Here is a 72,089-nt window from a genome sequence, read left to right as displayed (position 1 = left end):
TTTGTCCTGAGTGGTCCCCTGCGGTAAGCTGCGAAAACCCCGTCGTGACAGAATGACGCCAGGCCGACTGACTTAAATAATGCCTCTGATTAGTGCTCGGGAAGCAGGTGAGCGGGCGAACACTAATCAGAGACAGGTGGAAATAATAAGTAACCATGGTAACTAAAACAAACAAGGGTGCACAAAAGCAGGAATAAATGGAGTCCAAAACTAACAGAACATAACAAAAACATGATCCGGACCACGGATCATGACAGTCTTAAATAATGCCTCTGATTAGTGCTCGGGAAGCAGGTGAGCAGGCGAACACTAATCAGAGACAGGTGGAAATAATAAGTAACCATGGTGACTAAAACAAACAAGGGTGCACAAAAGCAGGAATAAATGGAGTCCAAAACTAACAGAACATAACAAAAACATGAGCCGGACCACAGATCATGACAGTCTTAGATAATGCCTCTGATTAGTGCTCGGGAAGCAGGTGAGCGGGCGAACACTATTTAGAGACAGGTGGAAATAATAAGTAACCATGGTGACTAAAACAAACAAGGGTGCACAAAAACAGGAATAACTGCAGTCCAAAACTAACAGAACATAACAAAAACATGATCCGGACCACAGATCATGACCGTCTTAAATAATGCCTCTGATTAGTGCTCGGGGAGCAGGTGAGCGGGCGAACACTAATCAGAGACAGGTGGAAATAATAAGTAGCCATGGTGACTAAAGCAAACAAGGGTGCACAAAAACAGGAATAAATGGAGTTCAAAACTAACAGAACATAACAAAAACATGATCCGGACCACGGATCATGACAGTCTTAAATAATGCCTCTGATTAGTGCTCGGGCAGCAGGTGAGCGGGCGAACACTAATCAGAGACAGGTGGAAATTATAAGTAACCATGGTGACTAAAACAAACAAGGGTGCAAAAAAGCAGGAACAAATGGAGTCCAAAACTAACAGAACATAACAAAAACATGATCCGGACCTCGGATCATGACAGTCTTAAATAATGCCTCTGATTAGTGCTCGGGAAGCAGGTGAGCGGGCGAACACTAATCAGAGACAGGTGGAAATAATAAGTAACCATGGTGACTAAAACAAACAAGGGTGCACAAAAGCAGGAACAACTGGAGTCCAAAACTAACAGGACATAACAAAAACATGAGCCGGACCACGGATCATGACAGTCTTAAATAATGCCTCTGATTAGTGCTCGGGGAGCAGGTGAGCAGGCGAACACTAATCAGAGACAGGTGGAAATAATAAGTAACCATGGTGACTAAAACAAACAAGGGTGCACAGAAACAGGAACAAATGGAGTCCAAAACTAACAGAACATAACAAAAACATGATCCGGACCACGGATCATGACAGTCTTAAATAATGCCTCTGATTAGTGCTCGGGCAGCAGGTGAGCGGGCGAACACTAATCAGAGACAGGCGAACACAATGAGCAACCATGGCAACCAAAACAAACTCATAGGTGCACAAACAGGAACTAAAGGAGTCCAAAACTAACAGAGCATAACAAAACATGATCCGGACCACGGATCATGACAGATTCTTAATCGATTAAAAAAAATTTGATTTTTATTTATTTATTTATTCATTTATTTATTTGTTGTCCCTTTACAAAAGAAAAGTGTGTGCTACTTTTGTTTTTGCCTTATTTGTATTTGAATGTTTGGTTACAATTTTATCAAACAAAACCAGTTTTCTTTTAAGTTGTATAGAAAGTTATCATAGCTGTTTATCTATTTTATGGAGGAATGTAGTTAATCATAGAACTGGCACCCAATGTTATCAAAAAAGTATTGATTTTGAATCGAGAATTGTTTTTGAATTGTGAATCGGTTCTGTATCGAATCGTTACCTCAAGAATCGGATCAAATCGTGTGGTACCCGAAGATTCACAGCCCTAATATAGTTTATAGTGTGCAGGCTTGTCAGTTTAGTCTTTGCCGTCTATTTATTTTTTGTTGCGCCCTAAAAAGTGTTAATACTCTAAGTATTGTACTTATCATGCAGCAGCTGTTCGATCTTAGCAGTAGTTTTCATTAATAAATTGGGAGGTGTTGAAAATTGCAAGGCCAATGTATATTAGCATCAAGCTAACGTATTTTTTTTTGCAAAATTGTAGCCTTACTTTACTTACGTTGAAGCGTTTTTTTTTGAGTCACTTGTTGACAACCCAGATTTTATGTGAATCGGTGCCTGGTCGGACCGGCGGGATTTGGTCAGTACCAAAAAAAAGGACCGGATTTGGTATCCGTCCTTACTTTTGCATAGCATATTATCTCTAACGATGCATTGACGAGTCTCTTCCATTTCCTCAAACTTAAAAAAAGTTTTGGACGGATTTTGATGAAACTCTTCAAGAAATATTCGAAATGACATAAGGAGCAATTGATTTGGTTCTGGGTCTGATCTGGATCGTTGCTACTATGTTACGAGCTCCAACGTCTGTGTGTGTATGCCTTCATTCCCGCCTCCGCCCACAGAGACAAAGAATGTGGATGACCGACAAGAGGGTTCACTCCGTTTCCATCAATTTGCTATAGATATCTGAAAAAGTTACGGCCAGATTTTGATGAAAAAGGCCAGTCGAGTACTCGCACTCTTTTACTATGAAGCCACGCTGTTGTAACACGTGAGTTGGCATTGTCTTGCTGAAATAAGCAGGGGCGTCCATGATAACGTTGCTTGGATGGCAACATATGTTGCTCCAAAACCTGTATGTACCTTTCAGCATGAATGGTGCCTTCACAGATGTTTAAGTTACCCATGTCTTGGGCACTAATACACCCCCATACCATCACAGATGCTGGCTTTTACACTTTGCGCCTAGGACAGTCCGGATGGTTCTTTTCCTCTTTGTTCCGGAGGACACGACGTCCACAGTTTCCAAAAACAATTTGAAATGTGGACTCGTCAGACCACAGAACACTTTTCCACTTTGTATCAGTCCATCTTGGATGAGCTCAGGCCCAGCGAAGCCGGCTGTGTTTCTGGGTGTTGTTGATAAATGGCTTTCGCTTTGCATATTAGAGTTTTAACTTGCACTTACAGATGTAGCGACCAACTGTAGTTACTGACAGTGGGTTTCTGAAGAGTTCCTGAGCCCATGTGGTGATATCCTTTACACACTGATGTCGCTTTTTGATGCAGTACCGCCTGAGGGATCCAAAGTCCATAATATCATCGCTTACATGCAGTGATTTCTCCAGATTCTCTGAACCTTTTCATGATATTACGGACCGTAGATGGTGAAATCCCTAAATTCCTTGCAATAGTTTGTTGAGAAATGTTGTTCTTAAACAATTTGCTCCCGCATTTGTTCACAAAGCGGCGACCCTCGCCCCATCCTTGTTTGTGAGCGACTGAGCATTTCACGGAAGCTGTTTTTATACCCAATCTTGGCACCCACCTGTTCCCAATCAGCCTGTTCCCCTGTGGGATGTTCTAAATAAGTGTTTTGATGAGCATTCCTCGACTTTCTCAGTCTTTTTTGCCACCCGTGCCAGCTTATTTGAAACATTTTGCAAGCATCAAATTCCAAATGAGCTGATATTTGCAAAAATAACAAAGTTTTCCAGTTCGAATGTTAAATATCTTGTCTTTGCAATCTAATTAATTGAATATAAGTTGAAAAGGATTTGCAAATCATTGTATTCTGTTTTTATTTACCATTTACACAACGTGCCAACTTCACTGGTTTTGGGGTTCGTATGTATATACCTTAAAAATTTTTTTTTTTTTTTTTTCCAAAGTTCAGATGCAATTTTTTGATAACTTTTAGGATTTTCATAACAACGTGCTGATGATCTCAGCCAACTTCTTGCCAAGTCCAACTTAAGAAGCGCATGGACATCAATAAAAAGAAGCAGTTCTACCCTCTAATGAGTTTTTTCCCGTGAATAGAAACGCGCGTAATACCGTGGCGGTTCGAGCTCGGGGCTCTTTATAACTTCCTGTTTTGCATCCCGGTCAGGAGGGTTAAATTAGCGTGCAATTACGCCGGCTGGCTGCGTGCTGGTGTTTGTCAAACACCACCCGAATAAGAGGAGCAGCAAGAACACATCAACATGAGCGGTTATGGCTGTGCTATTTCCAACCAGAAGACCACTTTAGGAGTGAAAATCTCCATCATGGCCGTTTTTTTAGGTGCGGTTTTATTATGGATATCTGACCCGTTTTAATGGCTCCCTCCATGAGCCTTAAGAGGAATAATACCTGAGGATGCTTTTTTTTTCTTGTTGGGAATTACAAAAAAAGAGTAAACTGCAAGCTTTCTGTGTCCAGCATGTTTGTGCTGCAGAATAAACTAGTTTAAAACAGCTGATGATGGATTTTCCTTGTCAAGCGAGCGTAATTCAGTCTGGGGTCATTAGAAGTGTTTTCATAGATAAGGTCAGTCATTAAGGCGCGCATACACTTTCAGCTCATTATCTCCTCAAGACTTGCCCCATTTTCACATTTGCACGTCACCGGCAGCAGAGAGAAGCTTTGTCGAGTCTCTCCTGGAATTCTGACCCAGATTTTATTTCCCTCGTTGTTTGCGGGATGGGTTAATTTGGCTTCTGGCGCCGATGCTGTCGTCCGTCTTAAAGGCCTACTGAAAGCCACTACTACCGACCACGCAGTCTGATAGTTTATATATCAATGATGAAATCTTAACATTATAACACATGCCAATACGGCCGGGTTAACTTATAAAGTGACATTTTAAATTTGCCGCTAAACTTCCGGTTCGAAACGCCTCTGAGGATGACGTATGCGCGTGACGTAGCCCGGGGAACACGGGTATGCCTTCCACATTGAAGCCAATACGAAAAAGCTCTGTTTTCATTTCATAATTCCACAGTATTCTGGACATCTGTGTTCGTGAATCTGTTGCAATCATGTTCATTGCATTATGGAGAAGGAAGCTGAGCAAGCAAAGAAGAAAGTTGTCGGTGCGAAATGGACGTATTTTTCGAACGTAGTCAGCCACAACAGTACACAGCCGGCGCTTCTTTGTTTACATTCCCGAAAGATGCAGTCAAGATGGAAGAACTCGGATAACAGAGACTCTAACCAGGAGGACATTTGACTTGGATACACAGACGCCTGTAGAGAACTGGGACAACAGAGACTCTTACCAGGATTACTTTGATTTGGATGACAAAGACGCAGTCGTGCTACCGTGAGTATGCAGCTTTGGCTTTTTTTTGCGTATGTACGTAACTTTTTTAAAATATATAAGCTTTATGAACCTTGGGTTAGGTGAACGGTCTTTTGGGCTGAGTGATTGTGTGTGTTGATCAGGTGTTTGAATTGTATTGGCGTGTTCTATGGAGCTAGGAGCTAGCAGAGGAGCTAGGAGCTAGCATAACAAACACGCAGGTGTTTTTATGCAGGATTAATTTGTGGCATATTAAATATAAGCCTGGTTGTGTTGTGGCTAATAGAGTATATATATGTCTTGTGTTTATTTACTGTTGTAGTCATTCACAGCTGAATATCAGGTCACTCTCACAGCATCTTCCCTATCTGAATAGCTTCAACTCCCCACTAGTCCTTCACTTGCACTTTACTCATCCACAAATCTTTCATCCTCGCTCAAATTAATGGGGAAATTGTCGCTTTCTCGGTCCGAATCTCTCTCACTTCATGCGGCCATCATTGTAAACAATAGGGAACTTTGCGTATATGTTCAACTGACTACGTCACGCTACTTCCGGTAGGTGCAAGCCTTTTTTTTATCAGATACCAAAAGTTGCAATCTTTATCGTCGTTGTTCTATACTAAATCCTTTCAGCAAAAATATGGCAATATCGCGAAATGATCAAGTATGACACATAGAATAGATCTGCTATCCCCGTTTAAATAAAAAAAATTCATTTCAGTAGGCCTTTAAGTCGTTTTCTCCGGACATAAAAGGGAATAATACGTTAATATTGTCTTTATTGCTGCGGTCTGTTGAAAAAAAAAAAAAAGAGTGTTCGTCATGTTTTTCGGAAACCATAAAAGACTGCTTGAAAATAATTAAATATTCAGTAAAAACACAACACAGACGACAGCTGTAGCGCCTAAAATGTTCATCTATCTTTAACATACTGTAATGGCATCTTTTAGCATCCATTCAAAAGGATAATTAGTGAGTAACCGTGTTTGAAAAATTACTTGTGTGGTGTTCGGGTCTGTGGACAATAGGCAAAGCTACGAACTCTGCTCCGCCGCTCCCAGTCTGTGGTACGCTCTCCCTGACCACCTGAGGGCACCACAGACTGTGGATGCTTTTAAAAAAGGCTTAAAAACCCTTCTTTTTTAAAAAAAAGCCTTTTTATAGATATATGCATATTAGTTCTAGCTATTAGGCTGTTCTAGTTTTTATTGTTATTTATTTGTATTATCTTTTTATCATTATTATTATTATTTTAATACACTGTAGCACTTTGAGGTTGTTGCTCAATGTAAAGTGCTTTTTACAAATACAATCTACAAACCCCGTTTCCATATGAGTTGGGAAATTGTGTTCGATGTAAATATAAACGAAATACAATGATTTGCAAATCATTTTCAACCCATATTCAGTTGAATGTGCTACAAAGACAACATATTTGATGTTGAAACTGATAAACATTTTTTTGTTTGCAAATAATCATTAACTTTAGAATTTGATGCCAGCAACACGTGACAAAAAAGTGGGGAAAGGTGGCAATAAATACTGATAAAGTTGAGGAATGCTCATCAAACACTTATTTGGAACATCCCACAGGTGAACAGGCAAATTGGGAACAGGTGGGTGCCATGATTGGGTACAAAAGTAGATTCCATGAAATGCTCAGTCATTCACAAACAAGGATGGGGCGAGGGTCACCACTTTGTCAACAAATGCGTGAGCAAATTGTTGAACAGTTTAAGAAAAACCTTTCTCAAGCAGCTATTGCAAGGAATTTAGGGATTTCACCATCTACGCTCCGTAATATCATCAAAGGGTTCAGAGAATCTAGAGAAATCACTGCACGTAAGCAGCTAAGCCCGTGACCTTCCATCCCTCAGGCTGTACTGCATCAACAAGCGACATCAGTGTGTAAAGGATATCACCACATGGGCTCAGTAACACTTCAGAAACCCACTGTCAGTAACTACAGTTGGTCGCTACATCTGTAAGCGCAAGTTAAAACTCTCCTATGCAAGGCGAAAACCGTTTATCAACAACACCCAGAAACGCCGTCGGCTTCGCTGGGCCTGAGCTCATCTAAGATGGACTGATACAAAGTGGAAAAGTGTTCTGTGGTCTGACGAGTCCACATTTCAAATAGTTTTTGGAAACTGTGGACGTTGTGTCCTCCGGACCAAAGAGGAAAAGAATCATTGTTCTAGGCGCAAAGTGTAAAAGCCAGCATCTGTGATGGTATGGGGGTGTATTAGTGCCCAAGACATGGGCATTGTGTGGCTTTTAATGCCTCACAATCAAACACTTTAATGTTCAAATACTGAGCAGATGTTTATTGGGATAAGGTAAACATCTGTTCAGTACTTGAACATAAAGTATTTAATTGTGAGGCATTAAAAGCTACAAAATGCAACGGGTCCATCAGACCCACAAACGCTGGCTGAGTAACAACAATATGAACATTACACAAGGGTTAAAAAAGTAATTAACTATAGTTACTCATTACTTTACTCAAAAAGCAAGTGAATTACCGACAAAATTACTCTTTAACAAATGTAATTGATCACTAGGGAAAGTAATTGATCACTTAAAAAAAAAACTGCAAATATCTGGCATAGGCGGTTAAAAGACGTTTCATGAAAGCAGAGTGCGTGTGTGTGCCTTTAAAAGGCAACTGATGTGTGACGTTAGAAAAAGAATCATTTTAGCTCAGCTGTGTTTTGTTAGCTTAGGAGCGGCAGTTTGAATCTTTTCACTGGATTGTGTTACATCTGGTTAATTAACAGATTGAACGTGCCTCGATGGCTGTCATATCCTCTTGTCCAGGGTATTGTAGGATTGCAAGCTTTTCACTTCAATCGTTGATTTATTGATCGAAAAAAAAAAAACTTCAGCGAGCCTCAGACTGAAACTGCAGATTCCAGGAGAAAGAGTATGGGCCTGATTACTCTTCTGATGTCCTTTCGGATCACTGTCCTTAAATACCTTTTTTCCACGAAGACCCCCACTCTTTGTGACTCCAGCCTTGGAGCCGGTCAGTCTGGACAAAGCCCAGTCTGTTGCTTGGCCAGTCAACCTATTTCCTGTGATCGACCCCTATCCTCTACTCCTACTTGTGGGGGCTTCCTACCAGATGTTGCTAATGTGTTTACACTTCCTCCTAAAATCCAACTGCTGCTATCCTTTAAGTTCCCCAACGTCCTGCGGGCAAGAGCCACCACTCTCTGGAGAGCTCTGCACCCGAAGCTATCTAAGGGCATATTTCCTTAATAGGATAATCCTCTGAAAGATTCTGTGACCAAATACAAATGCATGCTAGTTTACAATCATATAAGAAAAATGCACACGGTATAATTTACCAAACTAGAAAAGCACTCGGAGAGTACAGACCTCTACCAGGCCCTGCCTCCTGATAGTCAAAAAGTTGTGAATCCAGACAAGAAGCGCCCAGGAGGTTCTTGTGAATTTTCGCACTTGCAAGATCTTTTCGCTCACAACTTTTTGGCACTGCATTAGAATGACACAACAATGAATATATCTTAATGGTGGAAAGTGGAAGCTTGAGTCATCTTTAGTAAAGCATGAGATGGCCCAAACACATAAGGACAGTGTGCAAACAGGGAAAGGTTGCACAGATGATAGCAGTGTATACCAACTTGAACAGGACTACAGAGTTGACCTGAAAACAGAGGAGGTTCTGCTGGAAAGAAACTTTCTACGTAGTTGTTCATTATTCCCACATAGTAGTGGCAAGGTGTGTGTGTGTGTGTGTACTTAACCAACACGTTGTTTGCTGTGTGATGTTGCCTCCTTCGATTTGATACCAAGTTCATTTTAGTGTGGTGCTGGTCGTTGCTTTCATTAGTCGAAAGTTACTTCCTGCATTGAACTTGGGTGTTGGCAACTGGCAAACAGGGAAAGGTTGCACAGATGATAGCAGTGTATACCAACTTGAACAGGACTACAGAGTTGACCTGAAAACAGAGGAGGTTCTGCTGGAAAGAAACTTTCTACGTAGTTGTTCATTATTCCCACATAGTAGTGGTAAGGTGTGTGTGTGTGTGTGTGTGTACTTAACCAACACGTTGTTTGCTGTGTGATGTTGCCTCCTTCGATTTGATACCAAGTTCATTTTAGTGTGGTGCTGGTCGTTGCTTTCATCAGTCGAAAGTTACTTCCTGCATTGAACTTGGGTGTTGGCAACTGGCAAACAGGGAAAGGTTGCACAGATGACAGCAGTGTATACCAACTTGCACAGGACTACAGAGTTGACCTGAAAAAATGGAGGTTCTGCTGAATAGAAACGTTCTTGCCTGGAAAACAGACATTGGATGTCCACCATAAGATATGTTGATTCAGAATTGTTGCACTTGCAAGATTGTTTTCACTTACAACTTGTTGTTACTGTATTAGAATTACACAGAACATTCTGAAGAAAGGGAAATGGTTGAAAATCAAATTTGTTAGTTTACTGTTGTTACTGTAACGGTCATTTTAAAGGCCTACTGAAATGCGATTTTCTTATTTAAACGGGGATAGCAGGTCCATTCTATGTGTCATACTTGATCATTTCGTGATATTGCCATATTTTTGCTAAAAGGATTTAGTAGAGAACATCGACGATAAAGTTCGCAACTTTTGGTCGCTGATAAATAAGCCTTGCCTGTACCGGAAGTAGCGTGATGTCACCGGTTGTGGAGCTCCTCACATCTGCACATTGTTTACAATCATGGCCACCAGCAGCGAGAGCGATTCGGACCGAGAAAGCGACGATTTCCCCATTAATTTGAGCGAGGATGAAAGATTTGTGGATGAGGAAAGTGAGAGTGAAGGACTAGAGGGCAGTGGAAGCGATTCAGATAGGGAAGATTCTGTGAGAGGCGGGTGGGACCTGATATTCAGCTGGAAATGACTGGAACAGTAAATAAACACAAGACATATATATACTCTATTAGCCACAACACAACCAGGCTTATATTTAATATGCCACAAATTAATCCCGCATAACAAACACCTCCCCCCTCCCGTCCATATAACCCACCAATACAAATCAAACACCCGCACAACACACTCAATCCCGCAGCCCAAAGTACCGTTCACCTCCGTAAAGTTCATACAGCACATATATTTGCCCAAAGTCCCCAAAGTTACGTACGTAACATGCACATAGCGGCACGCACGTACGGGCAAGCGATCAAATGTTTGGAAGCCGCAGCTGCGTACTCACGGTACCGCGTATCCAACTCAAAGTCCTCCTGTTAAGAGTCTCTGTTGTCCCAGTTCTCCACAAGCCAATGGTAAAGCTTGACTGTCATCTTTCGGGAATGTAAACAATGAAACACCGGCTACGTGTTTGTGTTGCTGCAGCCGGCCGCTAATACACCGCTTCCCACCTACAGCTTTCTTCTTTGCTGTCTTCATTGTTCATTAAACAAATTGCAAAAGATTCACCAACACAGATGTCCAGAATACTGTGGGATTTTGCTATGAAAACAGACGACTTAATAGCTGGCCACAATGCTGTCCCAAAATGTCCGCTACAATCCGTGACGTCACGCGCAGGCGTCATCATACCGAGACGTTTTCAGCAGGATATTTCGCGGGAAATTTAAAATTGCACTTTACTAATCTAACCCGGCCGTATTGGCATGTGTTGCAATGTTAAGATTTCATCATTGATATATAAACTATCAGACTGCGTGGTCGGTAGTAGTGGCTTTCAGTAGGCCTTTAAAGCATTTAGACCGCAGGCGTCAAATTCAAGACCCACAGGCCACACCATCCAGAACTGGAAGTAAGTCAAACTACTTAAACGTTCATTCACGGTTTCAAAGTTAAATAGTAGAGATGTCTGATAATATCGGCATCCATCCATCCATCTTTTCCGCTTATCCGAGGTCGGGTCGCGGTGGCAGCAGCCTAAGCAGGAAAGCCCAGACTTCCCTCTCCCCAGCCACTTCGTCCAGCTCCTCCCGGGGGATCCCGAGGCGTTCCCAGGCCAGCCGGGAGACATAGTCTTCCCAACGTGTCCTGGGTCTTCCCCGTGGCCTCCTACCGGTTGGACGTGCCCTAAACACCTCCCTAGGGAGGCGTTCGGGTGGCAACCTGACCAGATGCCCGAACCACCTCATCTGGCTCCTCTCCATGTGGAGGAGCAGCGACTAACGATAATATCGGCAGTCCGATATTATCGGCCGATCAATGCTTTAAAATGTAATATTGGAAATTATCGGTATCGGTTTTAAAATGATCGGTATCGGTTTCAAAAAGTAAAATGTATGACTTTTTAAAACGCCGCTGTACACGGACGTATGGAGAAGTACATTCATCCATCCATTTTCTACCGCTTGTCCCTTTCGGGGTCGCGGGGGATGCTGGAGCCTATCTCAGCTGCATTCGGGCGGAAGGCGGTGTACACCCTGGACAAGTCGCCCCCTCATCGCAGGGCCAACATTCACACTCACATTCACACACAGAGCGGCAATAAACCTTAAAGGCACTGCCTTTGCGTGCTGGCCCAGTCTCACACACGCAAGTGAATGCAAGGCATACTTAGTCAACAGCCATACAGGTCACACTGAGGGTAGCCGTATAAACGACTTTAACACTGTTACAAACATGCGCCACACTGTGAACCCACACCGAACAAGAATGACAAACACATTTTGGGAGAACATCCGCACCGTAACACAAACATAAACACCACAGAACAAATACCCAGAAACCCTTGCAGCACTAACTCTTCCGGGACGCTACAATATACATCACAACAAAATTAGGCATAATAATGTGTTAATTCCATGACTGTATATATCGGTATCGGTTGATATCGGTATCGGTAATTAAGAGTTGGACAATATCGGCAAAAAAGCCATTATTTGACATCTCTATTAAATAGCGTTTCTAAGTTTCCAACAGACTGACACCATTTTGGGACTAAAATAAACAACTTTGTTGTCGACATTGTCGAATTGTGAAGTGACAGCGAGCTTGCAGCTGACGACCCGCTAATGACATCTGTAGAAAAGATAATATAGTATATATAAATAATGTTTTCCTACGATCTGTTGTTTTTTTTTGTTGTGTGGAAGGAGACATGTTTTCCCCGCTGGAGTCTAATAATAAAAGTGGCAGATGACGCAGGGTGACGAGCTGGTGCGGCGGATAAAAGCGGCGCTCCATTTAGCAGCGCCTCAAGGTAATGCTTACGCCGAGCCATTCTGGGAGGTGGTGCTGGTATTTTGGGAAAGCGCCCCGAATCGCCCAGAGAGCTCCTCTCTCTCTCTCTCTATGGGCTCACAGGATGTTCTGTTAGCGGGCCCACATTTTTAACAGCAGCACGCCGCGTGTCTTCGTAAAAAAAAAAAACGGGCGATTTATGGACGAGCCTGGGAGAGCACAAAGCTGTGAAAAGTGTTTGTGGGCACACACTCCTAAATATTGTGTCTCCTCTTTTTTTTTTTTCTAGCCCCTCAAATGGCGGGAATTGCTTCTGGTATCTGCTTCCAGCAAAAATCAATCACAGAGATATGAAAGCAATGACGTCAAAGCGCCAAAGAGCAGACCAGTGTGCGGATTAAAAGTTATTGAGGAATATCAAAACAACTTTAACACTAATGTACTTTTTTTTTTTTTTTTTTAAAAGGAGGCTAGCACAAACATGAAATGGACAAACTTTATAGCCCTTGCTTCATCTCGGTCCTCCAAATGAGCGTCAGAAGCACTAGACATGGAGCTAAAAGCCCGAGCTGTCAACTCGATGACGGGCGCAAGCTCTTGAAGGGGAACTGCACTTTTTTTTTGGAATGTTGACTATCGTTCACAATAATTATGAGAGACAAGAACACAGGTCTTTTTTTTTTTTCGATTTCAAAGATGATAAAAAACGCTTGAAAAATGCAGCGAATGAGTCATTGTAACCTTCAAAGCCCTTTAAAACAACTTGAAAAATCAATATTTTATATACACACTTCAAGTCTATATATAATGTAGTAACAGACACTTTCATAACAACATGTAATATGTACAATATACACACTGCAAGTCTATATATAATGTAGTAACAGACACCTTCATAACAATATGTAATATGTACAATATACACACTGCAAGTCTATATATAATGTAGTAACAGACACCTTCATAACAATATGTAATATGTACAATATACACACTGCAAGTCTATATATAATGTAGTAACAGACACTTTCATAACAACATGTAATATGTACAATATACACACTGCAAGTATATATATAATGTAGTAACAGACACTTTCATAACAATATGTAATATGTACAATATACACACTGCAAGTATATATATATATATATATATATATATATATATATATATATATATATATATATATATATATATATATATATATATATATATATATATATAATGTAGTAACAGACACCTTCATAACAATATGTAATATGTACTATATACACACTGTAGTCTATATATAATGTAGTAACAGACACTTTCATAACAACATGTAATATGTACAATATACACACTGCAAGTCTATATATAATGTAGTGACAGACACTTTCATAACAATATGTAATATGTACAATATACACACTGTAGTCTATATATAATGTAGTAACAGACACTTTCATAACAACATGTAATATGTACAATATACACACTGCAAGTCTATATATAATGTAGTGACAGACACTTTCATAACAATATGTAATATGTACAATATACACACTGTAGTCTATATATAATGTAGTAACAGACACTTTCATAACAATATCTAATATGTACAATATACACACTGCAAGTATATATATATATATATATATATATATATATATATATATATATATATATATATATATATATATATATATATATATACATATATGTATTATATATATATATATATATATATATATATATATATATATATATATATATATATATATATATATATATATATATATATAATGTAGTAACAGACACCTTCATAACAATATGTAATATGTACAATATACACATTGCAAGTGTATATATAATGTAGTAACAGACACTTTCATAACAATATGTAATATGTACAATATACACACTGCAAGTCTATATATAATGTAGTAACAGACACCTTCATAACAATATGTAATATGTACAATATACACACTGCAAGTCTATATATAATGTAGTAACAGGCACCTTCATAATAATATGTAATATGTACAATATACACACTGCAAGTCTATATATAATGTAGTAACAGACACCTTCATAATAATATGTAATGTGTACAATATACACACTGCAAGTCTATATATAATGTAGCAACAGACACCTTCATAACAATATGTAATATGTACAATATTTACCGTATTTTGGTCATTTTAATCATTTCCGAGACAGATTTTTTCCACGCATTGATTTCTGTCTCCCTAGCAGCGTACTTCTGACTTCTGGCAACATGTGTTCCTACTTCTGGAATCAAACGGGAGTGTTTTTTTGTTTTACCTCCGCAAATAATGTCATGTAGCTACAGTACTAATTTAAATAAATGCAATTCATCTAAAGGGGAACTGTGAGGATTTTAGTCTTTTCTGACTTCTAAAATACTGTGGTTTGCATGGGCCGCAGCGTTATTCAGTTGTAACACACTTTTCCACCACTTGTGGCAGTATTGACAATCTCAAACAAACAGAAGAAGTCCGGAGCTACAGTCATCAAAAAGGTTCATAGATGCCAAAAATTATGACTAAAATGGTGAAGCTGTATTTTAATTTGCACTTTAATTTTATTGACAGTTGAATTAAGAAACATATACATTATTAATATTAACATAATTGTATGTATATGTATTTTTGCCAGTTATTTATGAGTCCCTTATAATGCTGTTGTGGAGGGAGATATAAGAGCAGGAGCAAAAGTCACCGCCTCTGTCCATGGTGCTGAGGACAGAGCACCATCAGACGGGGGCGTGGCAGTGCTGACGGCGAGACACAGCTGGCAGGTGATTAGATTTCAGAGGTGGTACGTGTTAATCTAATCATCTGTTGTCTTTAACAGTAAGCGGCCGGGAGCAGGAGGGGAGAGAGGATACGGACGTGACTGAGACTAAGAGGAGAGAAAACTTTTGTTGACAACTTTATCATTAAAAACCTTGTTAAACCTGCACGCTTGGCTCCGGTACCGCTAGGAAGCGACTTCCACAGCAGTATATTTGGTTAATACCTATTTTTATAATCAGCCTGACCAAATCCTGAGATTTATGTGCTAAATAAATAATACTCTTTGTGATTAACACACACTTTTATATCATTTGACAAAGTTGCAAACTTAGGTAGGTTAGATATAATCATTAAATATGATGCAATTCAAGAGTAAGATTTTTATTTCAGTGTTGGAGAAATCACTGCACGTAAGCAGCAAGGCTGAAAACCAACATTGAATGGCCGTTACCTTCCATCCCTCAGGCGGTACTGCATCAAAAAGCGACATCAGTGTGTAAAGGATATCACCACATGGGCTCAGGAACACTTCAGAAAACCACTGTCAGTAACTACAGTTCATCGCTACATCTGTAAGTACAACTAAAACGCTACTATGCAAAGCGAAAGCCATTTATCAACAACACCCAGAAACGCCGTCGGCTTCGCTGGGCCCGAGCTCATCTAAGATGGACTGATGAAAAGTGGAAAAGTGTTCTGTGGTCTGACGAGTCCACATTTCAAATTGTTTTTGGAAACTGTGGACGTCGTGTCCTCCGGACCAAAGAGGAAAAGAACCATCCGGATTGTTATAGGCGCAAAGTGTAAAAGCCAGCATCTGTGATGGTATGGGGGTGTATTAGTGCCCAAGGCATGGGTAACTTACACATCTGTGAAGGCACCATTAATGCTGAAAGGTACATAAAATGTTTTATAGCAACATATGTTGCCATCCAAGCAACGTTATCATAGACGCCCCTGCTTATTTCAGCAAGGCAAAGCCATGTGTTACAACAGCATGGCTTCATAATAAAAGAGAGCGGGTACTAGACTGGCCTGGCTGTAGTCCAGACCTGTCTCCCATTGAAAATGTGTGGCGCATTATGAAGCCTAAAATATCACAACGGAGACCCCCGGACTGTTGAACAACTTAAGCTGTACATCAAGCAAGAATGGGAAATAATTCCTCCTGAAAAGCTTCAAAAATTGGTCTCCTCAGTTCCCAAACGTTTACTGAGTGTTGTTAAAAGGAAAGGCCATGTAACACAGTGGTAAAATTGCCCCTGTGCCAACTTTTTTGTAAAAAAAAAAAAAAAATTAGTTTCTCAGTTTGAACATTAAATATCTTGTCTTTGCAGTCTATTCAATTGAATATAAGTTGAAAAGGAATTGCAAATCATTGTATTCTGTTTTTCGTTACGAATTACACAACGTGCCAACTTCACTGGTTTTGGGTTTTGTAAAACAGAACCCATTTTTTTATAGCACGCTGATGCAAGAAAATGCATGCATGGTACAAGAATATTTTTTTTCCATATATATGAAGAAACGAACATCATTAAAGAAAACGCCAACAGACACAAAAAGGCATCAACTTAATTTGTTCTAATAAGCCCCCTATGGTGATTCAGCAGCTAGAAAATGATCAAATGTTGCTGAATAGACACTATGTCTTTATTCCTGACAGTCCATACATGTTGACACACATACGGAGGACATGCAGAGCTGCAGTGTGATCGCCTCCTTTCTCACAGCTATTTCTGCTCGTTTGCACATCCTTTATAGACGTAATAAATATAGAACAGAGGTGTCCAAAATGTTTCCCACACTGAAAAATGAAAGATTGCGGGGGCCGTTTTCATATTTTTCCTTTTCAATATCAATACTAGATATTGTAACCATTATTGCTCTCCTCAGTTTTGGTGAATGTTTAAGGTCCCGGGGGACCCAAAAAAGGTCTCAGTCATTAAGTGTTAAAAATAAATCATACATTATTTTTCTTTACTTTTAACGGCAAAAAAAATCTGTGAATAAACTTCAGATGTATCCATAGCCATAAAGTTGTTCAGAGAAAAAGCCATGTTTTTAATGGCAAAAACACAAACATATTTTTCAAAATTGAATATTTGATGTTAAGATATTGGAGCCTTAAATAGTATATAATCAATTAAGTCAATATTATTGAGACTAGTTCAGAAAAATATGTCTAAAGGTATCAGAGATCCAAAAAATAAGTCAGATAGGAATATATATTATTTTTACTTTCAACACTTAAATTTCCAGATCAACTTCAGATCTATCCATGGATTATACATTTGGATTATTTTTTGAGCAATGACAGTTTTGAAGTGAAACACTCGTGTCAATATTGCAACATTTTATTGTTACATTACATGACTGAATGTCATGTATATATATATATATATATATATATATATATATATATATATATATATATATATATATATATATATATATATATATATATATATATATATACATGACAATATTGCAACATTTTATTGTTACATTACATGACTGAATGTCATGTATATATATATATATATATATATATATATATATATATATATATATATATATATATATATATATATATATACACATGACATTCATGTGTGTATATATATATACACATGACATTCAGTCATGTAATGTAACAATAAAATGTTGCAATATTGACACGTATATATATATATATAGCCTATATGTGTACAAATTATATATAATATAGTGGATACGGTATATAATTAATATAATTGGAGTATGTGAAAGTTCGACTCCTACCTTGTTTACGACTTCTGTGATACCGGGGAAGCTAAAATGCGCCAAACATGGATAAGTGTGGAGAGTGTTTTGCATTTTCCCATCATGCTTTGTAATGTATTTCAGTGGGTGTAATTTTGTATTTTTTTACGGTGCATGAATTTTTTTTATAATATCCGCAAAGTTCAGTAAGTTATATTATGTGTGACCATGTCTGTTGACATTTTGTGTTGGTTGGATTTTTTATTTTTTTGCACTATGACTTGGGAAGGTTGTTTACATTGGACAATATAGGTAAATGCTGCGCAATGACATACATTGAGCACAATCAAAGGATTCGCCTCGTGATATTATTATACAATTGCACATGCATTTGATCGTGACATCCTTTTTTTACGTTCTCTGTAGACAAGATATATAATTTATTTCATTATTAGGAAACTAATAGTTGTTATTATTACGGATTATAACTACTTTCAAACCTAAGTTCATACCAATTTAACAAAATTTACATGATTAACATTACCAACATTATTATTACAGATTCAATAATAAGTACTTTCCCTTTCTAAATTCATCCATCCATCCATCCATCCAACCATCTTCTTCCGCTTATCCGAGGTTGGGTCGCGGCCGAAGCCCAGACTTCCCTCTTCACAGCCATTTCGTCCAGCTCCTCCCGGGGGATCCCGAGGCGTTCCCAGGTCAGCCGGGAGACATAGTCTTCCCAACGTGTCCTGGGTCTTCCCCGTGGCCTCCTACCGGTCGGACGTGCCCTAAACACCTCCCTAGGGAGGCGTTCGGGTGGCATCCTGACCAAATGCCCGAACCACCTCATCTGGCTCCTCTCGATGTGGAGGAGCAGCAGCTTTAGTTTGAGTTCCTCCCGGATGACAGAGCTTCTCACCCTATCTCTAAGGGAGAGCCCCGCCACCCGGCGGAGGAAACTCATTCCGGCCGCTTGTACCCGTGATCTTGTCCTTTCGGTCATAATCCAAAGCTCATGACCATAGGTGAGGATGGGAACGTATATCGACTGGTAAATTGAGAGCTTTGCCTTCCGGCTCAGCTCCTTCTTCACCACAACTGATCGATACAGCGTCCGCATTACTGAAGACGTCGACCTCACGATCCACTCTTCCCTCACTCGTGAACAAGACTCCGAGGTACTTGAACTCCTCCACTTGGGGCAGGGTCTCCTCCCCAACCCGGAGATGGCACTCCACCCTTTTCCGGGCGAGAACCATGGACTCAGACTTGGAGGTGCTGATTCCCATCCCAGTTGCTTCACACTCGGCTGCGAACCGATCCAGTGAGAGCTGAAGATCTTGGCCAGATGAAGCCATCAGGACCACATTATCTGCAAGAAGCAGAGACCTAATCCTGCAGCCACCAAACCAGATGCCCTCAACGCCCTGACTGCGCCTAGAAATTCTGTCCATAAAAGTTATGAACAGAATCGGTGACAAAGGGCAGCCTTGGCGGAGTCCAACCCTCACTGGAAACGTGTCCGACTTACTGCCGGCAATGCGGACCAAACTCTGACACTGATCGTACAGGGAGCGGACCGCCACAATCAGTCCGTTACCCCATACTCTCTGAGCACTCTCCACAGGACTTCCCAGGGTACACGGTCGAATGCCTTCTCCAAGTCCACAAAACACATGTAGACTGGTTGGGCAAACTCCCATGCACCCTCAAGTACCCTGCAGAGAGTATAGAGCTGGTCCACAGTTCCACGACCAGGACGAAAACCACACTGTTCCTCCTGGATCCAAGGTTCGGCTATCTGGCGTAGCCTCCTCTTCCGTACACCTGAATAGACCTTACCGGGAAGGCTGAGGAATGTGATCCCGTGATAGTTGGAATACACCCTCCGGTTCCCCTTCTTAAAGAGAGGAACCACCACCCCGGTCTGCCAATCCAGAGGTACCGCCCCCGATGTCCACGTGATGTTGCAGTCTTGTCAACCAAGACAGCCCCACAGCATCCAGAGCCTTTCTAAATTCATACACATTTAATTAAATGTATTCAATAAAATGTAATATTTCTCACATTATTAGATAATCCATCCATCCATCCATTTTCTACCGCTTATTCCCTTCGGGGTCGCGGGGGGCACTGGAGCCTATCTCAGCTACAATCGGGCGGAAAGCGGTGTACACCCTGGACAAGTCGCCACCTCATCGCAGGGCCAACACAGATAGACAGACAACATTCACACTCACATTCACACACTAGGGCCAATTTAGTGCTGCCAATCAAACCTATCCCCAGGTGCATGTCTTTGGAGGTGGGAGAACCCACGCAGTCATGGTGAGGACATGCAAATCCACACAGAAAGATCCCGAGCCCGGGATTGAACTCACGACTACTCAGGACCTTTGTATTGTGAGGCAGACGCACTAAACCCTCTGCCACCGTGCTGCCCCTTATTAGATAATATTAAAGTTTAATATATATGCAATTGCATGCAGTACATGTATATTTTCAGTAAAAACAGAAAGAATAAAAACATTTAGTAAAAAACAAAAGATAATGTAAATAATGTGGCGGGCCAGATCTGGCCCCCGGGGCTTGAGTTGGACACTTATGGCATAGACTAATGTTACTCACACTCTCCAATTGATGGAGACAAAATGAAAGCATTAAGGGAATTTGTGGAGGGGGGCGTGGCCTGCGGACCTGCAGCGAAGCGGGGTGTGCCAGGACCGGCTGCAAGATCAGCGACAGGTGCGTAGATGGCCCACCTGGGCCTGCTTATCTAATCACCTGTCGCTCTGTGAAAAGGCAGCAGCCGAGGAGGAGAGAGGAGTTGGAGTTGGAGCGAGAGCGAGAGCGAGCCGGAGACAGACACCGAACAATTGCTGAAAAGCAAGAGACTTTATCACGAAAATAAAACAGTTTTGTAACTCTGAACCGGGCTGTAATGTCAGTGCTTGGTGGTCCCAGGAACCCCCTGGAGGACGACCTCCACAGAATTATTTTACAATGAATGCAATCTCCGAGATTCATTATTTAGACTCATGTTGAAGACGTACTTTGGACACCTCTGCTATAAAGTTCCCAACCAATGCAGTTTGCAGTCTCGCTAAAATGTTCCCTTTTTGGATCCGTGTGCAAGGAAATTGCATTCCGACCGAACGCAACTGGCCTAAAGTAGCTGAAGTACCCTGGAAAGCTTGCTGGGAATTTGCCTAATATAACCCAGAATAAAGATCTGCCTTATTTCTTTATCCTCTTCAAGATAAGGGAACGTGTGAGCGTAGAGAAATCAGCTAATTATGTTTCGGAATCAGCATTCCTATTCTGCCGCAGCGGTGTCCTTGATCATTAAAAATGTACCAGATAAGACAATAGTGAATACATCATCACACGGCATCTATGCGGTACAGTACAACTTTCTCTCCCCCTTACCCACGTCTCCTCTCGCCCGCTCATGTTTATTTCATCGAGCCCTTCAGCGTCCCCCGAATAAATAAATTATACATTTCATTATAGACCTATTGCATAGCTCCTTGAAGATTATTTGTCCCCGAGCTTCCGCGTATGCTAAACGACAGCATGAGACATGACGGCGTCTTGCGGCCGCGAGTGACCACGCTCGTTTGTCACGCGCCAGCCGTCGCATTTTTACAGGAAAAACCGGAGCAAATATAGACGTGAATTATGTCCGCGTGGCCAAGGTCTGAGTTCGGTGTGGTGTGTTTAGCTCCGGCTCAGTCTGTTTGAACAACTTTAATGAAACTAAAAGGTAGGATAAACCACTCCTGCGTGACACTAAATAACATAAGAGTGATGTTTAATACCGTGGAGGTTGCCCTCTAGTGGGTCCCTCGGACCACCGCACACTGCCACACCAGCCCGGATCAGGGCTAAAACACTTGTTTTATTTTCATGAAACTAGTGCAGGTGTTTTGCTTCCCAGCAAAGTGGTTTCGCTCTCTCTCGATTCCACTCCCACTCCAACAACGTGTCTCATTCCGGCTGCTGCTAATAAAGGCGACAGGTGATTAGATAACAAGGCCCACCTGGGCCATCCACTCACATGTCGCTGTCTTCGAGGCCGGTCCTGGCACACCCCGTTCCGCGGCAGGCCTGCAGGCCACGCCCCTCTCCACAATATATAACTTTAACTTAACTTAAACCGAGAAGTTGGTCAACTTTGACATCCAATTTACACCAAGAGATGGCGAGAAAAGTACAATAAGACGCCCGTTTGCGCCCACTTTATTATTTTTTTTAACCTGAATTATGATTAATTGTTCATCTAAACGGGAAGATATAAACATCCCATCAGTCGGCATCCCAGTGAGAGCAGTCATTGTACAGTAAGTGTTTGTTTTATTATGAATGTATATATAAACCCCAAAACCAGTGAAGTTGGCACGTTGTGTAAATGGTAAATAAAAACAGAATACAATGATTTGCAAATTCTTTTGAACCTATATTTGTCAGAGTAGTTTTATGTATGTTATCACAAAAAATTCAGTTTTCGGAAACTTCCGGCAAGCAGACAGAGGCTGTCTTTGTTGTACCAAGCCAAAGGCTTGTAAAATTCCATTGTGTACGATGGGAGGAGACGAGAGGGGTTATCTATTGTGATCCAAGACCTGCCCAAGCTCCATCCAGGACCAGCCCAAGCCCGAGGCATTTTTTCTTTTGTGTTAATGTGACCGAAAACAATGGCTGTTAACATTCCTTTAGAAACAGCTGTTGTTATGTAAACAGGGAAAGTTCAAATAAAAAGAGGTGGCGTACAATCTTTCGCCAGAGCGTGCTGACACACTGTGCAAAGGTACAGTGTCCAGGCGTCTCTCCTCAAATTGAACAAAAAATTGAATCCTGTCTCTGTTTATTTCCTTGCTTCTTGTCTGTTTTAATAGATGTCATCGATGTTTAAACCTGACAATATTCAATTGAATAGACTGCAAAGACAAGATATTTAACGTTCGAACTGGAAAACTTTGTTACTTGTTGCAAATATTAGCTCATTTGGAATTTGATTTGTTTCAAAAAAAGCTGGCACAAGTGGCAAAAAAGACTGAGAAAGTTGAGGAAATCTCATCGAACACTTATTTGGAACATCCCACAGGGGAACAGGCTAGAATACAGACCACTAGATTGATGTAACACGTGGCTTGACATTGTCTTGCTAAAATAAGCAGGGGCGTCCAGGGTAACGTTGCTTGGATGGCAACATATAATGCTCCAAAACCTGTATGTACCTTTCAGCATCAATGGCGCCTTCACAGATGTGTAAGTTACCCATGTCTTGGGCACTAATACACCCCCATACCATCACAGATGCTGGCTTTTCAACTTTGCACCTATAACAATCCGGATGGTTCTTTTCCTCTTTGGTCCGGAGGACACGACGTCCACAGTTTTCAAAAACAATTTGAAATGTGGACTCGTCAGACCACAGAACACTTTTCCACTTTGTATCAGTCCATCTTAGATGAGCTCAGGCCCAGCGAAGCCGACGGCGTTTCTGGGTGTTGTTGATAAACGGTTTTCGCCTTGCATAGTAGAGTTTTAACTTGCACTTACAGATGTAGCGACCAACTGTAGTTACTGACAGTGGGTTTCTGAAGTGTTCCTGAGCCCATGTGGTGATATCCTTTACACACTGATGTCGCTTGTTGATACAGTACAGCCTGAGGGATGGAAGGTCACGGGCTTAGCTGCTTACGTGCAGTGATTTCTCCAGATTCTCTGAACCCTTTGATGATATTACGGAGCGTAGATGGTGAAATCCCTAAATTCCTTGCAATAGCTGGTTGAGAAAGGTTTTTCTTAAACTGTTCAACAATTTGCTCACGCATTTGTTGACAAAGTGGTGACCCTCGCCCCATCCTTGTTTGTGAACGACTGAGCACTTCATGGAATCTACTTTTATACCCAATCATGGCACCCACCTGTTCCCAATTTGCCTGCTCACCTGTGGGATGTTCCAAATAAGTGTTTGATGAGCATTCCTCAACTTTGTCAGTATTCATTGCCACCTTTCCCAACTTCTTTGTCACGTGTTGCTGGCATCAAATTCTAAAGTTAATGATGATTTGCAAAAAAAAAAAAATGTTTATCAGTTTGAACATCAAATATGTTGTCTTTGTAGCATATTCAACTGAATATGGGTTGAAAATGATTTGCATTGTATTCCGTTTATATTTACATCTAACACAATTTCCCAACTCATACATGCATGGAAACAGGGTTTGTTTCGCAGTTTGAGAATCGCTGCTATAAACATCACTTTTATTGTCACTACAAGCATCCTGCATCTTTCTACTCGTTATCGTGACTGATCACGCTGTCGAGGACATGTGTGGGTATGGTGTCGTGCCGCCCACCGACCCGTCATGTCCTGAGGCTTCCCGCGGACGGGCCAGTTTGACCCGCGGTGACGCGAGGGCCGCTGACACGGGACGAAAATAAAGAAATAAGTCCAAACCGACATGGCCGAGTGTGCTTTTGGAGCTAAACTGCACGCTTTCGGGCAGACGCACACACACACACACACACACACACACACACGGAACGCCAGCAGAGAGAGCGCCAACACTCTCCTGGTCCCATATGGACCCTCGCAGCCATCTGTCCTGAGCGCCACATGCCAGGCGCCGCTTTCGACAAATCTCTCGCTTTCCTCCTTCGGGTCACAGCGTTAGCCTACAGTGCGCCTCAAAAACCCCTTTGGGAACACTCCCATGAACGGCGTCCCAATGGAACGACTCCCCAGCGTTTGGAGTCAAATAGTGGAGTTGTAGTGTTCCGTCCAATATGTGCCGAGCTGTTCCCGCGTTCTAAACACAACCTGGACAGCACTGCCATGTTGGTTTGTTTAGCGATGTGTTCGTTAGCAGGCGTCTTCCTGGGTTGGCGTTTTGGCCTTAGAGCAGGGGTGTCAAACGTACGGCCCGAGGGCCGGATCAGGCCCGCGGACAATTTTATCCGGCCCGCGGGATGAGTTTGCCAAGTATGAAAATGTACCTGAAATTTTTGAATGAAAGAAACTGCTGTTCTAAATGTGTCCACTGGATGTCACAATAGCAATTCTTTGTATTAAAGTTAAAGTACCAATAATTGTCACACACACACTAGGTGTGGTGAAATTCGTCCTCTGCTTTTGACCCATCCCCTTGTTCACTTCCTGGGAGGTGAGGGGAGCAGTGAGCAGCAGCGGTGGCCGCGCTCAGGAATCATTTTTGGTGATTTAACCCCCAATTCCAACCTTTGATGCTGAGTGCCAAGCAGGGAGGTAATGGGTCACATTTTTATAGTCTTTGGTACGACTCGGCCGGGGTTTGAACTCACGACCTACCGATCTCAGGGCGGACACTCTAACCACAAGGCCATAACCACAACACCAGGGGGTGCTCCACTAACCACGTTAAACCCAGATTCCGAACTAACAAAGGTCTTAACTCATTCTCTTTCTATGCCACATCAATGTGGAATGCGCTCCCAACAGGTATAAAAGAAAGGGCATCTCTATCCTCCTTCAAAACCGCTATAAAAGTTCACCTCCAGGCAGCTACAACCCTAAACTAACACCCTCCCCGGATTGCTAATAATCAAATGTAAACAATCAAATGCAGATTCTTTTTCTTATGCCTTCTGATCTCTCTCTCTATGTCCACTACTTGATGTCCATATCCCCACCCCCCCACCCCACCCCCCCTCCACACTCCTGATTGTAAATAATGTAAATAATGCAATGTGATTATCTTGTGTGATGACTGTATTATGATGATAGTATATATGATAGTATATATCTGTATCATGAATCAATTTAAGTGGACCCCGACTTAAACAAGTTGAAAAACTTATTCGGGTGTTACCATTTAGTGGTCAATTGTACGGAATATGTACTTCACTGTGCAACCTACTAATAAAAGTCTCAAAAAAAAACTGAACATGTGTAATAGTGCCTATTATTCGGGCACTATTGACAAGTGATGCACCGAAAATTTGGTCTTCTTAATTAGAAACCGAAACCGGATGTTGTGATAAAATATTGTTTCTTTGGCCTACCACTAGGTCAGGAGTGTCAAACGTACGGTATTTTAATACACACACACCGAGCACCCACTGGCAGAAATGTAGATCGGCACCTATGACAGTATCAGTCAAGGAAAATGATCAAACTACATAAATAACATACTGTAATTTGATTTTGATAGCATTTTTTTATCTTGATAGATTGGACATTAACACCAGTGAGTTGACTGATGAACATTATTACATAATTTATTCAGAAAATATAAATAACAACAAATAAAGTATCTATACTATTAACGGCAACAGGTAATTGTAAAAAACCCCCCAAAAAAACAGGATTTGGACAATTTCAGAATGTTCTTGTTCTATTTTTAAACAAAGAAAACAATCTGAAGTTGTCTTTATTTTTAAGTTAAGTTATCGTGATTGTACCAGTCCGGCCCACTTGGGAGTTGATTTTTCTCCATGTGGCCCCCGATCTAAAATGAGTTTGACACCCCTGCCTTAGAGTAAGGAGACTGAAGTGTTAAATCATGTTTTCACCCCAACATTCCAACTCCAGTGTGACGGCCAGAATGCGCCCTCATCTTTGCGTACTGACGAGCGCACCGCGGGCCACACCCACAGGCGCTCTCTCCTCGCACCTGCAGACAATCTGCAATGCCTTAACCTGGCCGTGATGTTCGAGCTACATTCATAAGCCGGCACAACCTGCCATCCCGCGCCGGAATATAACCTTCTGTTCGCGTACATACCCTCCGTCGCCTTGAAAGTGAGCTGTGCGTCTCACTTTTCCCTGGATTCTCTGGACTCTGACTGCCTCCCTCGATCCTTGACTTCCCCCGCTTTGGACTCGGATCTTTAGACTTCTCTCTCCCCTGGACTTCCTCGTCTCTCGTTCAACATTTACGGTAACACTCAACAGCTAATCTACACACATAGTCTTACACCATACACACTCTTGGATTTTGCCACACTCCATTTCCTTAGTTAGTATATTTAGTATTGTTTGATTATTATATATATATATATCATAATATATATAATAAAATACTTAGAGCTATACCGCTCCCTGGTGTCTGAGCCGTCATCTCCTCTCTGTAACCATAACGTCCAGATTCCTCCTACACCCCAAAAACATGTGTTTAGGTCAGAGATGTCCAAACGTCTTGACTTGGGGCCCGCATTGGGCCGACTGCATGCAAAGTAGTAGTAGTATATATATATATATATATATATATATATATATATATATATACATATATATATATATATATATATATATATATATATATATATATATATATATATATATATATATATATATATATATATATATATATACAAACCCTGTTTCCATATGAGTTGGGAAATTGTGTTGGATGTAAATACAAACGGAATACAATGATTTGCAAATCATTTTCAACCCATATTCAGTTGAATATGCTACAAAGACAACATAATTGATGTTCAAACTGATAAACATTTTTTTTGTTGCAAATAATCATTAACTTTAGAATTTGATGCCGGCAACACGTGACAAATTAGTTTGGAAAGGTGGCAATAAATACTGATAAAGTTGAGGAATGCTCATCAAACACTTATTTGGAACATCCCACAGGTGAACAGGCAAATTGGGAACAGGTGGGTGCCATGATTGGATATAAAAGTAGATTCCATGAAATGCTCAGTCATTCACAAACAAGGATGGGGCGAGGGTCACCACTTTGTCAACAAATGCGTGAGCAAATTGTTGAACAGTTTAAGAAAAACCTTTCTCAACCAGCTATTGCAAGGAATTTAGGGATTTCACCATCTACGGTCCGTAATATCATCAAAGGATTCAGAGAATCTGGAGAAATCACTGCACGTAAGCGAGGATATTACGAACCTTTCGATCCCTCTGGCGGTACTGCATCAAAAAGCGACATCGGTGTGTAGAGGATATCACCACATGGGCTAATGAACACTTCAGAAAACCACTGTCAGTAACTACAGTTGCTCGCTACATCTGTAAGTGCAAGTTAAAACTCTACTATGCAAAGCGAAAGCCATTTATCAACAACACCCAGAAACGCCACTGTCTTCGCTGGGCCCGAGCTCCTCTAAGATGGACTGATACAAAGTGGAAAAGTGTTCTGTGGTCTGACGAGTCCACATTTCAAATTGTTTTTGGAAACTGTAGCCGTCGTGTCCTCCGGAACAAAGAGGAAAAGAACCATCCGGATTGTTCTAGGCGCAAAGATGAAAAGCCAGCATCTGTGATGGTATGGGGGTGTATTAGTGCCCAAGACACGGGTAACTTACACATTTGTGAAGGCACCATTAATGCTGAAAGGTGCATGCAGGTTTTGGAGCAACATATGTTGCCATCATGGACGCCCCTGCTTATTTCAGCAAGACAATGCCAAGCCACGTGTTACATCAACGTGGCTTCATAGTAAAAGAGTGCGGGTACTAGACTGGCCTGCCTGTAGTCCAGACCTGTCTCCCATTGAAAATGTGTGGCGCATTATGAAGCCTAAAATACCACAAGGGAGACCCCCGGACTGTTGAACAACTTAAGCTGTACATCAAGCAAGAATGGGAAAGAATTCCACCTGAGAAGCTTAAAAAATGTGTCTCCTCAGTTCCCAAACGTTTACTGAGTGTTGTTAAAAGGAAAGGCCATGTAACACAGTGGTAAAAATGCCCTTGTGCCAACTTTTTTGTAAATTGTAAGTTAATGATTATTTGCCAAAAAATAATTAACATTAAATATCTTGTCCTTGCAGTCTATTCAATTGCATATAAGTTGAAAAGGATTTGCAAATCATTGTATTCTGTTTTTATTTACAAATTAAACATCGTGCCAACTCCACTGGTTTTGGGTTTTGTACATTTACAGTGACAGCAACTTTTCCTGCGACATTTTAGGCGGCAACAATGACAAAAAAAAAAAAAAGCCAGTGTAATCCCGGCGGGACTGTTTGACAAAGAACAAGTACCGGGTAGTGTGTGAAGAACGTGACAGAGGGCCTCATCGCCGTCAACCTTCATGCGGCGATCCGGCTTGCATTTTGACATCTCGTCTTTCGCCGGTGAGATCCCATCAAGTATTAATCACACTTCCCGGCTCCAATTTCCCGCAGGGGCGGCGGGAGCTCACCTGCAGCAAGGCGCCAGGCTATCTCCAGACCCAAAAAGACGCCGGCTCGAGTGCATTTTCACTTCGGGAGGAGTGTTGACGCGGTGTTATTTTGGATTTTTTTTTTTTCCTTTGCCGCACGCCTCCCCAGTGATGGCGTGTCTTCACGCGTGGAAATTACTAGCCAGAAAAAAGCATCCTTAAGGAATACAACGGCGGTGATGATATTTTAGAGACACCAGAGTGTGTGCATACGTTTTAAAAGACAAGTATTTTTGTCCTGGGAGGCAAGGAGGGTTAACACGGTATTGCTTCTCAATTATCTTCTGTTACGACCCCACTCGGAAGGAAAAAAAATTTCCCCACACCCCGACTCTGCACCGCGACTATAAATAGTATCATTTGTCAGTAAAATTGTTATAAGTACACCTCTGCATAACATTGTATCCTTATGAACGTTAATCCTTTGGGCTACCCAGGACATTTTTGGGTCCTTGTTTTGCTTTTGAAGATGGCATAATGTACCACAGAATTTTCATTTTAAAATATTTGTTGTAATGACTAATGTACAAAACCCAAAAGCAGTGAACTTGGCATGTTGTTTAATTCGTAAATAAAAACAGAATACAATAATCTGCATATCCTTTTCAACTTATATTCAATTGAATAGACTGCAAAGACAAGATATTTAATGTTCCAACTGACAAACTTTTTTTTTTTTTTGCAAATAATCATTAACTTAGAATTTAATGGCAGCAACACATTGCAAAAAAGTTGCCACAGGGGCATTTTTACCACTGTGTTACATGGCCTTTCCTTTTAACAACACTCAGTAAACGTTTGGGAACTGAGGAGACACATTTTTGAAGCTTTTCAGGTGGAATTCTTTCCCATTCTTGCTTGATGTACAGCTTAAGTTGTTCAACAGTCCGGGGGTCTCCGTTTTGGTATTTTAGGCTTCATAATGTGCCACACATTTTCAATGGGAGACAGGTCTGGACTACAGGCAGGCCAGTCTAGTACCCGCACTCTTTTACTATGAAGCCACGTTGATGTAACACATGGCTTGGCATTTTCTTACTGAAATAAGCAGGGGCGTCCATGGTAACGTTGCTTGGATGGCAACATATGTTGCTCCAAAACCTGTATGTACCTTTCAGCATTAATGGCGCCTTCACAGATGTGTAAGTTACCCATGTCTTGGGCACTAATACACCCCCATACCATCACAGATGCTGGATTTCGAACTTTGCGCCTAGAACAATCCGGATGGTTCTTTTCCTCTTTGGTCCGGAGGACACGATATCCACAGCTACGAAAAACAATTTGAAATGTGGACTCGTCAGACCACAGAACACTTTTCCACTTTGCATCAGTCCATCTTAGATGAGCCAGCGAAGCCGGCGGCGTTTCTGGGTGTTGTTGATAAATGGCTGTGGCTTTGCATAGTAGAGTTTTAACTTGCACTTACAGATGTAGCGACCAACTGTAGTTACTGACAGTGGTTTTCTGAAGTGTTCCTGAGCCCATGTGGTGATATCCTTTACACACTGATGTCGCTTTTTGATGCTGAAGGATCGAAGGTTCATCATATCCTCGCTTACGTGCAGTGATTTCTCCAGATTCTCTGAACCTTTTGATGATATTACAGACCGTAGATGGTGAAATCCCTAAATTCCTTGCTCCAGCTTGTTAAGAAATGTTGTTCTTAAACTGCTGGACAATTTGCTCACGCATTTGTTCACAAAGTGGTGACCCTCGCCCCGTCCTTGTTTGTGAACGACTGAGCATTTCATGGGAGCTGCTTGTATACCCAATCATGGCACCCACCTGTTCCCAATTTGCCTGTTCACCTGTGGGAAGTTCCAAACAAGTGTTTGATGAGCATTCCTCAACTTTCTCAGTCTTTTTTGCCACTCGTGCCAGCTTTTTCGAAACACGTTGCAGGCATCAAATTCCAAATGAGCTAATATTTGCAAAAAATAACGTTTTCCAGTTTGAACATCAACTATCTTGTCTTTGTAGTGCATTCAATTGAATACGGGTTGAAAAGGATTTGCCAATCATTGTATTCCGTTTATATTTACATCTAACACAATTTCCCAACTCATATGGAAACGGGGTTTGTACATTGAGAGTGTTTTAATTTTAAACCCGCTCATTACAGACGCTAGCTGGTAAACTACAATATCAGACTAGCAGTGATGTATGTTTCTGGTCATGTCATCCTCGCCCGGACCTACAGACGACGTGGCGGTGTGAGGGATCAAAGGAGACGGCAGGGATGCATCGTTGAACAAAAAGTTGCTTTATTGCAAGCGAGCATCATTTTGCCGGTCTGCCAAAAGATGCGTCACTCCCAATTTGAGAAAGCCAAACCAACGTTTTTATGTCTTTTGTGTGTGCGCTAGTTCAGGAGAATACAATCTGACCATACAAGTGTGCTTAAGTGTCGGAAAACAACAGATATAGGTCATAACTTAAATGTTGGCGCGAAGTTAAACATGTAGTCTCTTCTCACGTATAGGGCTGTCACTTTGCATACCAAGGTCCAATGTACTGCCTTTTATACTGCGAGGACCCCTTATTTACTTAAACCTGGTGGTTCACTTTCTCCAAGACGAATATAAACATTAACCGTATGCAAAGCATAATATGTGGTAAAAGCAATATACACTTTATAACGTCCCTTGAGACGATAATTTGTGTCACAAAAAGGAAATACACAAGCACCTTTTAGGCACAGTAATAAAAATAGAATTGCTCGCTGTCACAAAGCCACTTCTGTTCAGGCCTAATTCTAATTTGGTTTTACTATTCGTCTAAGATCCTATTTTAATCCAAGAGTATATACTTTTAGGTTATTTTTATTGCAGGAAAGCTAAATCCTAAGTCTAATGAGTTCTAACGAGTGTATATGTGTACCAGTGAAGTTGGCACGTTGTGTAAATGGTAAATAAAAACAGAATACAATGATTTGCAAAACCTTTTCAACTTATATTCATTTGAATAGACTGCAAATACAAGATATTTAATTGGAAAACGTTGTTATTTTTTTGCAAATATTAGCTCATTTGGAATTTGATGCCTACGACATGTTTCAAAAAAGCTGGCAGAAATGGCAAAAAAGACTGAGAAAGTTGAGTAATGCTCATCCAACACTTATTTGGAACATCCCGCAGGTGAACAGGCTAATTGGGAACAGGTGGGTGCCACGATTGGGTATAAAAGCAGATTCCATGAAATGCTCAGTCATTCACAAACAAGGATGGGGCGAGGGTCACCACTTTGTCAACAAATGCGTGAGCAAATTGTTGAACAGTTTAAGAAAAACATTTCTCAACGAGCTATTGCAAGGAATTTAGGGATTTCACCATCTACGGTCCGTAATATCATCAAAAGGTTCAGAGAATCTGGAGAAATCACTGCACGTAAGCAGCAATGCCCGTGACCTTCGATCCCTCAGGCGGTACGTCATCAAAAAAGCGACATCAGTGTGTAAAGGACATCACCACATGGGCTCAGACACTTCAGAAAACCACAGTCAGTAACTACAGTTTGTCTCCACATCTGTAAGTGCAAGTTAAAACTGTACTATGCAAAGGGAAAGCCATTTGTCAACAACACCCAGAAACGGCGACGGCTTCGCTGGGCCTGAGCTCATCTAAGATGGACTGATATAAAGTGGAAAAGTGTTCTGTGGTCTGACGAGTCCACATTTCAAATTGTCTTTGGAAACTGTGGACGTCGTGTCCTCCGGAACAAAAAGGAAAAGAATCATCCGGATTGTTATAGGCGCAAAGTTGAAAAGCCAGCATCTGTGATGGTATGGGGGTGTATTAGTGCCCAAGACATGGGTAACTTACACATCTGTTGTTAATGCTGAAAGGTACATACAGGTTTTGGAGCAACATATGTTGCCATCCAAGCAACGTTATCTTGGACGCCCCTGCTTATTTCAGCAAGACAATGCTGTGTTACAACAGCGTGACTTCATAGTATAAGAGTGCGGGTACTAGACTGGCCTGCCTGTAGTCCAGACCTGTCTCCCATTGAAAATGTGTGGCACATTATGAAGCCTAAAATACCACAACGGAGACCCCCGGACTGTTGAACAACTTAAGCTGCACATCAAGCAAGAATGGTAAAGAACTAGTAAACAACAATGTCCGTCTAGCGGTGAAAACACATTTTGCTAAATTTTACAGCTACCAGGTAACCTACTTTCAACATTCACATTAGCCAAATTAGAATGTTGTTTTTACAAAACCCAAAACCAGTGAAGTTGGCACGTTGTGTAAATCGTAAATAAACACAGAATACGATGATTTGCAAATCCTTTCCAACCTACGGCACGACGTCCACAGTTTCCAAAAACAATTTGAAATGTGGACTCGTCAGACCACAGAACACTTTTACACTTTGTATCAGTCCATCTGAGATGAGCTCAGGCCCAGCGAAGCCGGCAGCGTTTCTGGGTGTTGTTGATAAATGGCTTTCGCTTTACATAGTAGAGTTTTAACTTGCTCTTAAGGATGTAGCAACAAACTGTAGTTACTGACAGTCGTTTTCTGAAGTGTTCCTGAGCCCATGTGGTGATATCCTTTACACACTGATGTCGCTTTTTGATGCAGTACCGCCTGAGGGATCGAAGGTTCATAATATCATCGCTTAAGTGCAGTGATTTCTCCAGATTCTCTGAATCTTTTGATGATTTACGGACTGTAGATGGTGAAATCCCTAAATTCCTTGCAATAGCTGGTTGAGAAATGTTGTTCTTAAACTGTTCAACAATTTGCTCACGCATTTGTTGACAAAGTGGTGACCCTCGCCCCATCCTTGTTTGTGAACGACTGAGCATTTCATGGAGTCCTGGGTATGACTCAAAACTGCATCCGGTGATGAGGCTTCAGTTCGGGAGTTCTGGAGTTTTGGGGAAGGTGGAGTTAACCCTCAGTCATCATTACTCCCAGGTCCACTCTGACCCGGGGTGGTAGTACCTGTCAGGGTCCCAGCTATGGGTTAAAATAGCTTGCAGAGACCGCCTCAAAAGTCTCTGCCTCATTGACCAGTGCCTACTGGCTAACCACTTGGTTATAGGCTAAGGGAGAAAACCCCTAACGAAAAATCTGTGGCGAGGACCCGCATTAGGCAGTCACCAACAGACCGGTGCTCTGGCAGTCCTCTGCAACACCATGCGGCAGAAGGTCGTCATGAGCTTTTCATGCCACTGGAGGACACCACATGGGGCCAAGACAAAACAGTGCGGGTAGAGACTGCGCACTTCTACCACCACTTAAATCAATTCACTGCGCAGGTGTTTTGCTCCTCCTCAGCACTACCCCCAACCTCCCCGCCCTCAAGTCCTGCGGCGATGGGGAAGGGTGGCTGGTACAGGTCAAGGATGTGACTGGCAGTACCTAGCCCAACCCTGCACGTAGGCGGCGTGCGAGTGAAGGTCGCTGTGGCATGGGATGGAACAGCATGCCTCCCCGGCAGCTTCGCACGTGACTGAGCAGCCCCGTCTGCTCACCCTGAAATGGGAAGGGCCTAGAAAAGGTGGCCTAAAAATGGTCTGTTCCTCATCGCCCGGGCAGCCTACCGCAGCTGCCGGGCCATCCCTTTATGTGGTCGAAAACAATCGTACAAGAGAAACAAAATTCCCTTCACAATAGCGTCATGGAACGTCCGCACACTTTTGGATGTGCGTGATCTCTCCTGCCGCCCGCAGCGAAGAACAGCACTCGTTGCGCATGAACTAAACCGATACGGCATTGACATAGCCGCCCTGAGCGAAACCCGCTTACATGGGGAAGACTCAATTACGGAGACGGGAGAAGGCTCCACTTTCTTCTGGAAGGGTCATCCAGAAGGCTCCCGTCGTCTACATGGAGTGGGTTTTTCCGCCAGGACAAGCCTTCTTCACAATATCCCAGAGTCTCCAGTGGGTATAAGCGAAAGGCTCATGACGTGGCGTGTACCACTCACCAAAAATCGCCATGTCACCCTTATCAGCGCCTACGCCCCAACCCTGGACGCAGACCTCGAGAGCAAGGACACATTCTATGCCTCACTAAACTCCGCCATTGAGGAAACGCCTCCCACCGACAAGCTCATACTCCTCGGGGGTTTTAACGCGAGGGTGGGCTCTGACAGTGGGCTCTGGACTGGAACACTTGGTCAGCACGGGGTTGGTAGGCTTAATGATAATGGGCTTCGCCTCCTTAGACTCTGCTCTGAACATCAGTTGATCATCACCAACACCCTGTTCCAGCTCAAGGATAAATTCAAGACCTCCTGGCAACATCCTCGCTCCAAACATTGGCACCTCCTCGACTATATTATCACCCGTCGTAGAGACAGGAAGGAGGTCCTAATCTCCAGAGCGATGCGTGGAGTGGACTGCTGGACTGACCATCGAATGATCAGAGCCAAATTTCAGATGGAAGTCCGCCCCCAACTGAAGAAAACATCACGAAACAAGAGACTCAACTGTGAAGCACTCAAATCCAAGCACTCTGTAGACCAGCTCAGAGCACAGCTTGCAGAACATGTGTCTGCAATCCCTGATACCCACCTGGACCCTGACATCAACACCTGCTGGAACTCCCTAAGAACTGCCATCCATCAGGCAGCAGAGGAGTCCCTTGGGTACACCAGGCGTAAACATCAGGACTGGTTTGACAACAGTGCACCGAATATCCATAAACTTCTCCAGGCAAAACACAAAGCCCATGCTGCTTACCTGGCCAACCCACAATCCGTCACACTAAAGACTCGACTCTCCTCCATAAGAGCCGAAGTCCAGCGTACCCTCAGAGCCATGGAAAATGACTGGTGGATCAAGAAAGCCAGCGAGATCCAACTTTATGCTGACACAAACAATTCCCATGGATTTTATGATGCCGTCAAATCCATATATGGTCCACAGAGAAAAAACATAACCCCAGTCAGATCGGCAGACGGAGTCACCCTCTATAAGGACACACCCCAGATCCTAAATAGATGGGCTGAACATTTCAACACTCTCCTTAACTCCGAAAATCCCTCTGACCAGGACATTTTCACCAATTTCCCAACCACTCCCCCTGTCGACCACCTGGACTCCCCGCCTACCTTTGCTGAGGTCCTAAAAGCCATCAAGGGCCTAAAAAACAACAAAAGCCCAGGCCCTGACGGTATCCCAGCTGAGGTGCTGAAGTTTGGTGGCTATCTCCTCACCCGCCGGCTTCACCAATTGATTGATTCCATCTGGTCCTCTGAAGCCATCCCCCAGGAATGGAAAGATGCTGTTATAATAACCATCTTCAAGAGGAAAGGTGACAAAGCCGACTGTGGAAACAGCAGAGGAATTTCCCTGCTCTCGGTTGCTGGGAAAGTTCTTGCCCGGGTCATGCTCTCTCGTTTAGTTACTCACATCTCTGAGAACATCCTGCCTGAATCACAGTGTGGATTCAGAAGAGATCGCAGTACTACTGACATGATCTTTGTAGCCAGGCATGTACAAGAAAAGTGCCGGGAACACCACCAGGATCTGTACGTCGCCTTCATCGACCTGTCCAAGGCATTTGACACTGTAAACCGGAATCTCCTCTGGGACTTACTGGGAAGGCTGGGGATTCCGCCAAAGTTCCTCAACATCCTGAGACAACTACACGATGGAATGCGAGCCTGTGTCCGCATTGGAGGCCAGCAATCCCCCTCTTTTAATGTGAAAGTCCGGGTCAGGCAGAGATGTGTCCTAGCCCATGTCATATTCAACCTCTTTCTCTCAGCAGTCACCCTCTTCACACACAAAGCTCTGGGAACCACAGATGGCATCCACATACAGTTCCGGCTGGACGGCAGTCTCTTCAACATCCGGCGCCTCCAGGCCTTCACTAAAATTACAAAACAACAGATCCTAGAACTTCAGTATGCTGACGATTGTGCTCTCCTTGCCCACACGCCAGAATCTCTACAACGTGCACTTAACGTGGTCTCATCCACATACAGTGCCCTAGGACTCAAGGTCAACATTTCAAAAACACAGATCATTGCGCAACACTCTACCCACCAGTCAGAAGTGCCTGTCTTCAACATTGATGGTTCAATCAATGTTTAATCAATCAATGTTTATTTATATAGCCCTAAATCACAAGTGTCTCAAAGGGCTGTACAAGCCACAACGACATCCTCGGTACAGAGCCCACATACGGGCAAGGAAAAACTCACCCCAGTGGGACGTCGGTGAATGACTATGAGAAACCTTGGAGAGGACCGCATATGTGGGTAACCCCCCCCCCCTCTAGGGGAGACCGAAAGCAACGGATGTCGAGTGGGTCTGACATAATATTGTGAAAGTCCAGTCCACAGTGGATCCAACACATCAGCGGGAGTCCAGTCCACAGCGGGGCCAACAGGAAACCATCCCGAGCGGAGACGGGTCAGCAGCGCAGAGATGTCCCCAACCGATGCACAGGCTAGTGGTCCACCCGGGGTCCCGGCTCTGGACAGCCAGCACTTCATCCATGGCCACCGGACCTATGCAACTCCCCCTCGCAAGGGACAGGGGAGAAGAGGAGAGAAGAAAAGAAACGGCAGATCAACTGGTCTAAAAAAGGGGGGGTCTATTTAAAGGCTAGATTATACAAATGAGTTTTAAGATGGGACTTAAATGCTTCTACTGAGGTAGCATCTCTAACTGTTACCGGGAGGGCATTCCAGAGTACTGGAGCCCGAATAGAAAACGCTCTATAGCCCGCAGACTTTTTTTTGGCTCTGGGAATCACTAATAAGCCGGAGTTCTTTGAACGCAGATTTCTTGTCGGGACATATGGTACAATACAATCGGCGAGATAGGCTGGAGCTAAACCGTGTAATATTTTATACGTAAGTAGTAAAACCTTAAAGTCGCATCTTATGGTTCCACATTTCACCTACCTCGGAAGCGTCCTATCCCCCACCTGTAACATCGATAATGACATCCAGGTCCGTGTTGGTTTAGCGTCTGCTGCCTTCGGTAGGCTCAAAACCAGGGTCTTCCTGAACAGAAACCTGATAGTTTCCACCAAAGCAGCTGTTTACAAAGCAGTTTGTCTGTCCACACTGCTATACGGCTCGGAAGCCTGGACCCCTTACCAAAGGCACGTCAGAATCCTGGAGAGATACCACATCCGCTGCCTGCAACGGATCCTGGGTCTGACCTGGGAGGACAGAGTCCCACATGTGGATATTTATGACCGGACCCAAACACCCAGCATCCAAGTGTTCCTTGCGCAAAGACATCTGCGCTGGGTGGGGCATGTAATCCGCATGCCCGCCCAGAGGCTCCCCCGACAGATCCTCTACAGCCAACTCCAGGAAGGCTGTAGGTCTCCTGGGGGTCAGCGGAAATGCTACAAGGACCACATAAAAACCCTCCTGAAGCGCTGTGCTATCCAGCCTTCCGCAGTGGAAGTCTTTAGCTGCTGATCGCCACACCTGGCGCAACTGCAGTCACGCCGGCATTGCTCATCTCCAGGAGCAGACCACTGAGAGGAGAAAACAACAACGTTTACAGCGACATCAGCGCGCTGCAGGGGCCCCCCTCTCAAGCGTGGACTACATCTGCCCCACATGTGGCAAACCATGCGGGTCGCGCATTGGCCTGCACAGCCACATGCAATGGCATATACGAAACCCCCCTCAATAACCCATTACTGGAGCAACGTCATCATCGTAATCGATGGACAGCCAAAGACAGAGAAGACATTTCATGGAAGCTCCTTTTAAAGTTAAACTTAAAGTACCACTGATAGTTACACACACACTAGGTGTGGTGAAATTACCCTCTGCATTTGACCCATCCCTTTGTTCCACCCCCTGGGAGGTGAGGGGAGCTGTGAGCAGCAGCGGTGGCCACGCTCGGGAATCATTTTGGTGATTTAACCCCCAGTTCCAACCGTTTTATACCCAATCATGGCACCCACCTGTTCCCAATTAGCCTTTTCACCTGTGGGATGTTCCAAATAAGTGTTTGATGAGCATTCCTCAACTTTTTTGCCACTTGTGCCAGCTTTTTCGAAACACGTTGCAGGCATCAAATTCCAAATGAGCGAATATTTGCAAAAAATAAAGTTTTCCAGTTCGAACGTTAAGTATCTTGTCTTTGCAGTCCATTCAATTGAATATAGGTTGAAAAGGATATTTCTCAGTGACACTTTATCTGCCGTCACATCAGAACGGCTGAACAGAACAGAACACGTTCAGGGAGGTTGGAAATTGATATTCCGACCTACTTAAATCAACGCGTGTGTGTGCTTTTCCCCCGGCTGTGATTTCCACCCAACTGACAGGAATGGGACGTTTCCCCTGTGAAGTGGCGTTCAGACGAGGTCCTCTGCTTTGATAGCTGGCAGCTGCCCGTATCGCACGGCAGCCAAAAAGAGGGAGGGGCCTCAACGAGTGAGCGTCGAGCCTTGTTTTTTTTTTTTTTTTAATCCATCAAAGCGAACGTGAAGCTCCACAGGAGTGCCGGCGACGTCAGTATTTACGAACTGCCGCCACATGATTGACATAACCGTCTTCTGAGGCGCATTGGAGTTCATCAGGATGCGACTACCAGTGAAATGTGGCCCCGGAGTCTGTTTATGAGCGCCGAACGTGAGAAAACTACTGTATCTCCTTCAGTTGTTTGCACCTCGTTTGTGAGGAAAAACGCTGGCTTTTTTCACGACGTCATACGAATGGAAAAACCTCTTTCTTCATGTACAAATCTGGCCTGTCTGAAGATGTCAGGTTCACACACTGATGACCATTATTAAACAGACAAGAAGCAAGGAATTAAACAGAGACAGAATTCAATTTAGCGCAATTGAGGAGAAACGCGTAGACACTGTACCCTTCTACAGTCTTCCACCACGCTCTGATTTGGACTTTTCCTGATTACATGGCAACAGCTGTTTCTAAAGGAAGGGGGGTCGTAAACAGCCGTTGTCCTTTGGTTACAAAACAGTTCAAAGAAAAGGTGCCTGGAGGGGGGGTCAGATCCTGCTTCCTCTCCGCTTTGTAGATCTCGGGTCAAGACAAAATCTTCCTGTGGATTACAATAGATCAAAGAAACCGACAACGTCATGTCGCTTCCCATCCTACACAGTGGAGTTTTACAAGCCCTTTGATTGGTAAGATCAAAGACAGGGAACTCATGGCAACACAACGTTTTGTGATAACTTCGATACAATTATTCTGACAGTAAATGCCAGGGGTCGGCGACCCAAAACGTTGAAAGAGCCCAATTGGACCACGAATACAAAAAAAGTCATCTGTATGGAGCCGCAAAAATTAAAAGACTTATGTAAGTGTTATAATGAAGGCAACAGTTGTACAGTATACCGGCATTAGTATAGTACCGCAATACTAATGAATCAAATTCGGTACTATACCGCCTCTGAAAAGTACCGGTCCCCCACCCGTCGTCATAATTGACAAATTCAACACAATATTTCGTTGTATCAAATAATTAACCATTTAGTTAACCATCATACACTGATCACATGTGAATGAAGGGCATACTTAATCAACAGCCATGCATGTCACACTAAGGGTGGCAGTATGAACAACGCCAACACTGTCATAAACATGTGCCATATAGTGAAACCACACTAAACGACAACCACAACACACATTTTGGGAGAATATTTGCACCGCAACGCAACATGGACACAAATACCCAGAATTCTTCTGGGACGCTACAATGTAAACAAACGCCATTGGCGGATCTACGCCTAACATCCACTGTAATGATACCAAGTACAATAGCGCATCTAGTCGATACTACTATGATTACGTCGATATTTTTTAGCATCACAAAATCATCTTTAAAAATATTTATATTGTGTTTATATGAGGACCAATGTATGATCCTGTAACGACTTGGTATCGGATTGATACCCATATTTGTGGTATCATCGAAAACTTATGTAAAGTATCCAAACAACAGAAGAATAAGTGATTATTACATTTTAACAGAAGTGTAGATAGAACATGTTAAAAGAGAAAGTAAGCAGATATTAACAGTAAATGAACATGTAGATTAATTATTCATTTTCTACCGTTGTCCTTAATAATGTTGACAAAATAATAGAATGATAAATGACACAATATGTTACTGCATATGTCAGCAGCTAAATTAGAAACCTTTGTTAGTTTACTTACTACTAAAAGACAAATTGTCTTGTATGTTCACTATTTTATTTAAGGACAAACTTGCAATAAGAAACATATGTTTAATGTACCCTAAGATTTTTTGTTAAAATAAAGCCAATAATGAAAATTTTTTGTGGTCCTCTTTATTTAGAAAAGTACCGAAAAGTACCAAAATATTAGGTACCTGTCCCGGGATGCAAACGGACCATTCCGGACAAGGCTTGCAGGTAGGAACATATTTAATAATCTTCACTCAAAAAGGTACAAAAACGTAAAACAAAGCTGATCGCACTTGGAGTTAAAGTAAATACTTAGCATAGAAATATGGACATAGAGAACTTATAAAACTGTGGCATGAAATAAACAAGACTTACAGGGACACGGCATGAAGCGAACAACCAGCATAAACTATGGCATAGCAAGAAACAAACATGAATCTGTGGCAGGAAACAACTAATGACGCCAGACTTAGCGTGGGGAGCCAGGTGACTAAATAGCTCTCTGATTAGTGGTTGACCGCAGCTGAGCGTGGGACCACTAACCAGAGGCAGGTGAAAATAATAAGTAGCTATGGCAACCAAACCAAACTCAGGTGTCAAACAGGAACTAAAAGAGTCCAAAACTAACAGAACATAACAAAAACATGAACCGGACAACGGATCATGACAGTACCGGTACCAAAATATTGGTATCGGGACAACACTAGATGTAAGTAGCTAATTAGCTATATCAGCCTACTATCAAAATGACTATGTGTCGCAGGATGACGCAAATCTTCGTTGACAGAAATGCTGAAATGTAATATTTATTCTACGCATTTTTACAACATTGGAAAACTTTAGTAAAACTTCTCAGAGGGTGAGATAACTCCTGGAAATGACTATCTTAGAACGGCCAAAGGTATAGACGTGTGTGTCCAAGTTAAAGGAAATGGCAGGCTGTCTTCTTCGAACGGATTTATTACAATCTTTGCAAGCTGGGTAACGTTTGCTGTGGTCTGGAACAACACGGCACACTAACAACTATCAGAAATGCAGCCAATATTACATATAGATAATGTGTCATGAGATATGGAAAACTAAACTAAATACACAGAGGACCTAAATCAGTGACCAAATATGCCAGATTAGCACTACACACAAGTCAATAACATCAACAAAGCGCACCTTTGTGCATTCACGCACAGTATAAAACGTTTGGTGGACAAAATGAGACAAAGGAGGAGTGGCATAAAACACGTCTTTCTGTGGCAGCGTCGGAGAAAGTTGCGCATGTAAACAAACTGTTGAGTCACAGTCCAAACAACGGTGAGTTCAAGGACCGCTGAAATTAGTAGGACAAAACTGCGTTCATCAGTGAAGCATAAACACAAAACATATTAAAAATTGGGCTTTCTGACAATTGGGAAGGTTTGTGTCGTGTTTGTTCTCCAACAGAAATCATATTACGACAAAAAACATATTTTTCACCCTGTTTTTTTTCCCATTTCCATACATTTTTGAAAAAGCTCCATGGAGCCACCAGGGCTAAAGAGCCGGATGTGGCTCTAGAGCTGCGGGTTGCTGACCCCCATTCTAGTGGTATGCCAAATAATCCCCTGATTAAAGTACAGTGTTTTGTTTTTCTATACTGAAATTGTGTGTGATGTCACCGTGGCCAAAAATATAAAAAAAATACTTGTTAACTAAAACCTTTGCCTTGTTTTTAATGAATACTTTGGCCTACTACGCTACTGTATGTTAATGTTGGTCATTATGGTGGTAAAGTATGGTGTTTTTTATTCTTATATTGAAACTGTGTGATGTCACAGTGGCCAACAATATAAAAAATACTTGTTAACTAAAACCTTTGCTTTGTTTTTAATGATTACTTAGGCCTACTACGCTACTGTATTTTAATGTTGGTCATTATAGTGGTGAAGTACAGTGTTTTATTTTCCTATATTGAAACTGTGTGTGATGTCACAGTGGCCAAAAATATAAAAAATACTTGTTAACTAAAACCTTTGCCTTGTTTTGAATGACTACTTAGGTCTACTATGCTACGTATTTTAATGTTGGTCATTATGGTGGTAAAGTAAAGTGTTTTATTTTCCTATATTGAATCTGTGTGTGATGTCAAAGTGGCCAGAAGTATAAAAAAAAATACTTGTTAACTAAAAACTTTGCCTTGTTTTTAATAAATACTGAGGCCTACTACGCTACTGTATGTTAGTGTTGGTCATTATGGTGGTAAAGTACAGTGTTTTATTTTTCAATGTTGAAACTGTGTGATGTCAAAGTGGCCAAAAGTATAAAACATACTTGTTAACTAAAAACTTTGCCTTGTTTTTAATGAATACTTAGGCCTACTACGCTACTGTATGTTAATGTTGGTCATTATGGTGGTAAAGTACAGTGTTTTATTTTTCAATGTTGAAACTGTGTGATGTCAAAGTGGCCAAAAGTATAAAACATACTTGTTAACTAAAAACTTTGCCTTGTTTTTACTGAATACTTAGGCCTACTACGCTACTGTATTTTAATGTTGGTCATTATGGTGGTAAAGTACATTGTTTTATTTTCCTATATTGAAACTGTGTGATGTTACAGTAGCCAAAAGTATAAAAAAAATACTTGTTAACTAAAACCTTTGCTTTGTTTTTAATTAATACTTAGGCCTACTATGCTACTGTATGTTAATGTTGGTCATTATGGTGTTAAAGTACAGTGTTTTATTTTCTTATATTGAAACTGTGATGTTAAAGTGGCCAAAAGTACAAAAAATACTTGTTAACTAAAACGTTTGTTTTGTTTTTAATAAATACTTAGGCCTACTACGCTACTGTATGTTAATGTTGGTCATTATGGTGGTAAAGTAAAGTGTTTTATTTTCCTATATTGAAACTGTGTAATGTTAAAGTGGCCAAAAGTATAAAAAATACTTGTTAACTAAAACCTTTGCCTTGTTTTTAATGACTACTTAGGTCTACTATGCTACTGTATGTTAATGTTCGTCATTATGGTGGTAAAGTGTTTTATTTTCCTATATTGAATCTGTGTGTGATGTCAAAGTGGCCAGAAGTATACAAAAATACTTGTTAACTAAAAACATTGCCTTGTTTTTAATAAATACTTAGGCCTACTACGCTACTGTATGTTAATGTTGGTCATTATGGTGGTAAAGTATGGTGTTTTTTATTCTTATATTGAAACTGTGTGATGTCAAAGTGGCCAACAATATAAAAAAATACTTGTTAACTAAAACCTTTGCTTTGTTTTTAATGATTACTTATGCCTACTACGCTACTGTATGTTAATGTTGGTCATTATGGTGGTAAAGTACAGTGTTTTATTTTCCTATACTGAAACTGTGTGTGATGTGGCCAAAAATATAAACAATACTTGTTAACTAAAACCTTTGCCTTGTTTTTAATGAATACATTGGCCTACTATGCTACTGTATGTTAATGTTGGTCATTATGGTGGTAAAGTACAGTGTTTTATTTTCCTATAATGAAACTGTGTGATGTCACAGTGGCCAAAAATATAAAAAATACTTGTTAACTAAAACCTTTGCCTTGTTTTTAATGACTACTTAGGTCTACTATGCTACTGTATGTCAATGTTGGTCATTATGGTGGTAAAGTACAGTGTTTTATTTTCCTATATTGAATCTGTGTGTGATGTCAAAGTGGCCAGAAGTATACAAAAATACTTGTTAACTAAAACCTTTGCTTTGTTTTTAATGAATACTTAGGCCTACTATGCTACTGTATGTTAATGTTGGTCATTATGGTGGTAAAATACAGTGTTTTATTTTCTTATATTGAAACTGTGATGTTAAAGTGGCCAAAAGTACAAAAAATACTTGTTAACTAAAACGTTTGCCTTGTTTTTAATAAATACTTAGGCCTACTACGCTACTGTATTTTAATGTTGGTCATTATGGTGTTAAAGTACAGTGTTTTATTTTCTTATATTGAAACTGTGTGATGTTACAGTGGCCAAAAGTATACAAAATACTTGTTAACTAAAACCTTTGCCTTGTTTTTAATGAATACTTAGGCCTACTACGCTACTGTGTTTAATGTTGGTCATTATAGTGGTAAAGTACAGTGTTTTATTTTCTTATATTGAAGCTGTGTGGTGTCAAAGTGGCCAAAAGTATAAAACATACTTGTTAACTAAAAACTTTGCCTTGTTTTTAATGAATACTTGGGCCTACTACGCTACTGTAATTTAATGTTGGTCATTATAGTGGTAAAGTACAGTGTTTTATTTTCCTATATTGAAGCTGTGTGATGTCAAAGTGGCCAAAAGTATAAAACATACTTGTTAACTAAAAACTTTGCCTTGTTTTTAATGAATACTTAGGCCTACTACGCTACTGTGTTTAATGTTGGTCATTATAGTGGTAAAGTACAGTGTTTTATTTTCCTATATTGAATCTGTGTGTGATGTCAAAGTGGCCAGAAGTATAAAAAAAAAAACTTGTTAACTAAAAACTTTGCCTTGTTTTTAATAAATACTGAGGCCTACTACGCTACTGTATGTTAATGTTGGTCATTATGGTGGTAAAGTACAGTGTTTTATTTTTCAATGTTGAAACTGTGTGATGTCAATGTGGCCAAAAGTATAAAACATACTTGTTAACTAAAAACTTTGCTTTGTTTTTAATCAATACTTAGGCCTACTATGCTACTGTATGTTAATGTTGGTCATTATGGTGGTAAAGTACAGTGTTTTATTTTCTTATATTGAAACTGTGATGTTAAAGTGGCCAAAAGTACAAAAAATACTTGTTAACTAAAAGGTTTGCCTTGTTTTTAATAAATACTTGGGCCTACTACGCTACTGTATGTTAATGTTGGTCATTATGGTGGTAAAGTAAAGTGTTTTATTTTCCTATATTGAAACTGTGTAATGTCAAAGTGGCCAAAAGTATAAAAAATACTTGTTAACTAAAAACTTTGCGTTGTTTTTAATGATTACTTATGCCTACTACGCTACTGTATGTTAATGTTGGTCATTATGGTGGTAAAGTACAGTGTTTTATTTTCTTATACTGAAACTGTGTGTGATGTGGCCAAAAATATAAAAAATAATTGTTAACTAAAACCTTTGCCTTGTTTTTAATGAATACATTGGCCTACTATGCTACTGTATGTCAATGGTGGTCATTATGGTGGTAAAGTACAGTGTTTTATTTTCCTATAATGAAACTGTGTGATGTCACAGTGGCCAAAAATATAAAAAATACTTGTTAACTAAAACCTTTGCCTTGTTTTTAATGACTACTTAGGTCTACTATGCTACTGTATGTCAATGTTGGTCATTATGGTGGTAAAGTAAAGTGTTTTATTTTCCTATATTGAATCTGTGTGTGATGTCAAAGTGGCCAGAAGTATACAAAAATACTTGTTAACTAAAACCTTTGCTTTGTTTTTAATGAATACTTAGGCCTACTATGCTACTGTATGTTAATGTTGGTCATTATGGTGGTAAAGTACAGTGTTTTATTTTCTTATATTGAAACTGTGTGATGTTACAGTGGCCAAAAGTACAAAAAATACTTGTTAACTAAAACCTTTGCTTTGTTTTTAATGAATACTTAGGCCTACTACGCTACTGTGTTTTAATGTTGGTCATTATGGTGGTACTTGTTTTTTTCTAAGATGATACTAGATGGTTGACACAGTAAAATAGATGCAAAATACTACAATATAAGACCATTGACGTACAATAACGTCTCAATTTAATCTTTTATTTCTTCTTTTCTTGTTCACGGTTAGTCATCATGGTGTGAACATTGTTCACCGTTTGTGGTGAAACTCACACCCGGCAGTCAACGTGTCGACATACACTTTTATTTTAATTTCTTATTTATTTGTTTACCTCTTCCACTCTTTGGTACGTGGGAGTTCTGTTGCTCCAGCTTCCCCCGTTGCCTCCGAGCCAGATGTTGGCGAAGAGTTGCCCGCACGTGACTTCCATAACATATTTCTTCGCTTACCTCTGCCAGCTTGAGGTCACGCTGGTTTGTGCGCTGCAGTTTTTATTACATGCATATTTTATAAAGGAAAAAACAAAACAAAAACAAAGCGGTCAGAAAAAAACCCAGATGTACACGTTTCTCCTCACTGAGCCAAATGGAATTCTGTCTCTGTATGATTCTTTGCTTCTTGTCCTGTTTGATAGACGTCATCAGCGTTTGAACCTGACAATTAGCTGCCCCTTTTTTATGAGCTGCAGGGTTCAAAGCGTTGGGGAAAAAAGCATCGGCTTATAGTCCGGAAAATACAGTAGATTCAGCTTCAATTTAAAGACTACTTCCTGACTAGGCAACACGCCGTAATCTTTAAACTACTGCCATCTGCAACTACTATTATAATACTTGCACATGCGACTGGTGGTTAGAGTGTCCGACCTGAGATCGGTAGGTTGTGAGTTCGAACCCCGGCCGAGTCATACCAAAGACTATAAAAATGGGAAAATGCTTTATCGCTCATAAAATCATACCACATACGAAATGCAGAAAACAAACAAAAGGGATGCGTGCCGATCGCACGGGGAGCCGAGGCAAAAACTCAGAACAGGGACAATGAGCTAGACAACAGGAATACCAACGTAACTGTTGCTTATAGCAAATAACGAAGCCAGACCGTGAATAAATAGCTCTCTAATTAGTGCCCGGCAGCAGGTGAGCGTGCCAAACACTAATCAGAGGCAGGTGAAACCAATCAGCACCCATGGTAACCAAAACAAACACAGGGGTGCACAAAACAGGAACTGAGGGAGTCCACTTGCTCAGTGGTTAGAGTGTCCGCCCCTGAGATCGGTAGGTCGTGCGTTCAAACCCCGGCCGAGTCATACCAAAGACTATAAAAATGGGAGCCATTACCTCCCTGCTTGGCACTCAGCATCAAGTACTTTAACTTAACTTAAATTGAAGCTGAATCTACTGTATTTTCCGGACTATAAACCGATGCTTTTTTTCCCCCAACGCTTTGAACCCTGCAGCTCATAAAAAAGGCGCCACTAATTGATGGATTTTTCTTCGCTAACGTTGTTAACTAAACACTTTGCCTTGTTTTTAATGAATACTTAGGCCTACTACGCTACTGTGTTTTAATGTTGGTCATTATAGTGGTAAAGTACAGTGTTTTATTTTCCTATATTGAAACTGTGTGATGTCAAAGTGGCCAAAAGTATAAAACATACTTGTTAACTAAAAACTTTGAATTGTTTTTAATGAATACTTAGGCCTACTACGCTACTGTATGTTAATGTTGGTCATTATGGTGGTACTTGTTTTTTTCCAAGATGATACTAGATGGTTGACACAGTAAAATAGATGCAAAATACTACAATATAAGACCATTGACGTACAATAACGTCTCAATTTAATCTTTTTTTTCTTCTTTTCTTGTTCACGGTTAGTCATCATGGTGTGAACATTGTTCACCATTTGTGGTGAAACTCACACCCGGCAGTCAAGGTATCGACATACACTTTTATTTTAATTTCTTATTTATTTGTTTAAGGGTTGGAATTGGGGGGTTAAATCACCAAAAATGATTCACGGGCGCGGCCACCGCTGCTGCTCACTGCTCCCCTCACCTCCTAGGGGGGTGATCAAGGGTGATGGGTCAAATGCAGAGGATCATTTCGCCACACCTAGTGTGTGTGTTTGTCGGATACAAAACATTTTGGTCGTTAGCGAAGAAAAATCCATCAATTAGCGGCGCCTTTTTATGAGCTGCAGGGTTCAAAGCGTTGGGGGAAAAAAAGCATCGGTTTATAGTCCGGAAAATACAGTAGATTCAGCTTCAATTTAAGTTAAGTTAAAGTACTTGATGCTGAGTGCCAAGCAGGGAGGTAATGGGTCCCATTTTTTTGGTCTTTGGTATGACTCGACCGGGGTTTGAACTCACAACCTACCGATCTCAGGGCGGAATTGGGGGTTGAATCACCGAAAATGATTCCCGGGCGCAGCCACCACTGCTGCTCACTGCTCCCCTCACCTCCCAGGGGGGTGATCAAGGGTGATGGGTCAAATGCAGAGAATAATTTCGCCACACCTAGTGTGTGTGTTTGTCGGATACAAAACATTTTGGTCGTTAGCGAAGAAAAATCCATCAATTAGCGGCGCCTTTTTTATGAGCTGCAGGGTTCAAAGCGTTGGGGGGAAAAAAAGCATCGGCTTATAGTCCGGAAAATACAGTAGATTCAACTTCAATTTAAGTTAAGTTAAAGTATTTGATGCTGAGTGCCAAGCAGGGAGGTAATGGCTCCCATTTTTATAGTCTTTGGTATGACTCGGCCGGGGTTTGAACTCACAACCTACCGATCTCAGGGCGGAATTGGGGGTTGAATCACCGAAAATGATTCCCGGGCGCAGCCACCACTGCTGCTCACTGCTCCCCTCACCTCCCAGGGGGGTGATCAAGGGTGATGGGTCAAATGCAGAGAATAATTTCGCCACACCTAGTGTGTGTGTTTGTCGGATACAAAACATTTTGGTCGTTAGCGAAGAAAAATCCATCAATTAGCGGCGCCTTTTTTATGAGCTGCAGGGTTCAAAGCGTTGGGGGAAAAAAAGCATCGGCTTATAGTCCGGAAAATACAGTAGATTCAACTTCAATTTAAGTTAAGTTAAAGTACTTGATGCTGAGTGCCAAGCAGGGAGGTAATGGGTCCCATTTTTATAGTCTTTGGTATGACTCGGCCGGGGTTTGAACTCACAACCTACCGATCTCAGGGCGGAATTGGGGGTTAAATCACCGAAAATGATTCCCGGGCGCAGCCACCACTGCTACTCACTGCTCCCCTCACCTCCCAGGGGGGTGATCAAGGGTGATGGGTCAAATGCAGAGAATAATTTCACCACACCTAGTGTGTGTGTTTGTCGGATACAAAACATTTTGGTCGTTAGCGAAGAAAAATCCATCAATTAGCGGCGCCTTTTTTATGAGCTGCAGGGTTCAAAGCGTTGGGGGAAAAAAAGCATCGGTTTATAGTCCGGAAAATACAGTAGATTCAGCTTCAATTTAAGTTAAGTTAAAGTACTTGATGCTGAGTGCCAAGCAGGGAGGTAATGGGTCCCATTTTTATAGTCTTTGGTATGACTCACAACGTACCGATCTCAGGGCGGAATTGGGGGTTAAATCACCAAAAATGATTCCCGGGCGCGGCCACCGCTGCTGCTCACTCCTCCCCTCACCTCCCAGGGGGGTTATCAAGGGTGATGGGTCAAATGCAGAGGGTAATTTCGCCACACCTTGTGTGTGTGTGACAATCATTGGTACTTGAATTAACTTAACTTAACTTAACAAGTGTCAGAAAACAAGATAGAGCAACTGGACAGCACAGTTATTATTACCAGCTAACTATTAAATGTTAAAAAATGTTTTCTTGTTTTATTATTAAAAACATTAACTTGTATGAAAATTTGTATGCCATTCAAATATGAAAGGTATACCCATCCCTAATTGTGATATTGTTTTAACCGTAGGCCATATATTGCAGTAATACCGCATTTGTGAGCTAAAATTGTGATTCTCACACCGTGTTTTCACGGGAATCGGACATTTTTGTGATCCCAGAGAGTTTGTTGGTTTTTTTTTTAAAGATAGCCTGAGTGGCTTCACACTGGGCTAAAGGTAGGATTAGAGTTGAAGGGCACGGGAAAATAGAAAAAAAAAAATCAACCCTGATTTTTCAGAAGTATTTACCTGAAGTATATGTACTGGTCTTTCTCGCCACCTTCAAACGACTTTCCACTGCTCCCTCGACTCCCCGGCTGGAATCCACAGGGGTAAATACTCCTGGTGCAAGGGTAAACATCATCGGGGCCGACGTCAGAGGAATGAAGTGCAGAGAATCAAGGACTCTACAATAACACCGTGTAATGGACTAGAGCAGTGTTTTTCAACCTTTTTTGAGCCAAGGCACATTTTTTGCGTTGAAAAAATCCGGAGGCACACCACCAGCAGAAACCGTTAAAAAACTAAACTCAGTTGACAGTAAAAAGTCGTTGTCGCAATTGTTGGATATGACTTTAAACCATAACCAAGCATGCATCACTATAGCTCTTGTCTCAAAGTAGGTGTACTGTCACCACCTGTCACATCACCCCCTGACTTATTTGGAGTTTTTCTGTATTTTCCTGTGTGTAGTGTTTTAGTTCTTGTCTTGCGCTCCTATTTTGGTGTTGATTGTCATTTTTCATGTACGGATGTACTTTGTGGACGCCGTCTGCTGCTCCACACGCTGTAAGTCTTTGCTGTCGTCCAGCATTCTGTTTTTGTTTACCTTGTAGCCAGTTCAGTTTTAGTTTCATTCTGCATAGCCTTCCCTAAGCTTTAATGCCTTTTCTTAGTGTCACTCACCTTTTGTTTATTTTTGGTTTAATCATTAGACACCTTTTTACCTGCACACTGCCTTCCGCTGTTTCTGACATCTACAAAGCAATTAGCTACCGGCTGCCACCTACTGATATGGAAGAGTATTACATGGTTACTTCGCCGAGCTCTAGACAGCACCGACACTCAACAATAACACATAATTTTCAGACTATAATTACTGGTTTGCAAAAAATATTTTTGACCCAAATACACACAGTGGTTGAAAAACACTGGACTAGAGTATATGTGACAATATGGAAGCATTTGCGGTAAATGCACATTTCACACGGTAACAAATAGGAATAAACGGTAACGACGATGAACCACGGCAAAACTCCAGACGGTTAGTATTACCGCTTTGAATGAAAATGATCATAAAACATGATGGATAACTTTGATTTCCTGCTCATTAACTGGATAAGCAAGCTAGCATGCTAATGGGTGGCTAGCTAGCTTACATGCTAACATGACGACCAGACATTCATTTCTCTCCCTATTAAGAAACAACATACTTCACCCAAATCTACACTGGTACAAACACATTGCTGTTTGATTTTTGACATTTAATTGCTAATAATACATATAATAATAATGAACAACAAATCAATAATTGAAGTGACAAACCTGCAATCGTGCAATACCTCGTTTGTGGACGAGGAGACTACAGCCGTGGGAACTGGCGCTAACACAATCCAGTGACAACATTCAACACGGCCGCTGTAACTGACCCAAACTGCTAAGTTGACAAACACAGCTGTGCCAATGCTGCTCTGTCTGGGGGCTGACGTCGCACGTCACTTAGCAACAGGCACCGCCTTTTAAAGGCACATACACTTAAATGCATGTACCAGATATTTGAAGTTTGTACATATTTACACACGCATATATGTATGTATATATATATATGTATGAATGTGCTGTATGTATGAATATATCTATGTATGTATGTATGTATGTATGTATATGTGCGTGTATGTATGTATGTTTGTTTGTACAGTCATTGTGCGTGTGATTTATGTACCGAGTGTATGTATGTATGAATATACTATATGTCTGTATGTATGTATACGTGCATGTACAGTATGTATGTATGTATGTTTGTTTGTACAGTCAAAGTGCGTGTGGATGTATGTACTGTGTGTATGTATGTATGTATGAATATAGGTCTTTATGTATGTATGTGCATGTGTTTGTATGTATACAGTATGTGCGTGTGAAATGTACATGTATGTATGTACTGTATGTTTGTACAGTGAATGTGCGTGTGGATGTATGTACCGTGTGTATGTATGTGTGTGCGTATGTACCGATGAATGTGCCTATGTATGCATGTGCATATGTATGAATGCACTGTATGTACAGTATGAATATATCTATGTATGTATGTATGTGTGCATGTCTATGTACAGTATGTATGTAATTATGTTGGTATGTTTGTTTGTATAGTCATTGTGCGTGTGGATGTATGTACCATGTGTATGTTTGTATGTACAGTATGTATGTATGAATATACGTCTGTATGTATGTGTGTGCTTATGTATGCATTTGCGTATGTATGAATGTACTGTATGCATGAATATATGTCTGTATGTATGTATATGTGCATGTGTATGTATGTATGTATGAATATAGGTCTATATGTATGTATGTTTGTACATGTGTATGTATGTATATGTGCATGTGTATGTATGTATGCATGTATGAATATAGGTCTATATGTATGTTTGCATGTATGTATATGCACATGTGTATGTATGTATGTATGTATGTACTTTATGTTTGTACAGTCATTGTGCCTGTGGATGTACGTACTGTGTGTATGTATGTATGTATGAATATAGGTCTATATGTATGTATGTGTATGTGTTTGTATGTATATGTGGATGTGTATGTACATGTATGTATGTACTGTATGTTTATACAGTGAATGTGCGTGTGGATGTATGTTCCGTGTGTATGTATGTGTGTAAGTATGTGTGTATATACCTATGAATGTGCCTATGTATGCATGTGCGTATGTATGAATGTACTGTATGTATGAATATATCTATGTATGTATGTATATGTGCATGTCAATGTACAGTATGTATTTATTTATGTTTGTATGTATGTATGTTTGTTTGTTTGTACAGTCATTGTGCGTGTGGATGTATGTACCATGTGTATGTATGTATGTATGTATTTGTGCGTATGTACCTATATCCATAAAGTACTATCTATCTATTTATCTATCTATCTATCTATCTATCTATCTATCTATCTATAAACGTGCCTATGTATGCATTTGCGTATGTATGAATGTACTGTATGTATGAATATATAACTGTATGTACTGTATGTATATGTGCATGTGTATGTATGTATGTATGTATGTATGTATGTATGTACTGTATGTTTGTACAGTCATTGTGCCTGTGGATGTACGTATGTATGAATGTATGTCTGTATGTATGTATATGTGCATGTGTATATATGTATATGTGCATGTGTATGTATGTTTGTATGTATGTATGTATGTATGTACTGTATGTTTGTACAGTCATTGTGCCTGTGGATGTACATATGTATGTATGTATGAATATAGGTCTATATGTATGTATGTGCATGTGTATGTATGTATGTGCATGTGTATGTATGTATATGTGCATGTGTATGTACAGTATCTATGTATGTATGTTTGTAAAGTCATTGTGCGTGTGGATGTATGTACCGTGTATGTATGTATATACTGTAGGTCTTTATGTATGTATGTGCGTGTGTTTGTATGTATATGTGCATGTGTATGTACAGTATGTATGCGTGTGTCAATGTGCGTGTGGATGTATGTACCGTGTGTATGTATGTGTGTGCGTATGTACCTATGATTGTGCCTATGCATGCATGTGCGTATGTATGAATGTACTGTATGTATGGATATATGTCTGTATGTATACGTATGTATGTATGAATATAGGTCTATATGTGTATGTACATGTGTATGTATGTATGAATATACTGTAGGTCTATATGTATTTATGTGCATGTTTTTGTATGTATATGTGCATGTGTATGTACAGCATGTATGTATGTATGTATGTATGTTACGTACGTACAGTCAATGTGCGTGTGGATGTATGTACCGTGTGTATGTATGTGCGTGTGAATGTACCTATGAATGTGCCTATGTATGCATGTGCATATGTATGAATGTACTGTATGTACGAATATATGTCTGTATGTATGTATATGTATCTATGTATGAATATAAGTCTATATGTATGTATGTACATGTTTATGTATGTATATGTGCATGTGTATGTACAGTATGTATGTATGTATGAATATATGTCTGTATGTATGTACAGTATATGTGCATGTGTATGTATGTATGTATGAATACAGGTCTATATGTATGTATGTATGTACATGTGTATGTATGTATATGTGCATGTGTATGTATGTATGTATGAATACAGGTCTATATGCATGTATGTATGTACATGTGTATGTATGTATATGTGCATGTGTATGTATGTATGTATGTATGAATACAGGTCTATATGTATGTATGTATGTATGTATGTATGTACATGTGTATGTATGTATATGTGCATGTGTATGTATGTATGTATGTATGAATATATGTCTGTATGTATGTATATGTGCATGTGTATATATGAATATAGGTCTATATGTATGTATGTATGTATGTATGTATGTACATGTGTATGTATGTATATGTGCATGTGTATGTATGTACGTATGTATGAATACATGTCTGTATATGTGCATGCACATGTACGTATGTACTGTATTTTTGTACAGTTAATGTGCGTGTGGATGTTTGTACCGTGTGTATGTATGTGCGTGCGTATGTACCTATGTATGTGCGTATGTATGTTTATATGTATGAAAATACGTCTGTAGTATGGAGTAGTAGTTTGTACAGTCAATGTGCGTCTGGATGTTAGTACAGTGTGCATGCGTGTGTATGTACCTATGTGTGTGCATATGTACTTATGTATGTATGTATGGATATATGTATGGAAATATGTATGTATGTATGCATATGAGTACGCAAATAGGCATGTGTATGTATGTATGTATGTTTGTATGGTGTATTCCCAGAAAGCCACACCCAAAACAGCGGGTGAGTCTTTTAACTACCCCTACCGAAGAGGCACAAGCGAGTCGGGCGGAAGGTATTTCAGCTGACGTGACTTATCTGCGCGCCTAGCCGCGAGCTAATGGCATTCCCCGTTATTACGCTATAACTTATGTACTTCCCTGGGAGGAAGAAGCGGGCCGAGCCGAGCGCGCCCGCCTCGCCTGTAGCTAATGAGCTCCCGCCAGAGTGGCCGTTACGGGGTTCCGAGTCCAACTCGACATACCCCCTCCTCTGGCGGGCTCCTCCTCATCCCCGCCCCTCTGTTGCAGCGTCATGGGATCCATTTGATGCACTTATGCACAATGAGATTCCACCACATCTGGGTCAGTTTTCCTTCTCCACATTAATTTTGCATGAGGCTATTTCTGGAGCTGCGCAACACTCTCTTGTGCGCACACACACACACACTTTTGCTGGTTTACATGCAAGTGCTAGCATGGAGGCAGATCACTTTCGGTCCTCCAGGAGCAAAATAATGTGCTGAGGAAGAAGGATGCGGATGATTTGGGATGTGCGGATAATTAAATCCCGGCCGCCGAGCGGACTAACGATGAGGCTTTCTCCCCCCTCGCCGCCCCGGCGTCCTCACGAAGCCGTGAAGAGAGCCAATCGCGTTTTGCACGTTTCCGCGACGCGAGGACGTCACACAAACAAACAGACGTTTCATGCGAAACCCAGGAGGAGGAGGGCGAGGACGCCTAATTACTGGAGCGCCACCTGGCCTGCAGACTTGATGGGTCGCTCGATAGCTTAATGTAGAGGTCGCTTCCTAGCGGTACCACTGGCATACACTTCACAGGAGCCGGGCGTGCGAGGTTGAACAAAGTTTTAATGTACATAGATATTATCAAATTCCTTTCTCCAGCAGAACGTGACGTTTCAGTCACGTCCGTATCCTCTCTCTCTCCTGCTTCCGGCCGCTTACTGTTAAAGACAACAGATGATTGGATTAACAGGTACCACCTGTGAAATCTAATCACCTGCCAGCTGTGTCTCGCCGTCAGCACCGCCACGCCCCCGTCTGATGGTGCTCTGTCCTCAGCACCATGGACAGAGGCGGTGACCTTTGCTCCTGCAGGCAGCGCTGGCCCCATCTCCCTCCACACTTAATTTTGCGCAGCACAAATCAAAGTAGACCGTAACATCCAACAAAGTTATGATTTGTCACAGCTAGAGCATAAAGGAACTTTTTTTTAACATTACAAGAAGCCTCTAGACAAGTGTTTTTCAACCACTGTGTCGTGGCACACCAGTGTGCCGTGAGGTACAGTCTGGTGTGCCGTGGGAGATGATCTAATTTCACCTATTTGGGTTAAAAATGTTTTTTGTAAACCAGTAATTATAGTCTGCAAATTATGTGTTGTTGTTGAGTGTCTAGAGCTCGGCAGAGTAACCGTGTAATAATTGCTTTGTAGATGTCGGAAACAGCGGGAGGCAGTGTGCAGGTAAAAAGGTAACTAATGCTTAAACCAAAAATAAACAAAAGGCGAGTGCCCCTAAGAAAAGGCATTGAAGCTTAGGGACGGCTATGCAGAACGAAACTAAAATTGAACTAGGCTGCAAAATATACAAAAACAGAATGCTGGACGACAGCAAAGACTTACTTCATTTAGCAAAGACGGCGTACATCCGAACATGACATGACAATCAACAATGTCCCCACAAAGAAGGATAAAAACAACTGAAATATTCTTGATTGCTAAAACAAAGTAGATGTGGGAAAATATCGCTCAAAATACCAAAAAAAGAGAAAAAGCCACTAAAATAGGAGCACAGGACAAGAACTAAAACAATACACACAGACTCAAAATAAGTCACGGCGTGATGTGACAGGTGGTGACATTACACCTACTTTGAGACAAGAGCTATAGTGATGCCATGGTTGGTTATGGTTTAAAGCATACTTGCCAACCCTCCCGAATTTTCCGGGAGACTCCCGAATTTCAGTGCCTCTCCCGAAAATCTCCCGGGACAACCATTCTCCCGATTTCCAGCCGGACTTAAGGCACGCCCCCTCCAGGTCCGTGCTGACCTGACTGAGGACACAGGCTGTCGTCACGTCCGCTCGGCCAACCAAAAAGTAACCACAGAACACTATACCGTATAGCAGGGGTGGGCAATTAATTTTTACCGGGGGCCGCATAAGCAACCCGAGCACTGCTGGAGGGCCACACGACAATATTTCGATTACATTTTGCTCAATATTTTTTTTTATATACCGTAAGATAAATAATAATGATGATAATAATAATAATAATTAATAATAATACTAATAATGTAATTTAACCTAACTTAACTTTATACAAAAGCAGATTGCTTTTGATGGGTTTTATTTTTATCACTGTTTTACACAACACTTCCTGATGTATTATATGCAAGAATGTCCATTTCTGCACAGGGTTAATTTCTGTCACTTTATCCTGCATTATACAACATTTTTCCCCGTCAGATTTGGACAACCATCTGTTGTTAGAAATCGTTTTTAATCATATTTATTTTACCGTAATTTCCGGACTATAAGCCGCTACTTTTTCCCCTCGTTCTGGTCCCTGCGGCTTATACAAGGGTGCGGCTTATTTACGGCCTGTTCTTCTCCGACACCGACGAAGAGGATTTCGGTGGTTTTAGTACGCAGGAGGAAGACGATGACACAATGATTAAAGACTGACTTTTCATATACCAGTAGGCTGGTTATTTTGATAACGTACAGGCGAGCACTTTGTATTACTTTGCACCGTTGTATTATTTGTACTCTGCACGAATGCTGTTCGCCATGTCAAAGATGTGAAAGTTTGATTGAATGATTGAAAGATTTATTGTTAATAAATGGGACGCTTTGCGTTCCCAAACAGTCATCTCTGTCCCGACAATCCCCTCCGTGGTAGCAGGAACCCCTATATACTACGGTAATTACACATCAAAACCCTGCGGCTTATAGTCGGGTGCGGCTTATATATGGATCAATCTGTATTTTACCCTAAATTTAGCTGGTGCGGCTTATAGTCAGGTGCGGCTTATAGTCCGGAAATTACGGTATATTGTTTTTTTATATTGGTTTTATATGTAATTGTTTTTTCTTTTTATTCAGTCATTGGTGGAGCTAAGGATAATATTTGAATATTGTTTTTAATATTGTTGTCCAGCACTTTGGAAACATTTTGTTGTTTAAATGTGCAATATAAATAAAGTGGATTGGATTGTCACACCTGCCAGCTTGTCCCATTTCAGTCCTAGCATGTCCAAACACGCATTTACCTATGTGAACAAGTCATTACCTGTGGTTGTCTGTTTAATTGACTGCATGGCTGCCAGCTCCTCCGTGATTTGAAGAAGATGAGCAGCTGGGCGGTACGTACATCGCAGCTCTCATCCAATTAAAGCCAGCGAAAAACAGTCCAAGTCTCCGGGCATACAGCGCAACAGAGTCCAATAAGCACTCCTTAATAAACTCTCCGTCAGAAAACGCCTTACTTTTTCTGGCCCTTTTGTGAGAAATGACGAAACTTGTCCTGACAGCTGCATCTCTGGGGGTGTGAAATTTGGCAAAAAGTCCTTGTTGGGTCCTACTACTACTACTACTTACTACTAAAAGTCCTACTTGGGAGTCCATGTCTTGTTGAAAACACGCCATTCGTCATCAACTTTTCTCTTTTCAGCGTCTCATCACTTGTCGCTGTGCACCTTCCCTCACAGGTTACACCCGGACATACGCCCATAAATAACACTTTTCAAAATAAAAGCAGCACAGTTGACATAGATGTTTTTTAAACTTTATTTTGTAATTTGTGATTGCGCTGTTCAATTCCCCTCACAATCGCACACGCGCATACGTCCACACGGAAGTAGTACAAATAACGCTTTTCAAAACAAAAGCAGCACCGTTGTATTGCACACTCAACATAGATACTTTTTAAAATGTATTTTGTAATTTATGATGTATGACGTGACTAGGAAGGTAGAAGGTGGGGATTGAACCCCAGTAACCAGCAACACTTCACCACGCCGTCCCTATATATATAATAAAATACATACATATATATATATATATATATATATATATATATAGCTAGAATTCACTGAAAGTCAAGTATTTATTGTATATATATGTGTATATATATATATATATATATATATATATATATATATATATATATATATATATATATATATATATATATATATATATATATATATATATATATATATAAAAGAAATACTTGAATTTCAGTGAATTCTAGCTATAAATATACTCCTCCCCCCCTTAACCACGCCCCCCCCCCCTCAATCTCCCGAATTTGGAGGTCTCAAGGTTGGCAAGTATGGTTTAAAGTCATATCCAACAATTGCGACCACAACTTTTTACTGTCAACTGAGTTTTGTTTTTTTAATGATTTCTCCTGGTGGTGTGCCTCCGCATTTTTTCAACGCAAAAAATGTGCCTTGGTTAAAAAAAGGTTGAAAAACACTGCTCTAGACATGAAATAACACCCACATTGACACCTTAACACTCGTTAAGGCAAGTCTGGATGTTGCCGGAGGCTGAGCCAATCAGTGGTTCGGTCTCATCTGGTGGCAAATTCTATCGCAGTGTGGATATTTTTCCAGCATTTAGCCATTTTTATGCCTGAATATGCATCATTTAGTGTGGCGAGGGAGGACTGAATAGTATACTCCGTGTATGACAAATACAAGCAAACTAGATGAGGCAATTCCTGAAGGAATTGTGTGTGAATGCGCCAATGCTGAAGTTGAACTGAATTTTTTTTTTTTTTTAGAATTGTTGAAATAGAGCACACAATTCCTAAACAGGCTGAATATTTTGGAGTTAGAACGGTTAGAGTCGGATGAAAAATGTGGGAGTTGTGGAACTTTGAAGAATGTCCCATTGATTTCATTGGGAATTTTCCCCAAAATTGGGAATTTCAGGAAAAGCGGGATTTTTTTGGAAAATGGTAAAAAACTTGAATGGTCTGAATGAGTTTTGGATTTTTTTATTTATTTTTTTATTTATTTTTTTAAATCGGTCGAGAAATGTTGAAGTAGTAACATGTTGAATTGAGAAATGGTATTATGGAATTCCAGGAATTTCGGGAAATTTTTCTAGTTCAATAAACAACATTGTTTTTTTTGTCATAATTAAGAGGAATGTTTCGACGGTGGATCGGTTGAAATGCGTTAAAAAATGTGGAAGGAGTAGTCGCCAGAAAATAGGACTTTGAAAAACCAGGAATTCTGGAAAATCTTGGAATTTTTTTGAACTTGAAAAAAGGGTAGTTTAACACTAGAAGTCCCAGAGAGGGGCCAATTGGCCTTTTTACCTAGAAAATCCACAAGAGGGTCATTTGACCCCTAGTCCCCCCTGTGGACACTCCTTTTGTTATGAAAATGTGGCTGTTAGTGGCACACGGCAGGGGGCCACTTGAGCCTGTGTGGGGGAGGGGACCTTACAGCTCAAGCTTTAGTTCTGAGGTAGGTTGTGTGTGTTTTTGCAAGGATCAACAGAATGAAGGGATCAACACTCTGACATTTATTGTTAAAAAAAATACAAAACAAAACATATTTACAAAGAATGAAAAAGCAACTGTTTTCCCAGTTTTGGTGTGGAGGGTTGTTGCAGAAGCAATTGTTATTTTTGTGTGCCAAAAATAGTTTAAAAAAAAAATTTACAAAGAAAAAAGCATATTTACAAAGAATGAAAAACCATGTCCATGTAAACGTGACTGACATACATTTGAGCAGTCACTCACAATCCTGGCACTGCCATTGCTCCTTTCGGCATTTCCCACATGTATAATTTTTCTGTCTACCTAGACAAACTGCCCCTAACAGCCTCATTACCATAACAAAATGAGTGATTAGTGTATTCGGGAAAAGCGTCGGGCCAAATGACCCCTCTCTGGGTCTTCTAGGTAGACAGAAAAATGCTGGGACTTCTAGTGTTAAATTTCCTGGATGGTGGAAAGTGTTGAATGTGGAATGGTTTGAATCGGTTGAAAAAATGTGGAAATGGTGGAAGTTTGAAAAATGGCCAATTCATTTTGAATGGGAAAAATGTCCGGGAAAACCTGGAATTCTGGGAAATCCCCCGATTTCCGAATAGGCTGAAATTGGAACGTTTGAATCGGGTGGAAAATGTGGAAGGTAGAGTGCAGCAAAATCTGGAGAAGATGAAGAAGAAGTTCAAGAAGTTGAATAATAACTAGAAGAGGCAATTCCTGAAGGAATTGCGTGTGAATGCTCCAATGCTGAAGTTTTTAGAATTGCTGAAGTAGAGCACACAATTCCCAAACAGGCTGAATATTTTGGAGTTGGAACGGTTTGAGTCGGATGAAAAATGTGGGAGTTGTGGAACTTTGAAGAATGTCACGTTGATTTCAATGGGAATTTCCCCAAAAATTGGGAATTTCAGGAAAAGCGGGATTTTTTTGGAAAATGGTAAAAAACTTGAATGGTCTGAATGAGTTTTGGATTTTTGTTTGAATCGGTCAAGAAATGTTGAAGTAGTAACATGTTGAATTGAGAAATGGTATTACAGAATTCCAGGAATTTCGGGAAAATCAGGAATTTTTCCAGTTAAAAAAACGACTTCGTTTTTTTGTCATAATTAAGAGGAATTTTTCGACGGTGGATCGGTTGAAATGCGTTGAAAAATGTGGGAGGAGTAGTCACCAGAAAATAGGACTTTGGAAAACCAGGAATTCGGGAAAATCCTGGAATTTTTTTGAACTTGGAAAAAGGGTAGTTTAAATTTCCTGGATGGTGGAATGTGTTGAAAGTGAAATGGTTTAAATCGGTTGAAAAAATGTGGAAGTGGTGGAAGTTTGAAAAATGGCCAATTCATTTTGAATGGGAAAACCTGGAATTCTGGGAAATCTGGGTATTCCCGCGATTTCCGAATAGGCTAAAGATGGAATGTTTGAATCGGGTGAAAAATGTGGAAGGTAGAGTGCGGAAAAATCTGGAGATAATGAAGAAGTAGTTGGAGAAGTTGAATAAAAACTAGAAGATGCAATTCCTGAAGGAATTGCGTGTGAATGGTCCAATGCTGAAGTTGAACTGAAATCCTGGAAAAAATGTTTTGAATTGTTGAAGTAGAGCACACAATTCCCAAACAGGCTGAAAATTTTGGAGTTAGAACGGTTTGAGTCGGATGAAAAATGTGGGAGTTGTGGAACTTTGAAGAATGTCCCATTGATTTCATTGGGAATTTTCCCCAAAATTGGGAATTTCAGGAAAAGCGGGATTTTTTTGGAAAATGGTAAAAAACTTGAATGGTCTGAATGAGTTGAAATGGTTGGTGTTGGATTTTTTTTTAAACGGTCGAAAAATGTTGAAGTAGTAACATGTTGAATTGAGAAATTGTATTACGGAATTCTAGGAATTCCGGGAAAATCGGGAATTTTTCCAGTTCAAAAAACAACTTTGTTTTTTTGTCATAATTAAGAGGAATGTTTTGACGGTGGATCGGTTGAAATATGTTAAAAATGTGGGAGGAGTAGTCGCCAGAAAATAGGACTTTGGAAAACCAGGAATTTGGGAAAATCCTGGAATTTTTTTGAACTTGGAAAAAGGGTAGTTTAAATTTCCTGGATGGTGGAATGTGTTGAAGGTGGAATGGTTTGAATCGGTTGAAAAAATGTGGAAATGGTGGAAGTTTGAAAAATGGCCAATTCATTTTGAATGGGAAAACCTGGAATTCTGGGAAATCTGGGTATTCCCGCGATTTCCAAATAGGCTAAAGATGGAATGTTTGAATCGGGTGAAAAATGTGGAAGGTAGAGTGCGGAAAAATCTGGAGAAAATGAAGAAATAGTTGGAGAAGTTGAATAATAACTAGAAGATGCAATTCCTGAAGGAATTGCGTGTGAATGCTCCAATGCTGAAGTTGAACTGAAATCCTGGAAAAAATGTTTTGAATTGCTGAAGTAGAGCACACAATTCCCAAACAGGCTGAATATTTTGGAGTTAGAACGGTTTGAGTCGGATGAAAAATGTGGGAGTTGTGGAACTTTGAAGAATGTCCCATTGATTTCAATAGGAATTTCCCAAAAATGTGGGAATTTCTGGAAAAGCGGGAATTTTTTTGGAAAATGGTAAAAAACTTGAATGGTCTGAATGAGTTGAAATGGTTGGTGTTGGATTTTTTTTTGAAACGGTCGAAAAATGTTGAAGTAGTAACATGTTGAATTGAGGAATGGTATTACGGAATTCCAGGAATTCCGGGAAAATCAGGAATTTTTCCAGTTCAAAAAACAACTTTGTTTTTTTGTCATAATTAAGAGGAATGTTTTGATGGTGGATCGGTTGAAATGCTTTGAAAAATGTGGGAGGAGTAGTCGCCAGAAAATAGGACTTTGGAAAACCAGGAATTCGGGAAAATCCTGGAATTTTTTTGAACTTGGAAAAAGGGTAGTTTAAATTTCCTGGATGGTGGAATGTGTTGAAGGTGAAATGGTTTAAATCGGTTGAAAAAATGTGGAAATGGTGGAAGTTTGAAAAATGGCCAATTCATTTTGAATGGGAAAACCTGGAATTCTGGGAAATCTGGGTATTCCCGCGATTTCCGAATAGGCTAAAGATGGAATGTTTGAATCGGGTGAAAAATGTGGAAGGTAGAGTGCGGAAAAATCTGGAGATAATGAAGAAGTAGTTGGAGAAGTTCAATAATAACTAGAAGATGCAATTCCTGAAGGAATTGCGTGTGAATGCTCCAATGCTGAAGTTGAACTGAAATCCTGGAAAAAATGTTTTGAATTGTTGAAGTAGAGCACACAATTCCCAAACAGGCTTAATATTTTGGAGTTAGAACGGTTTGAGTCCGATGAAAAATGTGGGAGTTGTGGAACTTTGAAGAATGTCCCATTGATTTCATTGGGAATTTTCCCCAAAATTGGGAATTTCAGGAAAAGCGGGATTTTTTTGGAAAATGGTAAAAAACTTGAATGGTCTGAATGAGTTGAAATGGTTGGTGTTGGATTTTTTTTTAAACGGTCGAAAAATGTTGAAGTAGTAACATGTTGAATTGAGAAATTGTATTACGGAATTCTAGGAATTCCGGGAAAATCAGGAATTTTTCCAGTTCAAAAAACAACTTTGTTTTTTTGTCATAATTAAGAGGAATGTTTTGACGGTGGATCGGTTGAAATGCGTTAAAAAATGTGGAAGGAGTAGTCGCCAGAAAATAGGGGTTTGGAAAAACGGGAATTCTGGAAAATCCTGGAATTTTCTTTAACTTGGAAAAAGGGTAGTTTAAATTTCCTGGATGGTGGAATGTGTTGAAGGTGGAATGGTTTGAATCGGTTGAAAAAATGTGGAAATGGTGGAAGTTTGAAAAATGGCCAATACATTTTGAATGGGAAAAATGTCAGGGAAAACCTGGAATTCTGGGAAATCCCACGATTTCCGAATAGGCTGAAATTGGAACGTTTGAATCGGGTCAACAATGTGGAAGGTAGAGTGCGGCAAAATCTGGAGAAGATGAAGAAGAAGTTGAAGAAGTTGAATAATAACTAGAAGAGGCAATTCCTGAAGGAATTGCGTGTGAATGCTCAAATGCTGAAGTTTTTAGAATTGTTGAAGTAGAGCACACAATTCCCAAACAGGCTGAATATTTTGGAGTTGGAACGGTTTGAGTCGGATGAAAAATGTGGGAGTTGTGGAACTTTGAAGAATGTCACGTTGATTTCAATGGGAATTTCCCCCAAAATTGGGAATTTCAGGAAAAGCGGGATTTTTTTGGAAAATGGTAAAAAACTTGAATGGTCTGAATGAGTTTTGGATTTTTGTTTGAATCGGTCAAGAAATGTTGAAGTAGTAACATGTTGAATTGAGAAATGGTATTACAGAATTCCAGGAATTTCGGGAAAATCAGGAATTTTTCCAGTTAAAAAAACGACTTTGTTTTTTTGTCATAATTAAGAGGAATTTTTCGACGGTAGATCGGTTGAAATGCGTTGAAAAATGTGGGAGGAGTAGTCGCCAGAAAATAGGACTTTGGAAAACCAGGAATTCGGGAAAATCCTGGAATTTTTTTGAACTTGGAAAAAGGGTAGTTTAAATTTCCTGGATGGTGGAATGTGTTGAAGGTGAAATGGTTTAAATCGGTTGAAAAAATGTGGAAATGGTGGAAGTTTGAAAAATGGCCAATTCATTTTGAATGGGAAAACCTGGAATTCTGGGAAATCTGGGTATTCCCGCGATTTCCGAATAGGCTAAAGAGGGAATGTTTGAATCGGGTGAAAAATGTGGAAGGTAGAGTGCGGAAAAATCTGGAGAAAATGAAGAAATAGTTGGAGAAGTTGAATAATAACTAGAAGATGCAATTCCTGAAGGAATTGCGTGTGAATGCTCCAATGCTGAAGTTGAACTGAAATCCTGGAAAAAATGTTTTGAATTGCTGAAGTAGAGTACACAATTCCCAAACAGGCTGAATATTTTGGAGTTAGAACGGTTTGAGTCGGATGAAAAATGTGGGAGTTGTGGAACTTTGAAGAATGTCCCATTGATTTCAATAGGAATTTCCCAAAAATGTGGGAATTTCTGGAAAAGCGGGAATTTTTTTGGAAAATGGTAAAAAACTTGAATGGTCTGAATGAGTTGAAATGGTTGGTGTTGGATTTTTTTTTAAACGGTCGAAAAATGTTGAAGTAGTAACATGTTGAATTGAGGAATGGTATTACGGAATTCCAGGAATTCCGGGAAAATCAGGAATTTTTCCAGTTCAAAAAACAACGTTGTTTTTTTGTCATAATTAAGAGGAATGTTTTGATGGTGGATCGGTTGAAATGCGTTAAAAAACGTGGAAGGAGTAGTCGCCAGAAAATAGGGGTTTGGAAAAACAGGAATTCTGGAAAATCCTGGAATTTTCTTTAACTTGGAAAAAGGGTAGTTTAAATTTCCTGGATGGTGGAATGTGTTGAAGGTGGAATGGTTTGAATCGGTTGAAAAAATGTGGAAATGGTGGAAGTTTGAAAAATGGCCAATACATTTTGAATGGGAAAAATGTCAGGGAAAACCTGGAATTCTGGGAAATCCCGGGAATCCCCGCGGTTCCCGAATAGGCTGAAGTTGGAACGTTTGAATCGGGTGAAAAATGTGGAAGGTAGAGTGCGGCAAAATCTGGAGAAGATGAAGAAGAAGTTGAATAATAACTAGAAGAGGCAATTCCTGAAGGAATTGCGTGTGAATGATCCAATGCTGAAGTTGAACTGAAATCCTGGAATTTTTTGTTTTTTAGAATTGCTGAAGTAGAGCACACAATTCCCAAACATGCTGAGTATTGTGGAGTCGGAACGGTTTGAGTCGGATGAAAAATGTGGGAGTTGTGGAACTTTGAAGAATGTCCCATTGAAATTTCCCCCCAAAATTGGGAATTTCAGGAAAAGTGGGATTTTTTTTAAAAAAATTACTGCACGTAAGCGATGATATTACGGACCTACGATCCCTCAGGCGGTACTGCGTCAAAAAGCGACATCAGTGTGTAAAGGATATCACCACATGGGCTCAGGAACGCTTCAGAAAACCACTGTCAGTAACTACAGTTTGTCGCTACATCTGTAAGTGCAAGTTAAAACTCTCCTATGCAAAGCAAAAGCCATTTATCAACAACACCCAGAAACGCCGCCGGCTTCGCTGGGCCCGAGCTCATCTAAAATGGACTGATACAAAGTGGAAAAGTGTTCTGTGGTCTGACGAGTCCACATTTCAATTTGTTTTGGAAACTGTGGACGTCGAGGAAAAGAACCATCCGGATTGTTCTAGGCGCAAAATGGAAAAGCCAGCATCTGTGATGGTATGGGGGTGTATTAGTGCCCAAGACATGGATAACTTACACATCTGTGAAGGCGCCATTAATGCTGAAAGGTACATACAGGTTTTGGAGCAACATATGTTGCCATCCAAGCAACGTTATCATGGACGCCCCTGCTTATTTCAGCGAGACAATGCCAAGCCACGTGTTACAACAGTGTGGTTTCGTAATAAAAGAGTGCGGGTACTAGACTGGCCTGCTCGTAGTCCAGACCTGTCTCCCATTGAAAATGTGTGGCGCATTATGAAGCCTAAAATACCACAACGGAGACCCCCGGACTGTTGAACAACTTAAGCTGAACATCAAGCAAGAATGGGAAAGAATTCCACCTGAGAAGCTTCAAAAATTGGTCTAATCAGTTCCCAAACGTTTACTGAGTGTTGTTAAAAGGAAAGGCCATGTAACACAGTGGTAAAAATGCCCCTGTGACAACTTTTTTGCAATGCGTTGCTGCCATTAAATTCTAAGTTAATGATTATTTGCAAAAAAAATTAAGTTTCTCAGTTGGAACGTTAAATATCTTGTCTTTGCAGTCTATTCAATTGAATATAAATGGAAAATTATTTGCAAATCAATGTATTCTGTTTTTATTTACGATTTACACAACGTGCCAACTTCACTGGTGTTGTTGTTTGTACTTTGTGTCATGTGATGAACGCCAATCAATGACATATCACGAGCTCCTCCCCATTAGAGAATTGACGGTCCGACCTTCGACCCGCAACATCTGCGTGTCTGAATATGAAAGAACGAACGCTCCGACACGGAAATAATCCAATTGGGTTATTTAAGCGCTCCATCTGCCAGCGTCGCCATGGCAGCTCACCTTAACGTCGGCCGATAAAAACAACGCCCGCTTGCGTTCAACGAGGCAAAAAGCAGACAAACACAACTCTGCCTTACTCACTTCCCGGCTCCCAATTTAAAGTCGATGTTTATGAAAAATGCTAAGTGAAATCCGAATAAAACACGTCGGTTTTCTGTGGCTGGGTTTATTTAATGTCGGCTTTGACTCGACGGGAGCGCCGCATAATGGCGAACATCAGTATTCATTGTGAGGCGAGGAAAAAGTTTACAATCCCTCCTTCATAGGATCAGACGGCGCGACCTTTGCAAAGATTGATGCAATAAACTCCTAAGAGATGCACATAAAATGCTAATCTGGCGACATAATGCGCGTTTAACGGTAAGTACGTGTCTCGCACAACGAGCCGTGCGGCTTGGTTAGGTATTCTCAGGCGTGCGTTGACAAATCATGGAAATGCCCCCCTCTAACTCAAAGAACTACTCACCACCAAATCCTCCACACGACACCTCCGCTCCGGACAGGCTAACCTCCTCCAACCTCCGAGGACAAAGCAACGAACAATGGGAGAACAATGCTCCCAGTCTGTGGAACGCTCTCCCTGACCACCTGAGGGCACCACAGACTGTGGATGCTTTTAAAAATGGCTTAAAAACCTTTCTTTTGAAAAAGCCTTTTTTTTTTTTTTTAGATATATGCATACTAGTTCTAGCTATTAGGCTGTTCTAGTTTTCATTTTTATTTTTTTCAATACACTGTAGCACTTTGAGGTTGTTTACTCAATGTAAAGTGCTTTTTACAAATAAAATCTATTATTATTATTATTATTATTATTATCACACGCATGTGAGCGGCAGGTATTAGCCAAGGGCCGCAGACTGAAAAATCAAAGCACGCAGGGGCCGTTATGAAAGTTTTCCCATTTTAAATACAATATATACATTTTGTTTAAACCCTTAGAGCTCCCCTCAAGTTTGGGTGATGTTAAATGTCCCATTTATCTTTCTGTGCAATGGCAAAATTAATATTTTAGTAGTCTATTGTCTAAAAGCACAATTTAAGTCTAAGTGTGTGTGTGCGGCTTGGTCTTCATTGCATTGGTCTGGTTTTTTGGACACTTTTATGACCCTTGTGCATTCTTGGGGCGTGCTGGCGATGCCTCCACTCAATTTTTCTTTCACCCAGACCCCCACCTTTTCCAAGTATGAAACAGAGATTGCTGTGATGTTAGAAGATCACTCATTTATATTGTATTTGGTCAAAATGGTACTCCCCAAAAGAGTTTCTTTTATGCCTTTTTCATGTTTAATCAAAACATTCCTGTTTTAGCAAATATCACAATCAAATTAAGTGTGATTTTCTCATCATGCTCCCCCAGCCCAGGATAGGATTTTTCACCTCAAACGCTCCTCCTTTTTTCTCACTTTTCCCAAAGCAAACATCCTGAAGATTTCGTTGTCTCTCTCTCTTGCTTCCTTCTTTCTTTCTGTAGCAGCGTAAGCTTTTCTCCTTTTTCCATCTGTTGTTATTTGAAATCTCAAATAAAAATATCTTAGTTTTTCCTGGACATTGCTTTCTTCAATCAATCAATCATCAATCAATGTTTATTTATATAGCCCTAAATCACAAGTGTCTCAAAGGGCTGTACAAGCCACAACGACATCCTCGGTACAGAGCCCACATACGGGCAAGGAAAACTCACCCCAGTGGGACGTCAATGTGAATGACTATGAGAAACCTTGGAGAGGACCGCATATGTGGGTACCCCCCCCCCCCCTCTAGGGGAGACCGAAAGCAATGGATGTTGAGTGGGTCTGACATAATATTGTGAAAGTCCAACACATCAGCGAAAGTCCAGTCCATAGTGGGGCCAGCAGGAACCATCCCGAGTGGAGACGGGTCAGCAGCGTAGAGATGTCCCCATCTGATGGACAGGCTAGCGGTCCACCCCGGGTTGGGAGCAGAGTAGAAAAGAAAAGAAAAGAAACGGCAGATCAACTGGTCTAAAAAGGGAGTCTATTTAAAGGCTAGAGTATACAAATGAGTTTTAAGATGAGACTTAAATGCTTCTACTGAGGTAGCATCTCTAACTTTTACCGGGAGGGCATTCCATAGTATTGGAGCCCGAATAGAAAACGCTCTATAGCCCGCAGACTCTTTTTGGGCTCTGGGAATCACTAATAAGCCGGAGTTCTTTGAACGCAGATTTCTTGCTGGGACATATGGTACAATACAATCGGCAAGATAGGCAGGAGCTTGACCGTGTAGTATTTTATACGTAAGTAGTAAAACCTTAAAGTCGCATCTTAGGTGCACAGGAAGCCAGTGCAAGTGAGCCAGTATAGGCGTAATATGATCAAACTTTCTTGTTTTTGTCAAAAGTCTAGCAGCCGCATTTTGTACCAACTGTAATCTTTTAATGCTAGACATAGGGAGGCCCGAAAATAAAACGTTACAGTAATCGAGACAAGATGTAACGAACGCATGGATAATGATCTCAGCATCGCTTGTGGACAAAATGGGACGTATTTTAGCGATATTACGGAGATGAAAGAAGGCCGTTTTAGTAACACTCTTAATGTGTGACTCAAACGAGAGAGTTGGGTCGAAGATAACACCCAGATTCTTTACCGAGTCGCCTTGTTTAATTGTTTCGTTGTCAAATGTTAAGGTGGTATTATTAAATAGATGTCGGTGTTGAGCAGGACCGATAATCAGCATTTCCGTTTTCTTAGCGTTGAGTTGCAAAAAGTTAGCGGACATCCATTGTTTAATTTCATTAAGACACGCCTCCAGCTGACTACAATCCGGCGTGTTGGTCAGCTTTAGGGGCATGTAGAGTTGAGTGTCATCAGCATAACAGTGAAAGCTAACACCGTATTTGCGTATAATGTCACCTAGCGGCAGCATGTAAATACTAAAGAGTGCAGGGCCAAGAACCGAACCCTGGGGAACTCCGCACGTTACCTTAACATAGTCCGAGGTCACATTGTTATGGGAGACACACTGCATCCTGTCAGTAAGATAAGAGTTAAACCAAGACAAGGCTAAGTCTGACATACCAATACACATTTTGATACGCTCTAATAAAATATTATGATCAACAGAATCGAAAGCGGCGCTAAGATCAAGAAGCAGTAACATAGATGAATCATCAGAATCCATCGTTAGCAATAGATAATTAGTCATTTTTGCGAGGGCTGTCTCCGTAGAGTGATTTGCCCTGAAACCGGATTGAAAAGGTTCACAGAGATTGTTAGACGCTAAGTGTTCATTTAGCTGCTGTGCTACAATTTTTTCGAGGATTTTCGAGATAAACGGAAGGTGGGACACCGGTCGGTAGTTTACCATGAGGTCAGGATCGAGGTTAGGTCTTTTGAGTAGAGGATGAATAACCGCTTTTTTTGAATGCTAGGGGAACAGTGCCAGAGGAAAGTGATAAGTTTATAATATTTAACACTGATGGACCTAATAAAACAAAAAGCTCCTTGATAAGTTTCCCAGGAATTGGGTCAAGTAAACATGTTGTTTGTTTTGTCCCATTTACACATTTTAACAATTCCTCCAATGTTATTTCATCAAAGAGAGAGAAACTATTTTGGAGGGCAGTGTCCGTCGTATATACAGTCGTATTTGTGTTAATAGAACCCAGTTGTAGCTGAGATGCATTGTCTTTAATCTCTTTTCTAATGACTTCAATTTTCTTATTAAAGAAATTCATAAA

The sequence above is a fragment of the Entelurus aequoreus genome, linkage group LG08, assembly GCF_033978785.1.
Source record: "Entelurus aequoreus isolate RoL-2023_Sb linkage group LG08, RoL_Eaeq_v1.1, whole genome shotgun sequence".
NCBI lineage: Eukaryota > Metazoa > Chordata > Actinopteri > Syngnathiformes > Syngnathidae > Entelurus > Entelurus aequoreus.
The sequence above is the reverse complement of the archived record's forward strand: the minus strand, read 5'-3'. Positions refer to the sequence as shown.